This window comes from Ursus arctos, unplaced genomic scaffold (assembly GCF_023065955.2).
Source record: "Ursus arctos isolate Adak ecotype North America unplaced genomic scaffold, UrsArc2.0 scaffold_22, whole genome shotgun sequence".
Lineage (NCBI taxonomy): Eukaryota > Metazoa > Chordata > Mammalia > Carnivora > Ursidae > Ursus > Ursus arctos.
The window spans coordinates 10557232-10629320 of record NW_026622897.1 but is presented as its reverse complement, the minus strand read 5'-3'; the positions used below and the strand labels follow the sequence as shown (position 1 = coordinate 10629320).

At 37.9% G+C, this 72089-nt stretch overlaps 2 long non-coding RNA genes and 1 pseudogene across 6 annotated transcripts; 1 reads left to right on the top strand and 2 right to left on the bottom strand.

Annotated features, from left to right (window-relative positions):
* The window catches only part of LOC113260206 (NXPE family member 1-like), a 10265-nt pseudogene extending 3267 nt beyond the window's left edge, over positions 1-6998 (top strand).
* A 7238-nt stretch (positions 6999-14236) lies between these two features.
* On the bottom strand, positions 14237-20525 carry LOC113260031 (uncharacterized). Its single transcript, XR_003317787.4, has 4 exons — positions 19839-20525; positions 17943-18215; positions 16590-16660; positions 14237-14493 (listed from the first exon to the last, which is right to left on the bottom strand). It is a non-coding gene; the product is annotated as an uncharacterized LOC113260031 (long non-coding RNA).
* A 6496-nt stretch (positions 20526-27021) lies between these two features.
* Positions 27022-65882, bottom strand: LOC130544540 (uncharacterized). Of its 5 annotated transcripts, none has more exons than XR_008960907.1 (4): positions 57787-59732; positions 54210-54351; positions 38369-38535; positions 27022-27253 (listed from the first exon to the last, which is right to left on the bottom strand). It is a non-coding gene; the product is annotated as an uncharacterized LOC130544540 (long non-coding RNA). The 5 variants fall into 5 exon arrangements; XR_008960905.1 differs by lacking the exon at positions 27022-27253 and adding an exon at positions 59970-65882 and having other exon boundaries at positions 38172-38535; positions 57787-57857; XR_008960908.1 differs by lacking the exons at positions 27022-27253; positions 57787-59732 and adding an exon at positions 59970-65882 and having other exon boundaries at positions 38172-38535; positions 54210-54347.
* Positions 65883-72089: the final 6207 nt, after the last annotated feature.

Here is a 72089-nt window from a genome sequence, read left to right as displayed (position 1 = left end):
ATTTCCAGGAGCACAATTCCTGGCAGGTGTCTGTGATGTCAATCACCTAGGATTTTAAAGAGAGAAATCAGCTCAAGGAAATTATTTCAGGCTCTTTTTATAACAGATTTTTATAGTTGTTTATCCAAACGGGGAAAGTATTAGTATCCTACGTTCATATTTAAACATGGTAGTGCATCTCCTAGAGTCGGTGATCTGTCTGGAGCACTGTGCAAATGTCTTTGATGGTTACCCACAGCTTCAGAGTAGGAACATTTTGGTTTGGTTATCCTAATTCTCTGTTGGCATAACTTCCTAACCTTTAGTTTATGCACTTAGCAATTTTATATGGAGTTTCCATTTTATTAAATGTGTTTTAGTGGCAAATGCAAAGCCATGTTACTTATAAAAGAATAATGTTTATACTTGGGTTTAAAATAACTTTCTATAAAGGCTGAGTTTACCAATAACATTCATTTTGAGATTTATTTCAACTAATGATTTATTGCTTAATACTTACTCATGTATTCTGCAAATGTTTATTAAGGTTCTAATAGATATGAGGAATTACGGGCAAATGGAGAAAAATAAATGTTCTGCAAGGTTGCAATCCGAAAGACATTCGACCTACCAATTCTATGAAGAAAGTAAAAAGGCAAGGGCTTATGTTAAAATTGATATTTGACTTAGTGCTGAACGATATCCGTAGACAGAGAATGAGGTGAAAGAGAAAACTCATAAAGATCATGAGTAGGCTTGCCAGGTTTAGCAAATAATTCTCTAGAGTATAAGTTAAATTGGAGTAATTTCTAATTGTATGCATATTACATGAGATAAAGGGTAAAGACTGCATGGAAAATGCACTGAGTTATTTCTTATTAGAAATAAATCAAATTTAATTTGGTAGCCTGTGTTTTTTTTATCTAATAACTCTACTCAGAAGCCAAATCACCATGAACTTTGTCCAATAGGCCAATGCAGTGAGAGTAGTTAGTGGACCATAGGAAAGGAAGAGGCTAGAAAGGAAGGAACTAACTCATGGAGGTTCTCGAGTACCATGCTGACAATTTTAGGGTTCATTCAGTGAGCTTTCGAAAGCTACAAAAATCAACTAAGGAAGAGAGTGCTATGACCCACTTTGTGCTCTGAGAAGCTGGTTCACAAATTTAACAAAATGTGCATGATCTAGGGGCGCCTGGGTGACTCGGTCTGTTAAGTGTCTGCCTTCAGCTCAGGTCATGATCCCAGGGTCCTGGGATCAAGCCCTGCATTGGGCTCCCTGCTCAGCGGGGAACTTGCTTCTCCCTCTGCCCCTCCGCCCTCCTTTTGCTCTCTTTCTATCTCAAATAAATACATAAAATCTTTTTAAAATTTTTTTAAAAAGTTTTTTAAATGTGCATGATCTATAGAAAGAAATGTTTAATGTTACTAAGTGATATAAACTAAGGGGCTTTTTTTCTTCTATTTATATAAATGTTGGATGGGATACCTTGATGTTGAAATGATGTCAAAGTGGCTTAAAACAATAAAAATATATCCTCTTGCATTCTGCAGGTCAGTAGTCAAACACCTGTCTCACCGAGCTAAAATAGAGCGCTGACAGGGCAGCATTGTTTTCTGGAGGCTCTAGGGCAGGATCTGCTTCCCTGCATGCTCCAGCTTCTAGACGTGCCCTTGTTCCTCACAGCCCCTTCCTGCATTTCACAAAGCCACAATAGGTCAGATCCCCACATCACATGCTTATGACCCACTCTTCTGCCTCCCTCTCCCACTTTTGAGGACAAATAAGATTTAGATTGGTCCCACCTGGCTTACCCAGGATCATCTCCCATCCCAAAATCCATACCTATAATCATATCTGGAAAGTTCCTTTTGCCAGGGAAGGTAACACATTCACAGGTCCCAGGGATTAGAATGCAGATATCTTTGGGGGGACATTAGTCTCTCTACCATAATCTTTAAACTAACCAATAAATATAATGGAATCTTAATATTTTTATCAGCCTCCTGTCAAGTAAACGTTAATACTAATCATAAGAAAATGTGTTATATATCTGATATAGGCTTTCAGAGCACTTAGCTTGACACCTGGCATTGAAAACCCCGACACATAAATATTGTACCAGCTATGGTTCACAATAATAAGCTTAAAGGCTCTCTTCTCACCAAAGCATGCCAGTACATTATTAGGATGGGTGTATGGATCTTAAGTTTCCAGGGTTATGATATGCAGTCATCCAGGGTGCAATGCTACCAAACCTCACAGAAGCCCAACCATGTCACACTGAGATTTTAATATAATTATAGGATTATGGAAACTCTCTTTAGCAAACCATATCACCAGGACTTAGCTATTCCAGGATTACCTGAAAGAATTCTGATTTCAGAATTTTCCAATTCTTCCACCATCACTATTTTTCCACTTTGTCCACCAGGCTTATGACTATTCTATGGATCTAGACAACCAGGGACTGCAAGGCCTATGGGGGGCTAAGCATGGAGAGAGAGTAAAGCAGAGTCTGGACGTGGTCTCCTAGTATCCATTCTCCCTTCCCTCTTTGGTAATAAAACACCATTATTTTAGCTGGGCCCATGGTCACCCAACTAAAGGCCACAGTCTTCCTTGCAGCTAGTGGTGACCATAAAACTAGATTTTAGCCAGGATTGTGAGTGGAAGTGATATGGGAAACATCTAGGTCATGCCTTAACAGTAAAACAACATGCCCTCCCCTTCCTACTGGTTAAACTCTAGATATAATGAGAGATGAAAGAGCCATGTTAGACTATGAGATTGACGTCATAGTTAAGAGTAGCACCATGGGGCGCCTGGGTGGCTCAGTTGGTTAAGCGCCTGCCTTTGGCTCGGGTCATGGTCCCAGGGTCCTGGGATTGAGCCCTGTGCCGGGCTCCCTGCTCAGCAGAGAGCCTGCTTCTCCCTCTCCCTCTGCCTCTCCCCTTCCTGCTTCCTGCTCGTGTGCTCTATCTCAAATAAATAAAACCTTTAAAAAAAAAAAAGAAAAGAATAGCACCTTGATTGTGATGATGGTATCGTGGGTATAAGCATATGTTCAAATTCACCCAACTGCATACATTAAATACAGGCAGTGATTTGTAGGTCACTTATACCTCAGTAAAGCTATAAGAAAATAATAAAGTTAAGATTATCATACCTTCTCCAAAGAAAGAGTGGCAGAACAAGTCAGAAGGACCTGGAGCCCTTGAAACCATGGAACATCATATTGGCCCTGGCCTGCTCACTTTAGGACTGTTACGTGAGGGATAAATAAATTTATATATGTTTTTTAAGATTTTATTTATTTATGTGACAGAGAGACAGCCAGCGAGAGAGGGAACACAGCAGGGGAGTGGGAGAGGAAGAAGCAGGCTCCCAGCGGAGGAGCCCGATGTGGGGCTCGATCCCAGAACTCTGGGATCACGCCCTGAGCCGAAGGCAGACGCTTAACGACTGCGCTACCCAGGCGCCCCAATAAATTTATATTTTTAAGTCACTACTGTTTGTTTCCTGTTTAATATGGCATATCAGTACAGAAATGCTATGTAACAAACCTTAAAAATACAAGGCATTAACTCAGTGGGGATGGGGGGCGGGGCATGGTGAGTGAAAAGGAAACATGACAGCTGAGAAATCTGATGATTTTCATTATGCCATAGCAAAACTTTTGGTACGTTGCTACTTGCAATGCCTTGGAAGGCAGACATGTGCCAACAGAGCCTGTAATTCTAATGGAACTTGCTGGAAAATATCAGAATATTAGTGTTGTCTGTTGTATGTTACTTTTTGTGAAATACTATTTTTAAAATATCAATTCAAACTAGGTATTTTACTGTTTGGACTTTTAAAAATGTGGGCATATTATATTTTTAAGCTAGTTTTTAACAAAAATATTCCTGTGGGAGAAAAATTCATAGAAAAAAATAAGACTCCCGCTTCATTAATGGAACAAAGGTAAGTACTTTGGTGCAAGGACACCAACTTTTAGACCGCTAATATTCAGGTTAGAGACAAGGCCTAAGTCATCACAGAATCAGCAATGATGACAAAGAGATGACAAAACATCAAAACCAACAACCAGCTTTGGGAGAAAATGAACAAGGAGGAGTCAAGATGACTCAAAATCTCTCAAATGAGTAGAAGTGGCTAAAACAAAGCTGGTGATCAAAAAATAGTAAGAGGAAGGGAAGGAATTAGGAGACAGGAGTCTGAGGAAGACAGAAAGAGATCCACAAAGGGAAAGACAGAGGAAGGTTAGATATTTAACTTATACCAATAAAATCACTTCCCACAAGCGTCTCTGTTACTAGAGAGTGAAAAAACGAAAAAGAAGTGCCAAGTCAGAATGAAGGTTCCTGCCCCTGGCGGTGATACTTGGGAAGGAAGGTGGATTACAACATTTGTAACCAGATTCACTTAAATACAATTGAGTCAAACGGCTGTTTGAAAGGAAAATTCATGTACCTCCTGGGAGACGACGCTGCACCAGTGGATCGAATACTTACCCGAACTTGTAAAAAGTATGTAGTTATTTTACATTCTTTCAGAAATCCAGGCTGATGTTAAAGTACTTTCAATGAGATTTCTATTCTCTCGTTTTGGTTATTTTATTTTCAGCTTCATTCAAGTTTCTAGATTTGAGCCTTTTAAGTTAAAATATGTTTTATTCCCTCTTTCACAAGAAATATTGTTTCTCTTTATAAAATTCCAGTGAAAACTTCACATTTTGATTGATATTTCATACATATGAACAGATAACCTACCCTAAAGTGTAGGATGTTCCAGTCAAAAATAATCTAGATGGAAGAGTATTTTAAATGATAAAATATTCTTTTTAAAAATATTAATCATTGCCTTCGAGTTAAAAAAAAATTTATTAGCACTGAACTTTCTTGATCTTCATGGAACTAGAAGCTTTTGGAGATTTTATTTATTTACTTGAGAGAGAGAGCAGGAGTTGGGGGGGGGCAAAGGGAGGAGCAGACTCCCCGCTGAGCACAGAGCCTGACCCCAGGACCCCGAGATCATGACCTGAGCTGAAGACAGACACCTGACTGACTGAGACACCCAGATGCCCCATGCAACTGAAATTTTTAACAAACTTTTGCTTTTGGACGCAGACAGACACATTTAGATTGGGTGGAAAAAACACAGCTATTCTTTTGTCACTCTTTCAGGTCTACTCCGTGATAGATGAGGGTTATATCCCTCGGGAAACTGACTGGATATCAGGTGACAAAAATGCAGCCATTATCATCACACTTGGCCAGCACTACAGGCCCCTCCGCATTGACATTTTCATTCACAGGGCCATTGGTGCCTAAAAAACTTCTCAAGGACTGTTCCTAAGTAGCCCGGCCACGAAACAGAAAACATCAGGGAGACACAGAAAGGTTTGGAAACTTCCATGGTTACATTCAATATCTTACCATGAGGGCATTTTCAAAGACCTCAGTGTGTGTGTGTGTCACTGATGCCTGTGACATGACCATATGGCACGAAGAGTGTCCACCCACATGGTCATGTAATTGGAAATCAGATTAACATGTTTTTTTTTTTTTAAAGATTTTATTTTTATTTATTCAACAGAGATAGAGACAGCCAGTGAGAGAGGGAACACAAGCAGGGGGAGTGGGAGAGGAAGAAGCAGGCTCCCAGCAGAGGAGCCTGATGTGGGGCTCGATCCCACAACGCCGGGATCACGCCCTGAGTGGAAGGCAGACGCTTAACCGCTGTGCCACCCAGGTGCCCCCAGATTAACATGTTCTTAAACTACATTTGCTGAAGCATAAATATACAAAATCCCCAGAAAAAAAACAATCTCTGCAAATAATTCTACTTGTCAGAGAAATTTTATTTTAGGGACAAAGAAAATCAAAATCAAAAGAAGCTGGGCAGGGAGGACATTTAAGAACAAAGACAAACAACATTGGATGCAAAGCCAGGAGAATCAGACATGAAGAATGACTATACCATCCCTGGAGGCTGTCTACATGTGATAATAAATGTTCATATTCCTTAAACAAGTTTGGGTCATAATTTCTGGTCCTTGTGGCTGACAGCGTCCTACTTGATACTCTAGTAGGGTGAAAGAGAATAAGCATGTGATCATTATGATGTGTCATCCACCATTTTCTGTAAAGGGCTAGAGAGTAAATGTTTTACACTTTGGGGGCCATTCATCTCTGTTATAACTGCTCTGCCATTGTAGGGTGAAAGCAGCCACAGACAAATAGAAATGAATTAGTATGGCTATGTTCCGATAAAACTGCAGGACACTGAAATTCAGATTTCATATAATTTATTCTTCTTTTGATTTCCTCCCAGATTTTAAAAAATACAAAAACTATTCTTAAACTTCCAGGGAATATGGCAGGGGAGGAAGGTCCTAGGCTCACTTTGTCCTGTGGATACACCCAGATAATACCCACAGCAGTATAAATAACTCAGAAAATGGCCCAAAGACAGCAGAACAGACTCTCCACAGCCAACTGTAGAGAAGAGGCCACATCAACGAGGGTAGGAAGGGTGGAAACACAGTCAGGAGCCAGACTGACCCATGGGACTGTCCATGGGAGAATAGGACACCATGGGCATGGAGAGCGGAGAGGAACAGACCACACACCAGGTGCCTCAGACCTGGGGAACTACACTGGGAAGATCAATCTTCACAACATTTAGCTTTAAAAACCAGAAGGGCTAACTTTGTGTGTTCTTACAATCAGTGGGGTTAACACCGGGAACTTTAAAAAGCATCAGGCTCAGCTCTGGGAGAGTCAGAGGGTGATAGGAAACTAAGTCCCTGCCCTTAAAGAGACAGCACAACAAACAATCCTTTTAAGATATAGCATAGAAGCAGCAGTTTGAAAAATGCCTGGAGGATACAGGAGAGAGATTTACTAATCTCAGAGTGTGTGCTGAAGGGCTAGAGATCTTTGGGAAACTTCTCCAAGAACAAAAGAACTGGCAGATGAAATTTCCCTCTCCTGAGTCCCAGCCTAGATACAGAGACATCTGCCAGAACCAGCAGAATTCGAACACTCTCCACCTAGCTTGCTAACAGTACGCCCTGTCCCCCATGGTCTTCTGTGGATTCACCCCTCCAACCAAGCATCAGTGGGAGTTTTCCCAGGCAGCTGCAGATCCCCTCCTGCACCTTGTTGGCACCATGCACCCTGTCCCTGTGTTCTCCTGTGGACCGATCCCCTGCAATGTGCCCTTGGCAGTCCATCCAAAGCAATGCGACAAACACGGCAGGGTGCAAGCAGCCCCAAAAGGAGCCAGCACCACACCAAAGTGACGCCTGCCCCAGGGAGAGGGGAAGATAACTATACACACCTCTCCAGCCGTGGACCCAGCAGTGGGCTGGGGGCAGACATCTGGTCTGACTGCAGGCCCCACCCACCAACAAAATCTTCCTGGAGGATGACACAGGAACAGCACACTGCAGTTTGGTGCTACTGCAGCTCTGGCAGCTCAAGCCCAAGGCAGCCCCAGACTGGCCCACTAGCAACACAGGGACCAAACCCTGCTCAAAACACGCAGAGAGCCATTGCAGATACCTGGACTACAGGCAAATGCAGCTCAGCCACAACTGTAAGGTGCACACAACACACACAGGAGACAGGACGGACGTGCCAGGTTCCAGTGAACAGGGGCCGTTGCACTGAAGGGCACTACAAAACCTCTTCAGGCCGCTGCTTTCAAGAGCAGGAGATGTTGCTGACTTTCCTAACACTCAGAAACACAGAAAAAATGAGGAGATGGCAACTATGTCCCAAACGTAAGAACGGGACAAAATCACAGCAAGCAGCTAAATGAAACAGAGATAAGCAATATGCCCGGTAGAGAATTTAAAGTCATGGTCATAAAGATACCTCCACTGGACTTGAGAAAAGAGTGGAGGATCTCAGTGAGACCTTCAAGAAAGAGATAACAAATAGAAAAAAGAACCAACCAGAAATGAAGAACTCAATAGCTGAAATTTAGAATACACTAGAGGTAATAAATAGTAGACTAGAGGAAACAGATCAGATCAGTGAGCTGGAAGACAGAGTAATGGAAAGTAAGCTGAACAGGAAAAAGAAAAAAGAATAATAAAAAATGAGAATAGGTTAAGGGAACTCAGAAACACCATCATGTGTAATAACATTTGCATTATAGGGATCCCAGAAGAAGAAGGAGAAAGAGAAAAGGATACAAAAAATTTATTTAAAGTAATAATAGCCCAACACTTCCCTAAACTGGAAAGAGAAACAGACATCCAGATCCAGAAATCACAGAGAGACTCCGACAAAATCAACCCAAGGAGGTCCACACCACAACACATAGTAATTAAAATGGCAAAAAGTAGTGATAGAGAATTTTAAAAGCAGCCAGAGAGGGGTGCCTGGACTGCTCAGTCAGTTAAGCATCTGCCTTTGGCTCAGGTCATGATCCCAGGGTCCTGGGATTGAGCCAGGCATCAGAGCAGGGAGCCTGCTTCTCCCTCTCCTCCCTACTTGTGCTCTCTCACTATCTCTGTCTCTGTCTCTCTCTCTCTCAAATAAATAAAATCTTAAAAAAAAAAAAAAAAAGCAGCAGGAGAAAAGAAAAGTTACATGCAAGGGAAAACCCATAAGGCTATCGCTGATCTTTCAGCAGAACCTTGCAGGCCAGAAAGGAGTGGCGTGATACAAAGTACTAAAAGGAAAAAACCTACAAGCAAGAACACGCCATCCAATAAGGCTATCATTCAGACTAGAAGCAGAGATAAAAAGGTTCCCCCTTTAACAAAGTTAAAGGAATTCATCACTACTAAACCAGCCTTATAAGAAATATTAAAGGGGATTCTTTGAGTGGAAAGGAATACCATAAGCAGGAGTAAGGAAAGTAGGAAAGGAAAAAAACCCACAGGTATGCAACACAAAAGGTAGTAGATTAATCACTCGGAAAACCAGTATGGAGGTGAAAACACAAAAGCAGTACAACCAAGTGTATCTATAAAAATCAGTCATTGGATTCACAAAATAGAAGGATGTAAGTTATGACACCATATACCTAAAACATGGTGGGGGGAGAGTAAAAATTTAGTGCTTTTAGAACGGGTTCAAACATAAGTGACCATCATCCTAATATAGACTGCTATATGCACAAGATGTCATCTATAAACCTAATGGTAACCACAACTCAAAAACCAGTAACAGTTATGCAAAAAATAAAAAGGAAACCAAGCATCACTAAAGAAAGCCATCAAACCACAAGAAAGCGAGAGAAGAAAGGGGTAGAGAAAAAGAAAAAAGCCATAAAACAAGTAACAAAATGGCAATAAATATATACCTAACAACTATTTTGAATGTAAATGGATTAAATGCTCCAATCAAAAGACACAGGGTGACTCAATCAATAAAAAACACTAGACCCATCTACATATTGCCTACAAGGACCTCATTTCAGACCTAAAGACACATGCAGATTGAAAGTGAAGGGATGAAAAAACATATATCATGCAAGTGGAACTAAAAAGAAAGCTGGGGTAGGAAGACTTATATTGGACAAAATGGACTTAAAGACTGTACCAAGAGGCAAAGAAGGACACTACATAATCATAAGAGAACAAGCCAACAAGAAGATATAATAATTGTAAATATTTACGCACTCAACACAGGAACACCTAAATATATAAAGCAGCTGTTAACAAACATAAAGAAACTGGTAGTGATACAATAATAGCAGGGGAATTTAACACCCCACCTATATCAGTGGATACATCCTCCAAACAGAAGATCAACAAGGAAACACTGGCTTTGAATGACACATTGGTCCGGATGGGTCTAACAAATATATTCAGAACATTCCATCCAAAACAGCAGAATACATATTCTTTTTAAGTACACATGGAACATTCTCCAGAATAGATCACATGTTGGCAACAAAACAAGTCTCAACAAATTTAAAAAGACTGAAATCTTATCATGCATATTTTCCAACTGCAATAGTATGAACCTAGAAATCAACTGCAAGGAAAAATCCAGAAATAACACAGGGAGGAAATAATACACGGGGGTTAGATAACATGCTACTAAACAATCTATAGGTCAAAAATAAAAAATACCATTTCAAAGGAATATATGCACCCTGATGTTATAGCAACATTAAAACAATAGCCAAATTATGGAAAGAGCCCAAATGTACATCGACTGAACAAATAAAGATGTGGGGGATATATATATAGAGAGAGAGAGAGAGAGAAATATAGATATAGATATATAGATATAACAAGTGTATGTATGTGTGTGTGTGTGTGTATATATATATGTATATATATATATAATACTGGTTATATATATATTATATATATAATATATATAAAACTGGTTATTACTCAGCCATTAAAAAAAGTATGAAATCTTGCCCTTTGCAACAACATGGATGGAGCTAGAGAGTATTACACTAAGTGAAATTAGTCAAAGAAAGATAAATACCATATGATTTCACCCTTATGTGGAATTAAAGAAACAAAACAAATGAACATAGGAAGTAAAAAAGAGGAAAACCAAGAAACAGACTCTTAACTATAGAGAACTGGTAGTTACCAAAGGGGAGGTGGGTGGAGGGGATGGGTTAAATAGGTGATGGAGATTAAGGAGGGTACTTGTGATAAGCACCAAGTGTTGTATGTAGGTGTTGAATCACTACATTCTATACCTAAAACTAATATTGCACTGTACATTAACTGGAATTTAAATAAAAATGTGAAAGAAAAAACTAAAAATAAAAAGTAAAAAATAAAAAATGGGTGAACCAAGAAATCAAAGAAGAAATTAGAAAATACATGCAGGGGGTGCCTGGGTGGCTCAGTGGTTAAGCATCTGCCTTTGGCTCACAAGCCCCGCATTGGGCTACCTGCTCTGCTGGGAGCCTGCTTCTTCCTCTCCCACTCCCCCTGCTTGTGTTCCCTCTCTTGTCGGCTGTCTGTCAAATAAATAAATAAAATCTTTTAAAAAAAAAAAAAAAGAAAGAAAGAAAATACGTGCAGATAAATGAACATAAAAAGACAATGGTGCAAAATCTTTGAGATGAAGCAAGTTATTCTGAGTGAAGATTATAGCAATACAGGCCTACCTCAAGAAGAAAAATCTCAAATAAAGAATGTATCCTTATACCTAAAGGAGCTAGAAAGAGAAGAGAAACAAAACCAGGAGAAAGAAGGAAACAGTAAATATTAGAGCAGAAATAAATGAAATAGGAACTGTTCTTTGAAAAGATAAAATTAATAAACCTTTAGTCAGACATATCAAAAAAAGAGAGAGAGAGGGAGAAAAGAGAAGGGGAGAGAGGACTCAGACAAAATCACAAATCAAAGAGGAGTAATAACTGATATCATGAAATACAAAGGATTATCAGAGATTATGAAAAATTATATGCCAACAAACTGGATGACCTAGAAGACATGGATAAATTCCTAGAAACATATAACCTCCCAAAACTGAATCACAAAGAAATAGAAAACTTCAACACACCAATTACTAGCAATGAAACTGAATCAGTAATAAAAAAAACTCCTGACAAAACAAAAGTCCAGGAACAGATAGCTTCATAGTTGAATTCTACCAAACATGTAAAGAAGAGTTAACACTTATTCTTCTCAAACTATTCCAAAAAAGAGAAGAGGAAGGAAAGCTTCCAAATTCATTCTATGAGGCCAGCATCACCCCAATAGTAAAACCAGATAAAGATACTACAAAAAAAAAAAAATTACAGGCCAATATCTTTGATGAACATAGATAAAAAATCCTCAACAAAATATTAGCACACCAAAACCAACAATACATTTAAAAAAAAATCATTTGGCACAATCAAGTAGGATTTATTCCTGGGTTGCAAGGGTGGTTCGATATGCATAAATCAATGAAAATGATAAATCACAAGAACAACAAAAGGATAAGAATCATATGAGCAATCATCTTAATAGATATAGAAAAAGCATCTGACAAAATTCAACATCCTTTCATGATAAAAACTCTCAAAGAAGATCTAGAGGGAATGAAGCATGAGAGACTATGGACTCTGGGAAACAAACTAAGGGCTTCAGAGGAGAGGGGGGTGGGGGAATGGGATAGGCTGGTGATGGGTAGTAAGGAGGGCAGGTATTGCATGGTGCACTGGGTGTTATACGCAAGTAATGAATCATGGAACTTTACATCAAAAACTAAGGATGTACTGTATGGTGACTAACATAATATAATAAAAAATTATTTTAAAAAAGTAGATCTAGAGGGAATATATCTCAACATAATAAAAACCATATATGAAAAACCTGCAGCTAACATCCTCTATAGTGAAAAACTGCCTTTTCTCTAACATCAGGAATAAAATAAAGATGTCTGCTTGTACCACTTTTATTCAACATAGTACTGGAAGTCCTAGACACAGCAATCAGACAAGAAAAAGAAATAAAAGGCATCCAAATTGGTAAGGAAAAAATAAAACTTTATACTGTATATAGAAAACCCTAAAGACTCCACCAAAAAACACTTATTAGAACTGATAAATTCAGTAAAGTCACAGGACACAAAATCAGTATACAGAAATACACTGCATTTTTGTACACTAATAATGAAGTAGCAGAAAGAATTATTTTTTTAAAGATTTCATTTTTGTGAGGGTGGGGGGGAAGAGAGAGAGTTCGAATGAGCAGGGGGTAGGGGCAAAGGGAGAAGCAGACTTCCTGCTGAACAGGGAGCCCAATGAGGGACTCGATCCCAGGACCTTGGCATCATGACCTAAGCCAAAGGCAGACGCTTAACCGACTGAGCCACCCAGGCACCCCAGAAAGAGAAATTAACAAAAACAATCCCATTTACAATTGTGTCAAAAAAATAAAATATCTAGGAATAAACTTAACCAAGGAGGTGAAAGACCTACACTCTGAAAACTATAAAACAATGATGAAAGAAATTTAAGAGGACACAAACAAATGGAAAGACATAACATATTCATGGATTGCGAGAACAAATATTGTTAAAATGTCTCTACTACCCAAAGCACCTACAGATTTAATGCGATCCCTAAAAAATATCAACAGCATTTTTCACAGAACTAGAACAAATAATCCTAAAATTTGTATTGGAACCAAAAAAGACCCTAAAGAGCCAAAGCAATCTTGAAAAATAAGAACAAAACTGGAGATATCACAATTCCGGGCTTCAAACCATATTACAAAGCTGTAATAATCAAAACAGTATGTACTGGCACAAAAGTAGACACATAGATCAATGGAACAGAATAGAGAGCCCAGAAATAAACCCACAGTTATATGGTCAATTAATCTATGACAAAGGAGGCAAGAATATGCAATAGGAAAAAGACAGTCTCTTCAATAAACGGTGCTGGGAAAACCGGACAGCTACATGGAAATGAATAAAACTGGACCACTTTCTTATACCATACACAAAAATAAACCGAAAATGGATTAAAGACTTAAATGTGAGACTTGAAACCATAAAAATTCTAGCAGAGAGGATAGGCAAGCAATTTCTCTGCCCTTGGCCATAGCAACATTTTTCTAGATATGTCTTCTGAGGCAAGGGAAACAAAAGCAAAAATTAACTATTGGGATTATATCAAAATGAAAAGCTTTTGCACAGCAAAGGAAATCATCAACCAAATGAAAAGGTAGCCTACCGTATGAGAGAAGTTATTTGCAAATGGCCAATTTAAAAAACGGATAGAAGATATCAACAGATTTTTTCTTCAAAGAGGACATACAAATGGCCAAAAGATATGTAAAAAGATGCTTAATTAACATCACTAATCATCAGGGAAAGGCAAATTAAAACCAAAATGAGATGCTACCTCACACCAGTCAGAATTGGCTAAAATCAAAACCACAAGAAACAATATGTGCTGACAAGGATGTGGAGGCTAAAGGATGTGGAGGCTCTCTTAGTGGGAATGCAAACTGGTGCAGCCCCTATGGAGGTTCTTTAAAAAATTAAAATTATCTTATGATCCAGTAATTCCACTACTGGGTCTTTACCCAAAGAAAATGATAACACTAATCCAAAAAGATACATGTACCCCTATATTTATTGTAACATTATTTACAATAGCCAAGATATGGAAGCAGCCCAGGTGTCCGTCCATGGATGAATGGATAAAAAAATGTGGTATATATATATACACAATAGAACGTCACTCAGCCATGAAGAATGAGATCATGCCATTTGCAACAAAGTAGATGGATCTAGAGGGTGAGTGATGCTAAGTGAAATAAGTCAGGGAAAGACAAATACCATATAATTTCACTCATATGTGGAATTTAAGAAACAAAACAAATGAACAAAGAGAAAAAGAGACAAATGAAAGAAGTAGATTCTTCAATACAGAGAACAAACTGGTGGTCATCAGAGGGAAGGTGGGTGGAGGGGATGCGTGAAAGAGGTGAAGAGATTAAGAGCACACTTACCTTGAAGAGCACTGAGTCATGTATAGAATTGTTGAATCTTTATACTGTGTACCTGAAACCAATGTTAACACTGTATGTTAATTATATTTCAATAAAAAGGAAAGAAAAAACTTGGTAAAAAAAAAAAACACAAATTCCTTAGACATTAAGGGAAAAACTAGGGAAAGAGAAGAAAACTCTCATAACTTGAGAAAGTTTATCTGCTAGAAAACTACAATAAATATCACTTAATGAACGAAATAAACATTTCTTATTACTGTCAGGAAGAAAACATGAATGACTTCTATTCAACAATGCATTGGCGGTACATGTCAGAAAGGAACAGAAGTAAAAAATAATAAATAAAAATAATACAAATTTTTAAAAAGAAAGGAACAAAAGTAACTGTTTCTGGTTATTTGCTCACTCACACAAAAAACAAGAGGTTAAATATAAAAATTTAAAAGGTAACATGACACAAGCTCAACATATGAAAATTAATAGTTTTTATCACAGCAGCAGTAGATAGACAATATAATCAAAATTGCATGGTATCTCTGCATAGAGAATGTCAACATGTTTTATTACATTTAATCCCAGAAACTTGGTACTTTTTGACCTATTATAAATGTATCTTTAAAAATCTTTAGTATTATAAAACATACAATATGTTTAGAAATATGCAGTCAGTGAACTATCAAAAACATCGGGTAACCCAATGGTCAGGAATAAATACAGCGATGGGCAAAAACACACACGCACACAATCTAACCACATACTGAAAGACTAAACAGACCTATTTAGATTCAACACAATTCCACACAAAATCCGAGCAGGTTTTATGTGTGACAGGGGGAAAGATGTAATTTGACAATATAATTCTAAAATTTCTAAGGAAATTAAAAAGGCCAAAAATAATCGAAACACTTCTAAGATAGAAGGCTCAGAACTTACTTTTCCAGATCTCGAGACTTATTTTAAAGCTATATATAGAATTTATGACAGTGTGGCGCTGATGCAAAGGGAAACACAAGACCAATGAAATAGAGTACAGAGAACAAAACTCTTGGTTCATGACAAATAAATCACTGCAGAGCAGTGAAGGAAGGAAAGCCTTTTCAATAAATAATTCTGGGAAAACAGGATATCCATGGGGAGAAAAATGAAATTGGAACCCTATATTACACCACACACACACACACACACACACACACCAGTCCTGGGAAATCATAGACCTAAGTATGAAAAGCAAAGCAATAAAGCTTCTCCAAGGGTACATCTCACACCATCTGCAGCGAAGAGCCACTTTTTTAAAAAAAACATCTAAACTTTCAAGGATCCATGCTTGGCCCTACTGTGCATGACTAGTACACAAGTTATGAAACCTGACTCATCACGTGAGGTTGAAAACACTAGAACCCTCAAAAGATGAGTCTGCTAGTCACACACTTGCATGCCATGATAACATCCCATTCCCACAAGAGTTTCTGAATGCTTACTCTCAATTTCTATACTTATCGTGAACCACTGAAACATTTTAGAACTGGCACAGGTTCTCAGACTACAGTTTGATTGGCACGATAAATAGCTCTTGGACTGTTGAAGATAATACAAGAAAATATCTTAGCGACTTCAAGGTAGAATATGTTTTCTTAGACTGAATTCTGAAGGCGCTAATTGTAAGGAAAAATATGGGTAAGTTTTAGCACATTAAAATCAGGAACTGCTTATCCAAAGATATCATTAAGAGAGTGAAAAAACAAACTAAAAACTGTGAAAAAGACATTTGTAAGACACTGAATAAAGGATTCTTTTTTCTCTGTGTCCAGACTGATAACTTAAAATCCAGATTTATAAGTCAGACAATGTGAAAAATAAAACACATGTCCCTCCCAAAACCATAACAAAGTAAAAAGATAAATTACAGAGAAAAAACACTTGCAATTTGCATCCTAACCAATAAAGTAATATGCCTATTATATAGAGAGCTCTTAAAAATGGAAAAGAAAAAGGCCCAGAGAGAAAAATTAGCCCAAGTTGTGAGTAGGCAATTTAGTAGAAAATATGAAAATGGGCCTTAAACACAGAAAAAGAAATGCATATTTGAACAACACTGAGAGACCATTTCTTGTGTATCAAGTTAGCAAAAATCCCAGAGTGAAAACATACAATATTGATGAGGCTCTGGAGAAATGGACATTCTCAAACGTTCCCGTTAGGAATCCAAAATGGCACAGCGCCTGTGGAGAGAAATTTGACAATATTTAGAAAAATTATATACATATTTCCCCTTTGACCTGGCATTCTCAAAGACACCAGAGAAAATACAAAATGACTATGCACAAGAGTATTCATTGGCACAGTCATGTCATACAAACTCATTGCAACTTGTAATAGCAAGAGATTGGAAAACAAAGTAACACTGCACCAATAAAGGACAAATGAAACAATTACGGTACATCTTCTCAAGAAAACACAATACAGCCATAAAAAAGAATGGGAAGGAGCCCAGGAACTGGGATGCTGTAGTTTCCAGAACATGTTAAAGGAGAAAAGCAAGTTCCGATATACAGTATGCCAACTCCCAGGTTAAATAAAGGGGGGGGGGGTGTATTTCCTTATACTTGCAACAACGATTAAAAAAAAAAAAAAACCCACTGGAGTACAAATGAAAGATGAATAGAAAGCTATCTACAAAGGCATGTAAAATTCAGAGGAGAAGGGACATAGATAGAAATGAGACTTCTCATGTCTTTTTACACCATTTTGGAGCCACATACATGATTTACATGTTAAAATTTTAAATCAAAAAGAAAATAGTGGTTCCTAAAAATGAAAAAAAAATGAGCTAACTGTAAGTCAAATAGTGAGGGTCATTACCTTGCTCCCCAAACCAAAGAACCCCATCAAAAAGGAGAGTTACAGGGGCGCCTGGGTAGCGCAGTCGTTAAAGCGTCTGCCTTCGGCTCAGGGCGTGATCCCGGCGTGCCGGGATCGAGTCCCACATCGGGCTCCTCTGCTGGGAGCCTGCTTCTTCCTCTCTCACTCCCCTGCTGTGTTCCCTCTCTCGCTGGCTGTCTCTCTGTCACATAAATAAATAAAATCTTTAAAAAAAAAAAAAAAAAAAAAAAAAAAAAAAAAAAAAAGGAGAGTTACAGACCAGTATCCCTGCTGACCATGGTTGCCAAAATTCTCACTAAGGTACTAGCCAATAGGATCCCACAGTACATTAAAAGGATTATTCACCATGACCAAGTGGGATTTATTCCTGGGCTGCAAGAGTGGTTCAACATTCATAAATCAATCAATGTGATACACCACATTACTAAAAGAGAGGACAAGAACCATATGATCCTCTCAATAGATGCAGAAAAAGCATTTGACAAAATACAGCATCCATTTCATTCTATCTCAAACAATTAAGATTTTAACTTCAAAATATGCCACAAGATCTTAAAAAAAAAAAACACGCAAAAATCCCATTTACAAAAACAATTACCTTTATATGCAGTAAAAACATACCTTTTTTGTCAAGGTTTATTTTTTCAGTCCTCATCTAAGGCTGGTCACTGGCAGCATCTTCTTTAAAGAGAGGGGTTTTCTTCATTGTTTTACAGCCTAAATGTATAAAACTCAGAGCGAGGGCTCCATTGCAATAGGGCTGAACACACGGAGTTAGTCCTAAGGTTTTCTGTACCTCTCAGCAGACTTCAGAGAGGCAAGACTGATGCTGTGGAGCAGTTCTTCTTGCCGTTTGCTCCTGGTCTCGAAGCCTCAGTGATGTTGGTTGTGGCACTTGGTAGAGAAGGGGTACCAGTGTGAGGATGACCACCAAATAGCTGAGAGCCACATCCCCCTGCAGGCTTATCACCACATGTACGAATGCTGGAGCTCCATCACTGAACACCGGCAGAGCCCATGCGGCCTCTCAGAAGGTCCGAAGTTTTCGGGTACCTATAACACCTGTGAACTCCACCCCCAATATTCTTAAGGGTCACTCCTTAATCCACAATCTGTGCCTCCTCCTGGCCCTTGTGTGGCTGTGACAAAGAAGAGCACGAGCAGAGACAAAGTTGCAGGAGCAGAGCAATCAGGGGTGCACCTGAGACCTTTGTCAGGACGTGACATTCCACGTTTCCTAAGGGGCCCCGCATGCCACTTTGGTACAGACTCCTCTCCTGCCCAAGACTCCTTTTCCTCTACTTCCCACTCCCCAACCCCTGGTTTCTCTGCTCTCCTCCATCTCTCCAGAGCACAGAAGACACCCTCCACAGAGACGCAGCCCAGAGCTATCCTTGGAATGGTACTATTCATCTCTAGTTCTTTAAATAGGCCCACGCACACCACAGCATCCAATCGACGTTTGCCAAATAAATGAGGTTGCGTCTCTATACCTCCAGAACATATTGTAAAGCAGAACATAAGCAGTAGTGCCCACAGAGACACAGCACATTTAAAATCAAATTAATATCATCTTTTGTAAGATGAGAGGAAGAGAAACAAGATAAAACAGAGTAACCAGCACAATCATCCATGAAGAAGAAGGGTGATGGGCCAAAACTCTGTGTTTACAATTAGGGTCACTGTTGACACTTCTTTACACCTGCTGTTCACTGGGTGAGGGTGGAGTGATTTGGAGCAGACATTATAATGTAGGGAATGGAGAAATAATCTAAGCATGAGGAAGCCTGGGTCTCAAAAAAAATTCACATGCAGTGAATTTGTTGTTTTGTTTTGTTTTGTTTTTAAGATTTTATTTATTTATTTGACAGAGAGACAGCCAGCGAGAGAGGGAACCCAGCAGGGGGAGTGTGAGAGGAAGAAGCAGGCTCCCAGCGGAGGAGCCCAATGTGGGGCTCGATCCCAGAACGCTGGGAACCTGCCCTGAGCCAAAGGCAGACGCTTAACGACTGCGCCACCCAGGCACCCCAGCACCTTGTTTTTAATTTCCCTTCTTTTTGATTATGCTAATGATACATACAGAGAACCTAAAAGATCCCAACAGCGAAGACATTGTAGCAATTGTAGGACGAACAAGGCTCCATTCTGAGTATCATTCATTCAATGCACACTGTTTTTACTCAACAACTATTATGTGGCAGACCTTAGCTGGGGATAAAATGTTAAAACTGTAGTTCCAGTCCTCACGTAAGGGACTGTCTAGAGTGAATACCAGTAAGTATCAGGCTATTACAATACTGTGTGATACCTGTTACAAAAGGGTGCTGGGGCGGTGGGGGGGGGGGGTGTCACGTGCTCCAGGGTTGAGTGTTCAGAGAAAGCTTCCTGGAGGAAGAGATCTCTAAATCTAAAATAAGACTAGAAGAGTAGGATTCGGGGATGCAAAAGAAGAAGCGTAAGGAGAGCAATCTAGAGGGAAAGCATTCCAGAAGGAAGAGCATGAACAAAAGGGCTCACCTTTCATGTGATTTAGTATGCAGTCTCTCTTGTTTGCTTTCTTGTTTTCAAATAAGATGATTCATAAAACATCGCTGGTACTTATGTTAGGGCTAAATATATGGATCATTTTTACAATTGAAAGGATTCCACAAAGACTGAAAAAGAAAAAAAAAGTTTCATTTCTCCACTTATTCAACATAACCTCTCTCAGGAGTCAATCTATTCTGGGTCAGACCAAGAAAAGAGCATTAAATTGCCTGGTGATGTATTGTGGACTTTTTAAATTAGTAAAGACTTAATATTCCCTCAGTTTACCCATGATTTGGTAGCCTGGGAGACCAAAGTAAAGGAGATGAAAAAAAAACAGAGTTAAACAACTTTGCCTTAACTTGTGTCCACAACTAAATTTTAAATTACTCTTGAGTATGGAGCTTGCCTTGAATGCCCTATACTACATACCTAGCACAAGACGGAGTCTAATGCTTCTTAAACAAATAGATATATTGTTCCATACATTTTAAAGAGATATCATGGAAATGAGATATCATGGTTTCTGAAATGCATAAGAGTTTCTGTAAATGTCAGTCTCTTCCCCTTGTAACCCAGCTGTGAGAGGGTAACTATGGAATGGAAAAGTCTCTTTCTAAACTATACATACAAAAGAGAGCTCACGAGCTCCCTGAGCTGCCCCACAGGACAGCTCTGGTGGATATGACAAAATCTAGGAGTTTCATTCTGCTCAGTTTCTACACCAACCCCAAGGGTTGTATTCACATAAAGTAGGAACACCTATACCACCACCACCACCACCACCACCACCACCACCACCACCACACACACACACACACACACACACACACACACACACACGAAGGGCTATATAATGGTTAGATCACAGGCTTGAGAGCCAGATGGCCTATATTTGAACCATCACTCCAGTATTATTAATTTTATGGCCATAGGCACATTACTTAACATCTTCCTGCTTCATTTCTAATTCATAAAATGAATATAATATAGGACCTACCTCAGAGTTGACTGTTTTCCCATATTCGATGAATAATTAGCAGCTGGCTGTCTTTATTTTCTCCCAGAAATCCTTCCACTGCCCTGAAAGACCTGAGATCTCACATTCAAACCAATTCAATCCTTGAGACTTCTCGTGATTTGTCTCTCTAAATAACAGTGACCTTTACACCTCATATATTTTGATAACCCACTTTGTTGGCCATGTCTTGAACCTCCCAAGGTGTCATCTCCCAAATGACCCCTAGTTTTTGATGTAAAGTTCCATGATTCATTACTTGCGTATAACACCCAGTGCACCATGCAATACGTGCCCTCCTTAATACCCATCACCAGCCTATAAAACACTTCACAGTGTAGGGATAGAGGGTACATTCCTCAATTTCATAAAAACCATCTATGCAAAGCCTACAGCAAATATCATTCTCAATGGGGAAAAGCTGGAAGCCTTTCCCTTAAGATCAGGAACATGACAAGGATGCCCACTCTCGCCATTATTACACAACACAGTACTAGAGGTCCTTGCAACAGCAATCGGACAACAAAGACGGATAAAAGGTACCCAAATCGGCAAAGAAGAAGTCAAACTGTCTCTCTTCGCAGATGACATTATACTCTATATGGAAAACCCAAAAGAATCCACCCCCAAACTACTAGAAGTTATAGAACAATTCAGTTATGTGGCGGAATACAAAATCAATGCTCAGAAATCAGCTGCATTTCTATACACGAACAAGGAGACTGAAGAAAGAGAAATTAGGGAATCCATTCCATTTATAATAGCACCAAAAATCATACATTATCTTGGAATTAACTTAACCACAGACGTAAAGGATCTATATTCTAGAAACTACAGATCACTCTTGAAAGACGTTGAAAAAGACACAAAAAGATGGAAAAATATTCCATTTCCTTTCATCTTATAAGACCTCTATTAGCCCCAATTTATTTTTCTTACCAAGAAAGGTTCTGTGGTTAATTACTTGTGGTTTTCTCCCTTTAACCCTCAAATTCATGGAACACATTTTTTTTTGTTTGAAGTCTGTTTCCTCAAAGGAAAGTATATATTAATTGTTAATTCTTAAGTCTCAGTTTCATCTTCCCAAACCTTAAAGGAGTAAAATCAAAATTGTTTCACTAGATATCACATATTCCTGGAGGTTATAAGTTTATTTGTATTGTCACCTTATACCACATATCAAATAAATCTCAAATTATTTACAGATTCCGCTGTTTTTAAAAATCTATTAGAACGAACTCAGGGGATATAGTCTCTATGAGCCCTTCTTTTAAAACTGCAGAAGACGAACTTCAGATAAATAAGAGATAAATGGTAACAACTCTTACAAACAAAATTATGACAATTACCAAATCCACATAACTATACTAGTAGCCAAAAACAAAACAAAACTATGGAGATTATGGTTGGAAAACAGAATGTAAACATTTTAAACTTAAACAACATAGAAATATTATAAATGACATTATACACATATATATTAAAATACTCATATACACACATATATTAAACATTTTGTATATACTTATACATACATAAAATGTATGTTTTAATAAACAAGCTATATATGCAACATATACTATTTTATAAGCTACATTAGATATAGTATTTATATGTTATATATAATATAGTACATACTATATACTATAATATCTAGTATATACTATTATATAGTATGTTATACTATATAGTATGCTATACTATATAGTATGTTATACTATATATCATATATATGATATATAGATCATATAGTATATATACACAATATATTAGACTATATACTATAGTCTATACATGTGCTACATACTATATATATATACATATATATATACTATAGTCATATAATTAACTATAGTATATATTATTTTTTTTAAATATACATTTTTAAGTAAATAAGGGTAAACACAAAGGCAAATAATTTAATGAGCAAAAATATATTACTGGAGAGGAAGAAACTGCAGCAAGGAAGTATAAATAAATCATTTACCTACTTATGGTAAGAAATAGATCATTACCTAATTATAGTAAGAAGTCAACACATTGCTGATGAAAGATAGATGAAATATTTTATACGTTTATTGTACTTATAAATTCATGTTATATAAAGATGATGACTAGAAAACACAAACCTTTCCATTTTTGAGAACATACACACACAAGTGCTTTTAAATTTCAACCCATGGGCACCTGGGCGGCTCAGTCAGTTAAGCATCTGCCTTCAGCTCAGGTCATTATCCCGGGATTGGGTTCCCTGCTCAGTGGGGAGTCTGATTCTCTCTCTACCCCTTCCTCCTACTCTGCTTTCTCTTGCTATGTATCTCTCTAATAATAAATAAATAAATAAATAATAATAAATAAATAAAATCTTTTTAAAAAATAGATTTCAACCCAGTAATTCCATTTCCAGAATATAAGTATGAGATTATTCATTTCAACACTACATTAGAATATTGGAAAACTGTATGTACACTAATAGGAGACTGGTTAAAGAATGATACAGCCATACAATGGAATACTGTGTATCCACCTTAATGGATAACAGCTCAATATGTACTGACATGAAAAGATATTCAAAATTCATCCTTGCATAAAAAGCAAAGCAGAGAATAATGCATGTAATATGCAATAATTTATGTAAAAAACAAATGTATGTAATGTGTGTATGCATCCGTGTACACATACAGGATCTAGAAAGATATTTATAAAATAGACGAGTGATTAACTTGGAAAGGGAAACTCTGGTGGGAGACGGGAATGAAAGAGGATTCTTATGCAAGGATGGTTCGATATTCACAAATCAATCCATGTGAAAAACTACGTTAACAAAATGAAGGATAAAAACCATACAATCATCTCAATAGATACAGAAAAAGCATTTGACAAAATTCAACATCCAGTCATGAATAAAAACTCTCAACAAAGTGGGCATAGAAGGGACATAATAAAAGCCATATATGACAAACCCATAGCTAACATCACGCTCAATGGTGATAAACTAAGAGCTTTTCCCCTAACACCAGGAAAAATACAAAGATGTCCACTCTCACCACTTTTATTCAATATAGTACTAGAAGGCCTAACATCTGCAATAAGGCAAGAAAAAGAAATAAAAGTCATCCAAATTGGAAAAGAAGAAGTTTAAATGTCACTTTTTATAAAGGACATGATACTGTAGAGGACCCTAAAGACTTCATCAAAAAACTATTAGAACTAATAAGTGAATTGAGTAAAGTTGCAGGATACAAAACTTCTGTACACTAATAACAAAGTAGCAGAGAGAGAAATTTTTAAAAAACTCCATTTATAATTGTACCAAAAAAGAACAAAATAACTAGACATAAACTTCACCAAAGAGGTGAAGACTTATACTCCGAAAACTATAGAACACTGATGAAAAAAACTGAAGAGGACATAAACAAATGAAAAGACACACTATGCTCAGGAATTGGAAGAATATTGTTAAAATGTCCACACTACCCAAAGCAATCTATAAATTTTATTAATATGTATTTTATTAAATTAATATATACACATTGTCCAAAAAAATCAAACTAAGCTAACTACAGCACCCACTATACCAATTTCTACCACACTCTCCCTTCCCCCAGATGCAACTGCTTTGAAATATCTTAACTGCTGTACACACTATTTACCACCACACTTTCTAAATGTTGTGCTTACGTAGCTTCATCAGCTACACAAATCTTGATCCTCTGAACAAATGAGGCATTTATTTTTCTGGGGTACGACAAGCCTGGGGGCAATGCAGGGCTGACACAGCATCTACCATGCCCCCGAGGACCCATCTGAAACCCCCTGTTCTGTCTCCTCAGCATGTGGCTTGCTCAGGCTTGTCACCTCACTGGGTCAAGAACGATGCTCCACATTTATCAGCTCAACTGTGTTCCAGGCAAGGAGAGGAAGGGCAAAGGGCAAGGGGTACAGGCACATTCCAGTCGCATCTGCCACCCAATTTCTGGTCATATGTCACTGGCCAGGATGATGCAAAATGACCACCCTTACCGACAAGAAAGGCAGGGAAATAATAACATTTCGCTAAGCATCCTGCCACCCTGTGTTCAATAAATAAGGGAGAGAGGAGAAAGGACACTGCAGTGGTCACTAGCAGTATTAGAACAGTGCTATTTCTTGATTTTTCCATTTTGCATTCACTATCAATTTCTAGGGCTGGTAGTAAAAGCTTCAGTTCTCTTATATCACACTTGCACCCCGTTTGCCTTCACTACATTCTTCCAATATAGCTATAGTTGACCCTTGGACAACATAGGTCTGAACAGCACAGGTCCACTTATGTGTTGATTTTTTTTTCAATAAATATATGGAAATTATTTGGACATTTGTGACAATTTGAAAAAACTCACAGACAAACCACTTAGCCTAGAAATATAGGAAAAAATTAAGAAAAAGGCGTCATGAATTCATAAACCATATGTAGATACTAGCCTATTTTGTCATTTAGTACCATAAAATATATACAAATTATTAAAAGCCAAAGTTTATCAAAACTTATACACATAAACACAGACCCTACATACGTGGCATCCCTCGGTGAAAAAGAAATGTACACAAAGATGCGTTAGATCATAACTGTATAAAACTCACTGTAGTACATATTACATTACTCTCGTAATCTTGCAGCCAGCTCCTATTGCTATTGCCATAAGCTCAAGTGTTGTGAGTATCCATGGAAAATGCCCTAGGTTGGTAAGCGTCTCTGCGTGAACAGTTTGTCTCTCCAATAAGTTATGTATCATAATAAAAAGTGATCTCTGGAGGTTCTCCCACTTTTTATTGTGTCTTGTGCAATACCATAAACCTTGACTAACACCATGGGACTCACACAGAGTGCTGGAAGTGCTCCCCAAAAGTAGAGAACAGTCGTGACAGTATAAGGAAAAGTTGAATTGTTTCATATGTACTATAGACTGACGTCTGCAGCTGTGGTTGCCATCATTTCAAGATAAATGAAGCCAGCCAAAAGACGACTGTCAACAAATAAAAGGAAATTTGTGAAGCTGTCATTGCAGCTATGCCAGCAGGAGCAAAAACCTTACACATTTTTGCAAAATAGCTTTTTGTCATAATGAAAATACAGCTTTTATGGGGGTACAAGGATTGCTATAAGAAGGCATAGCTATAGACTCTTAATGATTCGAGAAAAAATGAAGTTTTTATATGACAAAGCAAAAGGCAGGTGAAGGATCTAAAGCTGGGGAATTTAATGCCAGCAAAGGCTAGTTTGATAATTTTAGAGAGAAGTTCGACTTTAAGAATGTCAAGCTAAGAGGAGAAGCATCTTCACCTGATGAAGAGGCAACAGATGGGTTTCCAGACACTATTAAGAAAATCACTGAGAAAGGATTTCTGCCTAAACAGGTTTTTAATGCAGATGAAAGTGTTCTATTTTGGGGGGGAAATGCCATAAAGGACATTTATGAGTAAGTGAGCGTAAGGGTTTAACATAGAAAGGGATAGGTTAACTCTACTATTTTGTACAAATGCAGTTGAGTTTGTGATCAGGACTGCCCTTATCTATAAAGCCGCTAGCCTGTAACTCTTGAAGGGAAAAGATAAACACTAGTTGCCAGTCTTTTGGTTGTACGTAAGAAGGCCTGGACAGTGAGAACTCTTCTGGATTGCTTCTATTGATGCTTTGTCTCTGAAGTCAGAAAGCAACTTGCCAGTGAGAGACTGCCTTTTAAAGTTCGTTTGATATTGGGCAATGTTCCTGGCCATGCAGAACCCTTCGAGTTCAATATCAAAAGTATCAAAGTGGTCTACCTTCCCCCAAATACAATGTCTCTAATTCAGTCTCTAGATCAGGGAGTGGAAAGGACCTTTAAAGCTTATTACACATGGTACTATATGGAAAAGATTATCAACACTATGGAAGAAACCCTGAAAATTATAACATCTTGCAAGTCTGGAAGGATTTCACCATTGAAAATGCCATTGTTTTTAGAGAAAAGGTCCTGAAAGCCAACAAACTCAAAACAATACATTTCTGATGGAGAAAACTGTGTCCAGATATTCTGCATGACTTCACAGGATTTAAAGACATAACCACTCAAGGAAATAATGAAAGAGATTGTGGATATAACCAAAAAAAAAAAAAAAAAAAAAGATGGGGGGTAAATGGTTTCAAGATAATGGATGTTGGAGAAATTCAAGACCTGATAGACACCTTACCAGAGGAATTAACAGAAGAGGAAATGATGGCGATGTGCACTTCTGAACCAGTGCCAGGCGATGAGGAACAAGGCGTAGAAGCAGCAGTGCCAGAAGACAAATTGGTATTAGACCATCATTCAGGATTGCTTTTGACCTCATTCATGATGTAGACCCATCTATGATCTGGGCACTGAAACTAAAGCAAATGGTGGGAGAATAATTGGTACTGAGAGAAACACTTCTGGAGAAATAAAAAAGCAAAAAAACCAGAAATTATTATGTTTTTCCATCAAGCGTTCCCATATTTCCTTCCACTTCCTCCACCTGTTCTGCCTCTGCTACCCAAGACAGCAAGACCAACCCTTCCTCTCCTCCTCAGCCTATTCAATTTGAAAATGATGATGAAAACCTTTGATAATCTACTCCCACTTAATGAATCATGTCATATAGTTAATAAACTTATCTGTTGCATATGAGTGTCTTTGTATGAAAATCTAATAACTGAACAGCAAAAACCGTACATGGTTTTGTGTCATCCAAGGTCATCACGGCCTACTTATTCATCATGAAGAACGTCATGTGTAAGACTTGCGTGGAAATGGATAGCTTATCCTTACACAGGCATTGGGTGACTGATATTTAATATAAAATTACTAATGTGTTAGTTTTCCATTTTATAACTTTGCTTCCAAAGAATTACATCATGGTAGAGTTTGCTTCTCTCTCATAATTATAGAAATTGTGCTTCAGCCTATCATCACAGGTAAGTGGGGTTTTTTAATGTAACAATGTTTCCAGTACAGTATTATGGCTATGACTATGCTGTAACATTTTTATAACTATTCGTTAGTGGATAGGCTAGGCTACAGCAAAGTAATTGTATCAAATTACACGAGGCTACCATAAAGCAATCATATTGCTTCCTCTTCATTATCAGTGCATGAATCATTACACAAAATCATTACAATAATTACAAGAAATTCATAGTTTCTTTTTCAGATCATCTTTTCTTTTTTGATGTCTAGTGTTAGTAATAATTTCACATCTGCAGTGTTTTGTATCATACAAGATGATTTTGATGTTGGTACCGAGTTCATCTTGCAAACAGACAACATAAACTTATAGTATCAATGCAGGACAGTATTGTAGATGTATTTTCTCATTATAATTTTCTTAAAAACATTTTTCTCTACCTCCCTTTACTGTAAAATATATATATATACATATATATATATAAGTATACTATATATAAAGTTTTATATATATATATAATGTAAGATATATATATACATACATACATATATATATACATATATATATATACATACATATATATATATATATATATATATATATGACATACAAAATGTGTTAATCGACCATTTATACCACCAGGAAGGCTTCTAGTCCACAGTACATTATTAGTAGTTAAGCTTTGGAGGAGTCAAAAGTTTTATGCAGATTTTTCACTGTGCAGATAGGTGGTACCCCAACCCCTGTGCTGTTTAAGGGTCAACTGTATGTACAAGAGCTTTTTAGATAAATTAGTAATGTATACATTGCAAATTCAATTTGCTATCTGTTGGGCCACATAGCATACCTCCCCTCACCATCACAAATTTTTGGTTTTATTAAAATGTTATTTGCTTCATTTTCTATGTATTTATCTTTAATTTGACCACATCCTCCATCATATCTGTGAAAATTCTTCCATTTTTATTTTCTGAAACATCCCTGACGTCAGTGTTTCAAGTCTATCTTTATCCACAATTCTTCCCCAGAGCATTTTATCCATCTATTCCCGTCAGAGATGGCTACTTTCTACCTGCTAGACAGGGTACCAACCTGGCAAACCCACCCCCTCCCACTTTCCTGTGTAGCACCTCCCGTCTCCTGAGTTTACTCCTCATTTTGATCAAGCATATCTTCCCAAAACTTTACAAGGGAAAGATTTTAATTTTTACTTCTTACCTACCCAGAAGTATTTTTATTCTACCATGACACTTGTTGGATAGTTTGGCTGAGCCTAGAATTCTGAGTTGATAATGGTTTTCCCTCAAAATTTTAAAGTCCATTATTCTTCAGTTTTCTGTAACTATAGAGAAGTTCAGTATTGTTATGATTTATAAAAGCTATGTTATCTGTTTTTCTCATCTTGCCATCTCTTCAAATCATCTCTTTAGACTGGTGTTAATTATCGTATGATTTGAGGTGAGTAGGAGTAAAGACTTTTTCACTTATTGGCTGGACACACCACAGATCCTTTCAAACTAGAGGCTAGTGTTCTTAATTTCAGGAATACTGTATTATTATTTCTTTGATAATTGTCCCCTGTCATTTTCTCTATTCTCTCCTTCTATAATAGCCCAATATTGCATCTCCTGGGTTTATCTTCCAAATTTCCTAATTTTTCTATTTTCTACCTTTTTACTATATTTCCTGCAAGAGTTTCTTGACATTATCTTTCGGCACTTATATTTTTTTTTTTAGTCACTGTTTTGGTTTCATTTTAGCGCATCTCCCTGTTCTCTGAATATACTTTTTTTAAAAAAAAAAGGTTTTGTTTATTTATCTGTCAGGGAGAGAGAGAGCACAAGCAGGGGGAGAAGCAGGCTCCCCACTGAGCAAGGAGCCCAACTTGGGACTCGATCCCAAGACCCTGGGATCATGACCTGAACCGAAGGAAGACACTTAACTGACTGAGCCACCCAGGCGTCCCTGAATATACTTTTTTAGCAGCACACACACACACACACACACACACACCAGTATCTGGAAAGGTTTCTCTTGAGTTGTTCAATTTCTCAAGAGAAAAATATCCTCTAATTTCTGAGGAGTACCATTTCCTTTTTATTTTTTTCCGATTTTTATTTAAATCCTAGTTAGCTAACATACAGCACAATATTGGTTTCAGGAGAATTCAATGATTGATCACTTACATACAACACCCAGTGCTCATCACAACAAGTGCCCTGAGGAGTCCCATTTCTGGCAAAAACCCTATGTATGATTTTTCAGGCCCAACCATAGGTAATTACAAAGGCTTTATCTGACATGTCTAACGGGGAAGGCTGCCCTCCCCACACCAGACTTAATATATAGCCAGTGTATTACAGTTTCTGAAGGAAGTTATAGTCAAGGACTAAGGCCTCCCTGGCCAGCCATGCTCTTATGAATATCTGCACTTAGAAGGGTACCTGACACGGGCACCTGGGTGGCACAGCGGTTAAGCGTCTGCCTTTGGCTCAGGGCGTGATCCCGGTGTTATGGGATCGAGCCCCACATCAGGCTCCTCTGCTAGGAGCCTGCTTCTTCCTCTCCCACTCCCCTGCTGTGTTCCCTCTCCCGCTGGCTGTCTCTATCTCTGTTGAATAAATAAAATCTTAAAAAAAAAAAAAAAAAAAGAAGGGTACCTGACAGATAGTGGCACCCAATACTGTTAGTTGAATAAATGACATATCTACAAAGTGCCAGGCACTGTGCTAGGCACTGAGGATACAATGGTGTGCCAGCACCTGGTCTCATGTTGCCTGTATTCTAGAGGAGGAATATGAGGTTAACAGAGGGATCCTAAACTCATTTGGGTACGCAGTGGAAGAAGGGCAGTCATGGAAGTCTTCCTTGAGAAAGCAGTATTTGAGTTGAGATATAAAAGCTGGCCAGATGGTAGTGATGGGGCTGTGGCAGAGAGAAATAAATCCATGTAAAAGTCCATGAGCAAGGAAAAAGCCTGGTGTGCTGTATCACAGTGCCAAATTATGGGAGAGAGGATGTGAAAAGGAGCTGGAGAGGCAGGCAGCGGGGAGATCAAGGCCATATCAAAGATTTTGGACTACTGGAAGGACATAGTAGATCACTGAAGGGCTTGGGTAGGAAAATGGGGGAAGAAAATAGCTTTCCCTAAAAAGAGCAAACTAGAATTTTGGGAAGATGGCTGAGTAGGAGGATTCTGATCTCACATCATCCCACAGACACACCTAAATAAGAGCTACATTTAAGCGAGTAACTGAAAATGCCCTGAAGACTGGCAGAACAGACTTCCACATGTCATTGTAGACAGAAAGCCACATAAAAAGGGTAAGAGGGGTAGAGAGGCAGCTGGGAGCCAAACCCTGGCACAACTAACCACAAACAGGAGGGGTGTCACAAGCACGGAGAAAAGGATCGTACTCCAAACTGGGAAACCAAGTCTCCCTAACATCTGACTTTGAAAACAAGTGAAGCTTAACTCCAGAACATTTAAAAGTCAGGGAGCTTACCCTTGGGAGACCTAGCGAGTGATAGGAAACGGATTACCCACCCATAAAAAGACAGCATACCAGAGAACTCATCCCAAGACATGGCACAGAAGCAGCAGTTTGAAATGGACCTAGGGTGTATGTGAAGACTTACTGATGCACCTTAGAACGGGTACAAGAGGGACAGGGATCTGCAGGAGATTATTCCAGAAACAAAAGTGCTGGCAACCACAATTTCTCTTCCCCTCCCCCAGCCTCCATAGCCAGAGGATCCTGGGAGCCATTTCTACCACTCTCCATCTACCTTGCTAGCATCGTAAGGCCCCACCACAGTGTTTCCATGTGCAACCACTGCATCCAACCCACCTGCCTTGGCACACATCCCTCCAAAGAGGCTCCTGCTCCCCCACTCGCAGCAGGCAACCCTGGACTGGACTAGTGCCACCCCAAACTGACTCCTTCCCTGGGTGAAAGGAGAGGAGATAACCCCACACACTGGTGTGCCTGCAGTTCCTTCAGCTGTGCCTGTTAGTTGGCTGCAAGAACAGCAGCTGTGAAAGGGCTAAATGGAGATAGCCAGGGTGAGTGCTGGCCCCACCCACCAGTGAACTCCCTGCAGCTGCAACTGGGCCTCTCCACAGCACAGGGAGCAAACCCTGCCTCAAAATGGGACAAAATGGGACCCCGTAGCTAGACTGAAGGAAACTGCAGCTTGGCGACAACAGGAGGGTGCATGCAGCCCACACAGGGAACACCCCTAGAGAACCCAGTTCTGGTGACCAGGGGGGACTGCACTAGAGGGCACCACAGGACCTCCTCCATAGAAAACCGTTACTTTCAAGACCAGGAGATATAACTGACTTACCTAATACATAGAAACAAAGAGGGCTAGATGTGGGAGCCAGAGGAATATGTCCCAAACGGAAGCACAAGAAAAAAAAAAATCACAGTAAAAGAGTTGAGTGAAATGGAGATAGGCAATATGCCTGATAAAGAATTCAAAAAAAACGGTCAAAAAAATACTCAATGAACTTGATAAATTCAGTGAGAACTTCAAAAAAGAGATAAGAAACATTCAAAAGAACTGGTCAGAGCTAAAGAATGCAATAACTGCAATGAAAAATACACTGGAGGGAATCAATAGCAGATTAGAGAATGCAAAAGAATGGATAGGCAATCTGGAAGACATGGAAACCAGCTAAGCTGAATAGCAAAAAGAAAAAAAGAATGATGGGAAATGAGAGTGAGTTAGGGCGCCTGTGTGGCTCAGTTGGTTAAGCATCCAACTCTTGATTTTGGCTCGGGTCATGATCTCAGGGTCATGAGATCAAGCCCCACATCGGGCCCCACACTCAGTGTGGAGCCAGCTTAAGATTCTCTCTCTCTCTCTTCCTCTGCCCCTCCCCCGACTCATGCACACTCTCTCTCTAAAAATAAAATAAAAAGAAAAAAGAAATGAGAGTAAGTTAAGGGAAATGTGTGACATCAAGTATAATAACATTTGCATTACAGGGATCCCAAAGAGAAAATAAAGAGGCAGACAATTTTTTTGAAGAAATAAAGGCTGAAAACTTCCCAAATCTGGGGAAGAAAACAGATATCCAGGCCCAGGAAGCACAGAGAGCCCCTAACATGATGAACCCAAGGATGTCCATACCAAGACACATAATAAATGAAATGGAAAAAAGTAATCATAAAGAGAGAGAATTTTAAAAGCAGCAAAACAAAATGGTTACGTGGAAGGAAAAGCCCATAAGGCTATCAGATGATTTTTTTAGCAGAAACTTTGTAGGCTAGAAGAGAATAACATGATATATTCAAAGTAGCATGATGTATTCAAAGGAAGTGCTGAAAGAAAAAAAATACGACCAAGACTACTCTACCCGGCAAAATCATCATTCAGGATTGAAGGAGAGATAAAGAGTTTCCCAGACAAAGGAGTTCATCACCACTAAAGCAGCCTTCCAAAGAAATGTTAAAAGGAATTTTTCAAGTGGAGAAAAGGCTGTAACTAGGAGAAAATTATGAAAGAATAAATTTCATAGATAAAGGCAAACACATAGTAAAGATAGCATCTTAACCACTTATAAAGCCAGTATGGAGGTTAAAAAACAAAATTAGTAATATCAATTATATCTACAAAAATTAGTCAAAGGATACACAAATTTTTTAAAAACATAACATCATATACATAAAACATAGAAGGGGAAATAAAAATTTAGTGTTTTAAGAATGTATTTGAACTAACCATCAATTTAATACACACTGCAATACACATAGGGTGTTATATATGAACCCAATGGTAAATATAGATTTTTAAAAACCTAAAATAAATACACAAAAAAATAAAGACAAAGGAACCCAAGCATAACGCTAAAGAAAGCAATCAAGGCACAAAGAAAGAGCAAGAAAAGAAAAAAGGAATAGAAAACTACAAAAACAATTGGAAAACAATTAACAAATAGCAATAAGTACATACCTATCAATAATTTCTTTATATGCAAATGGATTAAATGCTCCAATCTAAAGAAATAAGCCGAATGAATGGATTAAAAAAAAAAAGACCAATCCATATGCTGCCTAGAAGAGACTCACTTCAGATCTAATGAGGCAGACACAATGCAGGTGAAGGGATGGAAAATATATTCAATGCAAAGGGAAGCAAAAAAGGGGAGAGAGGAACAATATTTATATCACAGAAACAGATTATTTATTTATTTATAGGGAGTGAGCACAAGGGTAAGACAGAGGGAGAAGGAGAGAGAAAAACTTAAGTGGGCTCAGTGTGGAGACCAACATGGGGCTTGATCTCACGATCCTGAGATTATGACCTGAGCTGAAATCAGGAGTCAGACGCTTAACTGACTGAGCCACGCAGGTGCCCCAGATAAAATGGACTTTAAATCAAAGACTGTAATTAGAGAAAAAGCATACTACATAATGATAAACAGATCGATTATAAAAAGAGGATATAACTATTATAAATAACTATGCACCCAACATAACAGCATATAAATATGTAACTATTAACAGACATAAAGAGAAAAACTGACAATAATACAACAGTAGTAGGGAACCTTAATACCCCATATATATCAATGGATAGATCATCCAGACAGAAAATCAACAAGGAAACAGTGGCTTTGAACAACACATTAGACCAGATGAAGTTAACAGATATATACAGAACATTCCATCAAAAACAGTAAAATACATATTCTTTTCCAGTGCACATGGAACCTTATCCAGGATAGATCATATGTTAGTTCACAAAAAGTCTCAATAAATGTAAGATTCAAATCACATCAATAATATGTTTTAATCACAACAGTATGAAACTAGAAATCAGTTACAAGGAAAATACTGGAAAAAAACACAAACCTGTGACAGCTACACAACATGCTATTAAACAATAAATGGGTCCACCAAAAAATCAAAGATGAAATTAAAAAATACAAGGAGGCAAGTGAAAATTAAATACAATGATCCAAAATCTTAGGCACACAGCAAAAACAGTTCTGAGAGGGAAGTTGATAGCAATACAGACCTATATCAAGAAACAAGAAAAATCTCAAATAAGCAATCTAACTTTGCACCTAATGGAACTAGAAAAAGAAGAACAAACAAAAGCCAAAGTTAGTAGAAGGAAGAAAATAATAAAGATTAGAGCAGAAATAAATTTTAAAAATATATTAAACCAAGAGCTGATTACTTGAAAAGAGATATAAAATTGATGGTTCTTTAGCTGGATTCATCAACAAAAGAAGAGATGACTCAAATAAAATCAGAAAGGAGGAGAAATAATAATTGACACCATAGAAATACAAATAATTATATGAGACTTCAATGAAAAATTATATGGCAGCAAATTGGATCACCTAGAAGAAATGGATAAATTCCTAGAAACGTACAATCCTCCAAACCTGAATCAGGAAAAGAGAAAAAATCTAAACAGACCAATTACTAGTAACAAAATGGAATCAGTAGTCAAAAAATTTCCAACAAAGAGAAGGGCAGGACAAGATGGACTTATAGGTGAATTCTACCAAACATTTAAAAAAGAGTTAATACCTATTCTCAAACTATTTCAAAAATATGGAAGAGGAAGGAAAACTTCCAACTTCATTTGATGAGGCCAGTATTACTCTGATATCAAAACCAGACAAAGACAGTACGAAACAAAACAACAACAAAACTAAAGGCCAATGTTCCTGATGAACATCGATGCAAAAATTCTCAACAAAATATTGGCAAATCAAATTCAACAATACATTTAAAAAATTATCCACCATGGGGGTGGCTCGGTGGCCCAAATGGTTAAGCATTCGACTTTTGGTTTTGGCTCAGGTTATGATCTCACAGTCCTGACTCCATACTCAGTGGGGAGTCTGCTTCAGATTCTCTCTCCCTCTCCCTTTATCCCTCTCCCCACTCACTTGCTCTCTCTCTCTCAAATAAATAAATAAGTAAAATCTTTTTTTTAAAGACTTATTTAATTGATACAGACAAAATGTACATATGGGTGCATGTAGTGGGGAGGAGCAGGGGGGGGAAAGAGAGAATCTTTCAAGCAGACTCCACACTGAGTGTGGAGCATGACATGAGGCTCAATCCCAAGACTCTGAGATCATGACCTGAGCTGAAACCAAGAGTCTGCCACCCAGGTGCCCCAATAAATAAAATCTTTCAAAAAATTATCCACCATGATCAAGTTGGATTTATTCCAGGCATGCAAGAGTGGTTAAATATTTGCAAATCAATCAATGTGATATATCATCTTAATAAGAGGAAAGATAAAACCACAGGAACATCCCAACAGATGCAGAAAAAGCATTTGACAAAATACAACATCCATTCATAATAAAAAATCTCAACAATGTAGGTTTAGAGGAAGCGTAACATCATAAAGGACATGTATGACAAACCCACGGCTAACATCATGATCAATGGTGAAAATCTGAAGAGTTTCCTCTAAGATCAGGAACAACACAAGAATGCCCACTATCACCACTTTCATTCAACATAGTACTGAAAGTCCTAGCCACAGCATGAGACAAGAAAAAGAAAAGGCATTCAAAATGGAAAGAAGCAAAACTGTCACTATTTCTAGATGACATAGTAATATATACAAAAAACCCTAAAAACTCAACCAAAAAAACTATTTAAATAAATTCAGTACAGTTACAGGATACAAAATCAATATACAGAAATCCACTGCTTTTCTATACACTAATAACTAAGTAGCAAAAAGAGAAATTAAGAAAATAATCTATTTACAATTACACACGCACAAAAATTAAAATCCGAGGAATAAATTTAACCAGGGAGCTTTAAAAGACCTATACTCTGAAAATACAAGACATTGATGAAAGAAATAGAAGATGACACAAATGGAAAAATATACCATGGTCACAGATTAGAACAATTAATATCACCAAAATATCCATACTAACCCAAAGCAATCTACAAATTCAAAGGAATTCCTTTTAAAATACCAATAACAGTTTTCACAGAAAATAAATAATCCTAAAATTTGTATTGGAACCATAAAAGGCCTTGAATAGCCAAAGAAGTCTTGAGAAAGAAGAACAAAGGAAATATTACAATCCCAAATTTCAAGATATACTACAGATCTGTTGAAATAAAAACAGTATAGTTGGCACAAAAATAGACGCACAGATCAATAGAACAGAATAGAGAGTACAGAAGTAAGCGCACAATTATATGGTCAATTAATTTATGACAAAGGAGGCAAGAATATACAGTGGAGAAAAGATAATCTTTTTAATACATGGTGTGGGTAAACTGGACAGCTACATGGAAAAGAATAAAAGTGAGCCACCTTCTTACACCATACACAAAAATACACTCAAAATGAATTAAGGACCTAAATGTAAGGCCTGAAAGCTTAAAAGCATAAGACAAAACATACACAGTAATGTCTTTGATATCAGTCTTAGCAACATATTTATGGATATGTCTCCTCATGTAAGGGAAGCAAAGCAAAAATAAACTACTGGGACCACACAAAAATAAAAAGCTTTCTCACAGGAAAGGAAATCATCAACAAAACAAAAAGGCAAACTACCAGGGAGAAGATATTTACAAATAATATATCCAATAATGGGTTAACATCCAAAATATATAAAGAACTTACACAACTCAACACCAAAATAAAATCCAATTAAAACATGAAGAGAGCACCTGAATAGACATTTTTCCAAAGAAGACACACAGATGGTCAGTAGACACATGAAAACATGCTTAACATCACTAATTATCAGGGAAATGCAAATCAAAACCACAATGAGATAGCACTTCCCACAACTGAGAATGGCTAGCATCAAATAGACAAGAAATAAAAATGTTGGAGAAGATGTAGAAAAAAAGAGAACTCTCAAGCACTGTCGGTGGGAATGTAAACTGGTGCAACTACTGTAGAAGACAATATAGAGATTCCGCGAAAAATTAAAAATACAAATCCACATGATCCAGCAATTCCACTATGGGGTATTTAGCCAAAGGAAATGAAAACACTAATTTGCAAAGATATATTTTCACACTTATGTTTCTTGCAGCATTATTTGCAACAGGTAAGATATGGAAGCAACCCAAGTGTCCATCAACAGATAAATGGATAAAGAAGATGTGGTGTATGTATACAGTGGAATGTTACTCAGCCATAAAAAACAATGAAATCTTGCCATTTGTGAAAACATGGATGGACCTACAGGGTATTATGTTAAGTGAAATAAGTCAGACAGATAAAGACAAATACCATACAATTTCACTTACATGTGGAATCTAAAAGACAAATGAATGAACAAATGAAATAATTTTTTTTTAGTTTCACATTTTTATTTAAATTCCAATTAGTTAAACATACAGTGTAATATTAGTTGCAGGTGTAGAATTTAGTGATTCATCGCTTATATACAACACCCAATGCTCATCCCAAGTGTCCTCCTTAATAAAACAAATTTTTAAACACAGAGAACAAACTACTGGTTGCCAGAGAGAGGTGATGGGGAGGGGTTGGGTGGAATATATAAAGCAGATTAAGAGATACAAACTTTTGGGGCGCCTGGGTGGCACAGCGGTTGGGCGTCTGCCTTCGGCTCAGGGCGTGATCCCGGCGTTATGGGATCGAGCCCCACATCAGGCTCCTCCGCTATAAGCCTGCTTCTTCCTCTCCCGCTCCCCCTGCTTGTGTTCCCTCTCTCGCTGGCTGTCTCTGTCTCTGTCAAATAAATAAATTAAATCTTTAAAAAAAAAAAAAAAGAGATACAAACTTTTGCTTATATAATAAATAAGTCACAAGGATGAAAAGTACAGCATAGGAAATATAGTCAATAATATCATAATAACATGTGCTGACAGATGGTAATTAAACTTGTGGTGAACATTTCATAATTGTAAAATCACTATGTTGTACACCTGAAACTAATAATATTATGTGTCATCTATACTTTAATAGAAAAACATATTTATCAGGAAAAATATAATGAACTTGGTTAATGGAGAGTCAATAAGTTAGATCAATTAAGAATATACTCCTAACTCTCACATGTATGATCAAATGATCTTTCACAAGTGTTCCAAGACTATTTAATGGAGAAAGAAAAGTCTTTTCAACAAATGGTGTTGAAAAAAACGGATATCCACATGCAAAAACAATGAAGTTTGATCCTTACACCTTACTTACACCACAGAAAAAAAAACCAACTCGAAATGCATCAAAGTCCTAAACACAAGACCTAAAGTTATTAAACTCTTAGAAGAAAACAGAGCAAGCCTTATAATATTGAATTTGGTGATGATTTCTTGGATATGACACCAAAAAACATAGACAACAAAAGCATAAATAGATAAATTTTGACTACATCAAATTTTAAAACTTCTGTGCACTGAACACAATCAACAGGGTGAAAAGGCAACTTATGGAATGGTAGAAAATAATTACAAATCATACATGTGATAAGGAGCCAATATCCAGAATACCTGAGGAGCTCCTTTAAGTCAACAATAAAAAAAATCCAAATTATCTGATTTTAACATGGGCAAGGGACTTGAAAAGACATTTCTCCAAAGAAGATATAAGGATCTCAATAAGTATAAAAAAGATGCTCAATATCATTAATCATTAGAGAAATGTAAATCAAAACCACAATGAGATATCATCTCACACGCATTAGGATGGTTTTTTATTATTATTATGCTATGTCAGTCACCGTATAGCACATCATTAGTTTTTGATGTAGTGTTCCATGATTCATTGTTTGCATATAACACCCAGTGCTCCATGCAATACGTGCCCTCCTTAAGACCCATCACCGGGCTAACCCATCCCCCCAGCCCCCTCCCCTCTGAAACCCTCGGTTTGTTTCCTGTAGTCCATAGCCTCTCATGCTTCATCTCCCTCTCTGATTTCCTCCTTTTCATTTTTCCCTTCCTTCTCCTAATGTCCTCCATGCTATTCCTTATGTTCCACATATAAGTGAAACCATATGATAATTTTCTTTCTCTCCTTGACTTATTTCATTAGCATAATTCTCTCCAGTTCCATCCATGTAAAAAAACAGAGGGGCGCCTGGGTAGTTCAGTCGGTTAAGCATCTAACTCTTGGTTTCGGCTCAGGTCATTATCTCATAGGTTGTGAGATCGAGCCCCACGTCTGGCTCCACGCTCAGTGCACAGTCTGCTTAAAGTTCTCTTAAGATTCTTTCTCTCTCTCTCTCTGACCCCCCCCCATCAATGGTGTGCATTCTCTCTCTAAAATAAAGAAATAATCTTAAAAAAAACACAACAGAAAATAACAAGTGCTCACAAGGATGTGGAGAAATTAGAACCCTTGTGTACTATTGGTGAAAATGTATAATGGTGTATCCATTACAGAAGAAAGTATGGCAGTTCCTCAAAAAAATAAAAACAGAATTACCATATGACCTAGTAATACCTCTTCTAGGTATAAATCCAAAAGCATTAATAGCAAGGTCTCAAAGAGATATTTGCATACCCACAGTCATAAAACCATTATTCACAATAGCCAAGAGATGAAAGCAATTCAAATGTCAATTGACAAATGGATAAACAAACGTGATATATACATGGAATGTTAGTCTTAAAAAGGGAAGAAATTCTGACACATGCTATAACATGGTTGAAACTTCAGGACATTATGCTAAGTAAAATAAGCTCATCATAAAAAGGCAAATGCCTTATGATTTCATTTATATGAGGTATCTAGAGTAGTCAAACTCATCTAAGCAGAAAGTGGAATGGTGGTTGCCAGAGGAAAGGGGAATGAAGAGTTGTTATTTAATGCATATAGAGTTTCAGTTTTGCAAGATGAAAAAGTTCTGGAAATTGGTTGCACAGCAATGTGAATATACTTAACAACACTGAACTGTATACTTAAAAATGGTTAAAATGGTAAATTTTGTTATATGTATTTACCACAATTTTTAAGAACATACCTGTATTTCTAATATAGACAAATATAATCTAAAATTCATCTGTTATAAAATACTTAGAAATTCTTGATAATTTATAACAAATGCTTTTTTTAAATGTATGGTTAAGTCCCATGGAATTTCGTACCATATATAACCTGACAATTCCCAAATTTACACATATAATGTGGGCAATTTCTTCTGAACTCTTCCAGACTGACATATCCAGCTGCCAATCAATATCTCAATTTGAATGGCATAACATACATCTCAAGCTTAAGACCTAAAGTGTCCAAAACCAAATTCTTGATTTTCCTCTGTAAACCTGTTCTATCCTGTTTTCCTCATCTCAATAAATAGCAATGCATTTCTTGCCAGTTATCCAGGCCTGAAAACTATGAAATCTCTCATATATGCTCGATATTAATTCCATCATCAAATCCTATTTTCTTCACCTTCAAACAATATCCAGAATTGTCTGACTTTTCACCACCTTCATTGTAACTGCACGTACACCATTATTATCCCTCACCTACACTATTGAATTGGCATTCAGTTTTGTCTCCCTATTTCCAATCTTGGGCCCTACAGTCCATTTTTCAACTACATCCAGGAAAAATCCATTTAAAATATAAATTGGGTCACATTCTTACATGTCATACCTTTGCTCAAAACCCTCCAATGATTTTTCATCTTACTCAGTAAAAGCAAAAGATCTCATCCTGGGGCGCCTGGGTGGCACAGCAGTTAAGCGTCTGCCTTTGGCTCAGGGCGTGATCCCGGCGTTATGGGATCGAGCCCCACATCAGGCTCCTCCGCTATGAGCCTGCTTCTTCCTCTCCCACTCCCCCTGCTTGTGTTCCCTCTCTCGCTGGCTGTCTCTATCTCTGTCAAATAAATAAATAAAAATCTTTAAAAAAAAAAAAAAAAAAAGATCTCCTCCTGACTCAGAAGGCCCTACACGTTCTTGCTTCTCATTACCTTTCCAGGTTCATATCCTACCATCTTTGCCCCTTATTATTACCGTCCAGCTTCACTACTTTCTTGGATTTAACTCAACATGATACAAGGTTTGGGGCCTGAAATCCCTGCATAAGCCTAAATCTCCAAAGTGCTACTATCAGAGAAAGGGGTAGACTGAAAAAATATACCCACTAATAATGAAAGGTAACAAAGAAACTTCTCAGTTTTGTCCTACTCGCTCGTAAAGAAGGCAAAATCTCCATCTGAGTCCTGCCTTGATAAGAAAATTCTGATCTATACTATATGTTCAGTTCAGGAGACCCCAATCCAATAACTAAGAAAGTAAACAAGCAAGCTGGGGTAATTCCTTAGGGTAACTTAACAGAAACAAATTCAAACTCTTTTTGAATTCATACACTCAAAACAAACCACACAGGATTCCCATAGATAAATCCCAAAAACCATAAAATCACAGTCCAGAATTACTCAACACAAGACAACCATCTTATTACATAAGAATAGGAAGATATCTTGCAACTAGACTTCCAATAACTTCAGGTGAGAGTTATCATTAAAGAATAAAATTATTTAAAGTTATTAAAGGCAGAGGAGTGGCTTAGGAAGTCCTGGTGTAGGAGGACCCTGAGCTCACCCTGTCCCATGTTCTCAACTATCATCTACATCCAAGTCAATAAACCAGAGGGTGATCTGAACACTGGCAGAACAAACTCCACAACTAAATACAGAGAAGAAACTGAATCTGAAAGGTTAGGAAGGTCACAAAGGTGGAGGGAGGCTGCCCAGGAGGGAGGGAGCTATGCACTCAGGGCAGAAACACAGCCCTTGCACCAGGAGTTCACATGGGGAGGGCTAATCTCCATAATGTTTGGCTTTAAAAATCAGATGGGCTGAATTCTATGGGTTTGTAAAACCAGTGGCACTTGGAGCCTAGAGCTTTTAAAAGTCAGCTGACTCGGGGCTCCTGGGTAGCGCAGTCGTTAGGCGTCTGCCTTCGGCTCAGGGCGTGATCCCGGCGTTCCGGGATCGAGTCCCACATCGGGCTCCTCCTCTGGGAGCCTGCTTCTCCCTCTCCCACTCTCCCTGCTTGTGTTCCCTCTCTCGCTGGCTGTCTATCTCTGTCAAATAAATAAATAAATAATCTTAAAAAAAAAAAAAGTCAGCTGACTCAGTACTAGGGGAGCCAGGAGGGTGAGTGATAACTGGGTCCCTGCCCTTAAAGGGACAGGAGCCTGCATGGAGAGGTAACATAAAAACAGCAGTTCACACAATTCCAGGAGAAAATGGAAGACAAATCTGTTCATATTGATTCTGGAGTGTGTTGAGGGACCTGTCTGAAAATAAGGGAGCTGGCAGGTGACATTTTCCAAACCACCCCACCCAGCATAAACAAAGAGATACTATGGGAGGAAGGACTGTACAGACACTTGCTCCCTAACCCTCTAGCAATGCACCATGCCCACGAGTTCTCCTAAGGACCACCCACTCCAAGCCTGATTGCCTCAACCCTGGGCTAAGGGCAAATCTTGTAAAAGCCACCTGTGTGCCCTGCCCAACACCTGGGTGTACAACTGCCACACGCACCACACATATCTGCTGCACCTCACCCAGCCATGCGCCCCCAAGCATGCTTGATGGAATGAACAGCCGGGTGAAAGAAGCAGAGGAACAAACTAGTGACCTAAAAGACAGAGTACCAGAAAGTAATCAAGCTGAACAAAAGAGAGAGAAAAGAATTATGCAACATGAAAATAGACCTAGGGAACTCTCTATCAAACTCTCTGTAACATTCATATTATGGGAGTCCCAGAAGAAAAGAGAAAGGGGGCAGAAAATTTATTTGAAGAAATAATAGCTGAAAAGTTCCCTAATTTGGGGAAGGAAACAGATATCCACTACCTAATGTGCTTACCACACCATGTCTCACCCCCACCAGCTGGGCCTGCCTCAGTCCCTCTGCTGTGGGTCCCCTCCCCTAAAAGACCACTGCAAACCTTGCCAACACGGAGTCTCTCAACCTCTGTGGAGGACACATGCACCTTGTTACAACTGCACCCCCACCTATGGTCACTTTGCAGAGTAGCCCTGGCTGGCCCTGGTTTCTGCAGTGGCTACACATCCCCTCTGGAAGAGGACCAGCTAGCAGAGCTTAGAGCACTGTGCTTGTGTGTGCACGCACACACACACACACACACACACACACACACACACACACACACGTGCTTTGTGGAGCATCCCCAGCCAGCCTGGTCTCAGCAGCTGTGTCCCCTGTGGAAGAAGACCAGTGCAACCTTGTTAAAAGAGCGCACATCACCCACTACTTTCAAGAGCAAGAGACATGGCAGACTTGGTTAACACAAAGACACAGAGAGTTAGGTAAAATAAAGACACAGAGAAATATGTCCCAAATGATAGAACAGGACAAAAAATTACAGTAAGAGATCTAAGTGAAATAATATGCCTGATAGGGAAATTAAAGTAATGATCATAAAAATACTCACTAGACTTGAGAAGAGTGGAAAACATCAAGACCCTTAACACAAAGGTTAAAAAAAAAAAAACAATCAGGAATGAAGAACACAATAATTGAAATTAAAAACACAGTTGATGGAATAAATAGCAGACTAGAGGAAGCAGAGGAACAAATTAATGACCTAAGAGGCAGAGTAGTGGAAAGGAACCAATCTGAGCAAGCAAGAAAAAAAATATACAAAATGAGAATAGACTTACAAAACTCAGTGACTCTATCAAGCATAACATTGGCATTATAGGGATCCCAAAAGAAGGAGAGAGAGGAAAGGGGGCAGAAAATTTATTTAAAGAAATAATAGCTGAAAACTTCCCAGGTCTAAAGAGGGAAACAGCCAGATCCAGAAGGCATAGAGAACCCCCCAAAAAAATCAACCCAACAAAGTCCACACTAAGACACATAGTAATTAAAATGAAAAAGAAAGTAGTCATAAAAAAAAACTTTAAAGCAGCAAGAAAGGGGGGGAAAGTGACATATAAGGGAAACTTCATTATGCTATCAGCAGATTTTTCAAAAGAAACTTTGCAGGCCAGAAGAGAGTGGCATAATATATTCAAAGTGCTGAAAGGCAAAAATCTGCAATCAAGAATACTCTATCCAGAAAGGCTATCATTTAAAATAGAAAAAGACATAAAGAGTTCCACAGACAAATAAAACTAAAGAAGTTCATGACCAATAAACCAGCCCTACAAGAAATATTAAAGGGGACACTTTGAATGGAAAGGAAAAACTATGAGAATCTGCAAAGTAAAAAACACAAAAATAATACAAATAAGTGTATCTGTAAAACTCAGTCAAGAGATTCATAAAAGGATGTAAAATATGACACCATAAACCTGAAACATGGGGGGGGAGGAGTAAAGAATAGGTTCAAATTTAAGGACCATCAACTTCATTTAGATGGTTATATGCATTAGATGTTATATACAAACCCACTGGTGACCACAAACTGAAAACCAGTAATAGATATGCAAAAATAAAGAGAAAGAAATCCAAGTTTATCACTAAAGGAAGCAAACCATGAAAGAAAGCAAGAGAAGGCAGAATCAGAGAAAAACTACAAAAATAACCACAAAACAAGTAACAAAATGGCAATCAATACATATCTGTCATAGTTACTCTGAATGTAAATGGACTAAATGCTCCAACCAAAAGAAATAGGGGGACAGAATGGATAAGAAAACAAGACCCATCTATTGGCTTCCTACAAGAAACTCTTTTCAAACCTAAAGACACTTGCAGATTGAAAGTGAGGGGATGGAGAAACATTTGTCATGCAAATGATAGCAAAAGAAAGCCGCGATAGCAATACTCAGAGGAGACAAAATAGACTTTGAAACAAAGACTGTAATAAGAGACAAAGAAAGACACTATATAATAATAAAGGGGACAATCCAATGAGAAGATATAAAAATTATAAATATTTATGCATCCAACAAGGGAGCACCTAAATACATAGAACAGTTAATAACAAGCATAAAGGAAATAACCAAAAGTAATACAACAACAGGAGGGGACAATAACCCATTTACATCAATGCACAGATAAACCAAACAGAAACAGAAATCAGAACAAGGGAACAGTAGCTTTGAATGACACACTGGAACAGATGGATTTAACAGATATATTCAGAACATTCAATCCTAAAACAGTAGAATACACTTTCTCTTCAAGTGCACATGGAACATTCTCCAGAACAGATCACATATTAGCTCACAAAACAAGTCTCAACAAATTCAAAAAGAATGAAATCATTCCATGCATCTTTTCTGACCACAATGCTATGAAGCTAGAAATCTATTACAAGAAAACATCTTCAAAGACCATAAATACATGTAGGTTAAATAACAGGCTACTAAGCAATGAATGGGTCAACCAAGAAATCAAAGAAGTAATAAAATATTACGTGGAAACAAATAAAAATGAAAACACAGTGGTACAACCTTTGCAATGCAGCAAAAGCGGTTGAGGGTGGGATGTTTATAGCAATAATAACCAACCAGAAGAAACAACAAAAATTTCAAAAAAACCTACCTGTACACCTAAAGGAACTAGAAAGACAAACAAAACCCAAAACTAGTATAAGGAAGGAAATAATAAAGATTAAAGGAAAGAGTCAACAAAACTAAAAGGCAACCTATGGAATGGGAGAAGACATTTGCAAACGATATATCAGATGAAAAGCCAGTATCCAAGATCTATAAAGAACTTACCAAACTCAACACCCAAAAAACAAATAATCCAGTCAAGAAATGGGCAGATGACATGAACAGACAATTTGCCAAAGAAGACATATAGATGGCCAACAGACACACACAAAAATGCTCCACATCTCGGCATCAGGGAAATGCAAATCAAAACCACAATGAAATATCACCTCACGGGTGCCTCGGTGGTGCAGTCGTTAAGCATCTGCCTTCGGCTCAGGGCGTGATCCCGGCGTTATGGGATCAAGCCCCACATCAGGCTCCTCCACTAGGAGCCTGCTTCTTCCTCTCCCACTCCCCCTGCTTGTGTTCCCTCTCTCGCTGGCTGTCTCTATCTCTGTCAAATAAATAAAATCTTAAAAAAAAAAAAAAAGAAAAAAAGAAATATCACCTCACAGTGGTCAGAATGGCTAAAATTAACAAGTCAGGAAACAACAAACGTTGGCGAGGATGTGGAGAAAGGGGGACCCTCTTACACTGCTAGTGGGAATGCAAACTGGAACAGCCACTCTGGAAAACAGTATGAAGATTCTTCAAGAAGTTAAAAATAGAGCTACCCTACAACCCAGCAATTGCACTACTAGATATTTACCCCAAAGATACAAAAGTAGTGACCTGTAGGGGCACTTGTACCCCAATGTTTATAGCAGCAATGTCTACAATAGCCAAACTGTGGAGGGAGTCCAGATGTCTATCAACAAATGAGTGGATAAAGAAGATGTGGTATATATACACAATGGAATATTACTCAGCAATCAAAAAGGATGAAATCTTACCATTTACATCAACATGGAAGGAACTGGAGGGTATTATGCTGAGGGAAATAAGTCAATCAGAGCAGGACAATTATCATACTGTTTCACTCATATGTAGAATTATAAGAAACAGCACAGAGGATCATAGGGGAAGGGAGGGAAAACTGAATGGGAAGAAATCAAATAGGGAGACAAACCATGAGAGACTCTTAAGTACAGTAAACAAACTGAGGGTTGCTGATGGGGAGGTTGGGGGGGGATGGGGTAACTGGGTGATGGGTATTAAGGAGGGCACGTGATGTGATGAACACTGGGTGTTATATGCAACTGATTAATTATTGAACTCTACATATGAAACAATGATGTACTAAATGTTGGCTAATTTAATTTAAATTTTTAAAAAAGATTAAAGCAGAAATAAGTTATATAGAAATTTAAAAAATAGAACAGATCAATGAAACCAGAAACACATTTTTAAAAACATCAATAAAATTGATAAACCTCTAGCCAGACTCATTGAGAGAGAAAAAGAGACAGAAGACTCAAATAAACAAAATCACAAATGAAAGAGGAAAAACACCACCACCACAGAAATACAATTTTAAGAAAATATTATGAAAAATTATATGTCAACAAACTGGACAGCATAGAATGGATAAATTTCTAGAAACACATAAACTACCAAAAATGAAGCAGGAAGAAATAGAAAATGTGAACAGACTGATGACCAGCAATGAAATTGAATCAGTCATCAAAAAACTCCCAACAAACATGAGTCCAGGACCAGATGGTTTCACAGGCAAATTCTACCAAACATTTAAAGAAGAGTTAATACCATTCTTCTCAAAAACTATTCCAAAACTTAGAAAAGGAAGGAAAGCTTCCAAATTCATTCTATGAGGCCAGCATTATCCTGACACCAAAACCAGATAAAGACACCACTACAAAAGAAAACTATAGACCAATATCTCTGATGTGCATGGATACAAAAATCCTCAACAAAATATTAGCAAACCGAATTCAACAATACATTTAAAAAATCATCCACCATGATCAAGTGGGATTAACTCCTGGGATGCAAGTGTGGTTCAATATTCACAAATAAACCAACATGATACATCATATCAATAAAAGAAAGGATAAGAACCATAAGGTCAGTGCAATAGACACAGAAAAAAGCATTTGACGAAGTTCAACACTCATTCATGATAAAATCCCTCAACAAAGGGCAACATACCTCAACATAATAAAGGCCTTATTTGAAAAACCCACAATGAACATCATACTCAATGGGAAAAAAAATTAAAGCTTTTCCCCTACGGTCAAGAACAAGACAGGGTTGTCTCTTCCCACCATGTTTATTCAATATAGTACTGAAAGTCCTAGCCACAGCAACCAGACAACAAAAAGAAATTAAAGGCATCCAAATTGGTAAGGAAGAAGTAACACTTTCACTATTTGCAGATGACATGATATCCTATATAGAAAACCCGAAAGACTCCACCGAAAAACTACTAGAACTGACAATGAATTCAGTAAAGTCCCAGGATACAAAATTGATGTACAGAACTATGCTGCATTTCTGTACACCAATAATGAAGCAGCAGAAAGAGAAATTAAGAAAACAATCTCATTTAGGGGCGCCTGGGTGGCTCAGTCGTTAAGCGTCTGCCTTCAGCTCAGGGCGTGACCCCATCCTCCTGGGATCGAGCCCGGCATTGGGCTCCCTACTCTGCTCGGAGCCTGCTTCTTCCTCTCCCACTCCCCCTGCTTGTGTTCCCTCTCTCGCTGGCTGTCTCTCTCTCTGGCAAATAATAAATACAATCTTTAAAAAAGAAAAAAAGAAAATCTCATTTATAAATGCACCAATAATAATAAAATACCTAGAAACACACTTAACCAGAGAGGTATATGAACTGTACTGAAAACTCTAAACACTGAGGAAAGAAATTGAAGACAATCAAAGAAATGGAAAGACATTCCATGCTCATGGATTGAAAGAACAAATATTGTTAAAAGGTCTATAGTACCCAAAGCAACCTACACATTAATGCATTCTCTATCAAAATACCAACAGTATTTTTCACAGAACTGGAAAAAACAACCCTAAAGTTTGTATGAAGCCACAAAAGACCTCCTATAGCTAAAGCAATCTTGAGAAAGGAAGACAAACCAGAAATATCACAATTCTAGGCTTCACAGTTACATTACCAAGATGTAGTAACAGAGTATGATACCGGCACAAAAAAAAGACACATAGATCAATTGAACAGAAAACCCAAAAATAAGGGTGCCTGGGTGGCTCAGTTGTTAAGCATCTGCCTTCGGCTCAGGGCGTGATCCTGAAGTCCTGGGATTGAGCCCTGCATCAGGCTCCCTGCTCAGTGGGAAGCCTGTTTCTCCCTCTCCCATTGCTTGTGTTCCCTCTCTCACTGGCTCTCTCTCTCAAATAAATAAAATCAAGAAATCAAGAAATCAAGAAATCAAGAAATCAAGGAAGGAAGGAAGGAAGGAAGGAAGGAAGGAAGGAAGGAAGGAAGAAAAAAAGAAAAGAAAGAGAAAGAAAATAAATAAATCCAAAAATAAACCTGCAATTACAAGGTCAATTAATCTTCAACAAAGAAGGAAAGAATATGCAATGGAAAAAAGAATGGACAGCTACATGCAAAAGAACGAAACTGGTCCACTTTCTTTACACCATACACAAAAATAAACTCAGAATGGATTAAAAGTTAGACAAAAAAAGAACACATACTGTGTGATTTCATTTGTCTGAAGTTCAAGAATCAACAAAATTACTCTGTTGATAGAAAATGTAATTGTGGTTGCTGTGGTGGGGTTGGGGAGGGAGGACTGAATGGAAGGGAGCATGAGGAAACTCCTACAGGCTGGAAAAGTTCTATACCTGACTTGGTATGTTGCTTACAGAGTTTTTTTTTTTTTTTAAGGATTTATTTATTTATTTATTTGAGAGGGAGAGAGCGAGTGAGCACGGAGGGAAGGGCAGAAGAGGGAGAGAAAATCTTAAGCAGACTCCACACTGAGTGTGGAGCTCAGTGCAGAGCTAGGTCTCACAACCCTGAGATCACGACCTGAGCAGGAAACCAAGAGTCAGATGCCCAACCAACTGCATCACCCAGACATCCCCGGTTACAAAGACTGTCAAAACTCATTAAATCATACAACTAAGATACGTGCATTTTATGGTTTGTAAATTATACTCAATGTTACAAAAGCTAAAAACAACGCAATTACATTAAATCTATAAAAACAAAATCTATAAATCAAAATTGATATGATGAGTGCAACTATATTCAGAAGCCTCACAGCCTTCCATATATATATTTTTTTTAATGAAAATAAATTTGAAAAAAAATGTCAAAAAGAAAAGAAGACTATGGGTTGAGGAAAAATTAATATAAAAGTAGGCATTATACAAAAATAAACAAATATAGATTAAAAATAAATCCTAGAGCTAATTTCTTTGAAAATATCAAAAAAAATGGTGAAGCATCTAGCGGATTTAAATAGAAAACACATTCAGATCATTAAAAGTGAACATTAGACTTTACTCACAGATACAGAAGTACTTTATAATGGTATAAGAAATTTTAATGCACCACTCTAAGCTACAAATTCTGAAAATACAGATGAAATGCACAATATTCTAAGAACACATAAACTTCCAGAAACGACTTGAGAAAGCAGTCCATCTGGATACCAATAACCATGGAAGAAATAAAAATTTTTGCCTAGGGAATAACTCCAAATGCTGTACCATGTCTACATGATTTAACTAGTGAATTCTAGCAGAGCTTCAAGGAAAGATAACTCACATGTAATTTAAACTGTTCTGTAGCATAGAAAAAGATGGCGTGCTTCCCAGTTCATTTTCCCAAACCAGCAATACTCTAATTCCAACGTCCAACAAATAGAGCACAAAAAAAGAAAATCACAGACTAATCTCCCTATTAATATAAATAACATACTAATCCAGTAGCATGTTAAATATGCCAATTAATCACTTCAATACCTCAGAATATTGAAAAGTAATTATTTTAATAAATGCAAAGATTAAAAATAACTAAAATAAATGCAATATTAAAATAAATACAAAAGCTTCCTGATAATAGAAGCAAACCTCCTTAATCTATTAGAGAATATTTCTTATATATAGATATTAATAATAAAATACTAAGGCCCATTCACATTAAATTCAAGAACAAGAGCAGTGTGCTTACTGTCTAGCACTTTTCTGGAAGATCTAGCCAATTCAATAAAGGATAGAAGAATCTGTTTAAGTGATAACTTTTAGAAGCCTGGGGACAAATTTCAGAGGCTGCTTCTCTAAATAGAAAACCCAAGTAAATTAAATGAAAACCACTGGTAAAGTAACTACTTTAGAAATATACAAAATCAACCATTTTTTTTCTATATACCACAAGTAATCAGTTAAGAAATCTAATAGGGTAAAAAGCACCCCATTTTAAACAACAACCAGAAACATAAAATGCCTAGGAGACAACTTAATAAAGAAATGTGGAACAGCTTATGTGAAAACTATCAAACTTTACTGAGGACGAGAAAAGAAAACCTCTTTATCGTAATGTTTAATATCATACATGTGTTAACGAAAATACCAACAAAATGCCTAAGAAGTTAACACAATAATTCCAATGTTCATTTGAAAGAATAAACAAGTTATAAATGGCAGAAATTATTTTAAAAGATGGGTTATAAGTTAACAATAAAAGATGTGGAATATTTATTTTGTCAAATGTTAAAATGTACTATAAGGATACAGAAATAAAAATAAGACTGTTGCAACAAGAATAGACAGAAAAAGAACCAATTACATATAATCATTTTCTCTATGATAAAAATGCCATCTGGAATCAAAAGAACCCTCTGCAGGAGAGAGAGGAGTTATTCCCACTTAATAGAGGAGGAAACTGAGATCAGATTAGAGTAATTTGCTCGAAATTACCCAGTTAGCGCCCAGCCGGAAAACATTATTAACGGTGATTATTTTGTGGAGATGGGATTGCAGATGATTATTTTTCTACTTTCTGATGATCCCCCATTTTTTTAAGATTTTTAAATTTTATTTATGAGAGACAGAGCATGGGGGGAGGGCAGGGGAGAGGGAGAGGGAAAAGCAGAATCCCTGCTAAAGGGAGCCAGATGCGGGGTTCAATCCCAGAACCCCAGGACCATGACCTGAGCAGAAGGCAGACATTTAACCAACTGAGCCACCCAGGAGCCCCCTTTCTATAACAAATAGAAATAATAAGGATAGTATTTTGAAATAGTAAACTGATATAAATTTCATTTCCCATATGCTGTGCTGTTTTTGCCTAATCGACAGTATTCATCATTTTGGGGAGAAAAAGAACAGTTTTGATCTTCAAACCAGTACTCCATCACATAGAAACAGAAAACTTGAAAGCTAGGTTTGGTTGGTTGGTTGTTGGCTTGGTTTTTGAGGGGACGATACCCTAAAAAGGATATTTAATACCCTTCCTATATCAAGAGTCAAGTCTGGGCAACTTAATCAGAGTTTTACAAAATCTATACAGTAGGCAAGAAAGAAGATAGGGGACTCCCACCACCTAGAAAGGAAAAGAATATAGCCCTTGACCCAATGGGAAAAGCAGCTGAGAGAGGGGAGGGAGATAAGCCATCAAGGCAAGTCCTTAATTCTGCCCCCAACTCCTGCAAACTTTGGGGAAGGTACAATAAAAATGCCCCAGATAGCTTGAGGTCATACCCATGGGGGGACTTGGATTTCACTTTCCATTTGTAACTTTGATAAAAGAATGGCTTGTAGGTATATTGTGCCAACATACAATAGAGTAAAAACAATGACATAGGTAAACACCACCAAGGGACAAGGGGAGGGGAGAGAGGACCAATGATGCTGGGTCATGTAAGGTCATCAGTGGGACACAACAGAGAACTTCCCCCAAGAGCAACCATCCTGCATTTCCCTTGACTGGAAAACAGGCAAGAACAGCGGAGACGCTCAGAAATGAGGTGGTAGAATCACACATCAATCAGAACAGTGGGGACCAGCAGAGAAAGCTGTTTCTTAGGACAGAAATTCTCCTGCCACCAAGAGATCATGTAACCATCTCTCTGTGCCCAGACAGCATCTAGGCAAAGAGAAGAAAGGGAGGGTGATCAAGGGAGGTAGGGCAGGAAGAGGAATCCTCCAACACTGTCCATTTAACAAAAAAAGAAATGGGAAGTAATCTGAATGATACCATTTTAAACTGGAAGAGATGTTGGCTGGTGATGGGAAAGTTGAGGTTTGTTCCCTCAACAGCAGGAACAATATTAATTCAGTCATAGAAAAATTAGAAAGCTAAAGTGTTTTACATACCTGAGTTTTAGTTTATTGATTTTGCCCCTGCTATGTTTTTCCTAACAATGTCTATCATGTGTTTACCACTTGTGGTCTGCCAGGCATTGTGCTGAATGTTTTACACTCTTATCATATTCCGTACAACAATCACAAGAGGCATGTGCTATCATAATCTTTGAACCACAGAAGAGCAAATAGCAATTTGAAAGATTAGGTAAATTTTACCAATATTAGAGAGCAATAAGTGACAGAGCAAAGACCTGAATCCAGTGCCAGAACCTCTCACTTGAACCAGTATGGAATTCTACCTACGTGTCACTATTATGCTCACTCCAGATGTTTAAAGAAAGAGATTAAATAACTTAACCCAACCAGCAAGCGGCAGAGCTGGGGTTTGCGCCAAGTAGTCTGGCTCAAGATATGCTAGCTTCTATTTCTTGAACAATGTTTAAGTACCCTAACAAATCCATTTATTAAAATTTTAAATCTTACTGTTGTTCCCATAACTATGGAAAACATAGGGAATACGTAAACTAGATTAGGATAGCGAGAAATGAAAAATAAAAAGGTAACAGACTATAAAGTTCAGTAAAGTTTTATAAATAGAAACTTTGCGGGGCACCTCGGTAGCTCAGTTGGTTAAGCATCTGCCTTCGACTCAGGTCATGATCTTGTGATCCTGGAATCAGCCTGCTTGGGCTCCCGGCTCAGCGGTGAGTTTGTTTCTCCCTCTTCCTCTGCCCCTCCTGCTGCTTGTGCTCTGTCTCAAATAAATAAATAAAATCATAAAAAAAAATAGAAACTCTATGAAAGACAGACAAGTTGTAAAAAGGAGTAAAATTATTAGTGGCTGGGTAGTGGGAACAGTGAGAGAACCCAATCACTGTAACCTAGCAATGTGGGATTACAACTAATCCCCCTGAATGAATGGGTAGGACTGAATGAATTGGCATGGAGTCCAAGAAATAATGCTGAGAAAACCTCTGTGGATTTTACCTTCTCAGATCTTGTAAGAAAATCATACCTCTTACTGCAAAAAAATCTTAATAAATGACATACATGGAGAGTTGTGTGGGACAACGAAAGTCTTAGTGTACTCATATTCAAGAAACAATGGTAGCAGGCATGAGAATGACAGCTTAGACAATGTGACAATATTTGGTGTGCATTATAAGGGGAAGGTATTCATGCCAGACCTCAGTAGTTGTAGATATATTAGCTAAGGTACCTTACACCTGCTTTAAGACAGGGATGCATAACTGAAGGAGCATATTTTGTTATGTAGGTAGGTAGGAAGGAGAAAGAAAATATGTAAATATTCAAAATACAGCTAAAACTAAAGGAGAATTCTCCAAAATTCAAGTCATCAAAAGGTGTAGATTCCTTTGCTTCTAAAGAAATTTCTTCGGAGTTATTTTCTGAAACACTTTCATGAGTACTTCAGTAACGCCTGGACTTCACAGACAGCTCTAGTTGCTCAACTCAGTTGTTAAATCACAATTTTGACAAGGCCAGTGTCTTGAGTGTCCCAGGTCAGTTAACTGCCTTATTTCAGAGCTAACAGTTGCACTCGTAACCTCAGTCAATGGTGAAGAGCCTTTATACTATTGTGTTTCATATTTGAATTTGCACTAGGCTGTGGGCTACTTAAGAACAGGAAATATTTCATCTCTGTATCCCCTGAACCCTGTAGGGCTACAAAGGAGGCACTTGATAAATGGGGGAGGAAAAAGAAGGCATACAACCACCACTTGGTAAGGAGCACAGATTGAGAGATTAATGCATTTTTCAGCTGAAATCTGTGCATGAATATATTTAATTCAGTACCTGTGCTAAATTCCTCCATGTGCCAAGGTTGGAGCAAAATATGGCTGATTCATCTGATACCTGCAAGTCTACAGGAAGGCCTACAACGAGAACAATGGTGCTGAATATTGCTTATGAGGGGTGTTTGATTTATCAGAGAATTAAAAAGTGAAACACAATTTTTGTTAAGCCCTCTGTTCCCACTGGTCAGTTATCCTTTGGAAGAGGGATAAATTTCAGAAATTTGCAAACAGACTGAATTTAAAGCCATCAATGACCATTTGAAAGGAAAATTTATTTACCTCATGGAAGATTCTACACCTGTGTATTTACTACTTCCTCGACCTATGATGGGGTTACGTCCCAATAAACCCACTGTAACTTGAAAATATCAGTCAAAAATGCATTTAACACACGTAACCTACCGAATGTCATAGCTTAGCCTGCCTAGCTCAACCCAAACACGCTCAGACATTACATTAGCCTACACTTGGGCAAAATCATCTAACACAAAGCCTATATTACAATAGTGTTGTTGAACGTCTGGTGTAATTGATGGGATACTGTACTGAAAGTGAAAAACAGAATGGGTATATGGATGTAGAATGGTTCTGTCAATTGTTTGCCCTCATGACTGCGTGGATGACTGGGAGCTGTGGCTCATTGTTACTCCCCAGCATCGTAAGAGGGGCATACCACATACCGCTAGTCTGGAACAAGATCAAAATTAAAAATACTCAGTATGGTTTCTACCAATATGCATTGCTTTCATACCACTGTAAAGCCAAAAAAAAAACCCAAAAGTTGAACCATCATTTTGAAATTCAACCTTAGGGGTTGATCTCTTGACCTCAGGATTGTGGGTTCGAGCCGCACATTGCGTGTGGAAATTAATAAAAAATAAAATCTTTTTAAAAAAATCCAACCTTAGGTTTTTTAAATTTCTTTAAACATAATCTTTCTATGCTCTTGATCTTATTTGGATTTACCTACCTTTTTTACTTGTGATTTTTTTCTTCTAATTTCATTTCTGCTTTCACAAGAAATATTAAAAATATTCATCCTCTCAGCTACATGCAAAATAATGAGACTGGGCCACATTCTTACACCACACACAAAAATAAACTCAAAACGAATTAAAGACCTAAATGTGAGACCTGAAACCATAAAACTCCTAGAGGAAAACATAGGCAGTAATCTCCTTGACATTAGCCTTAACAACATTTTTCTAGATAGGTCTCCTCAGGAGAGGGAAACAAAAGTAAAAATGAACTATTGGGACTACGCCAAAATGAAAAGCCTTGGCACAGCAAAGGAAACCATCAATAAAACAAAAAGACAAACTACTGAAAGGGAGAAGATATTTGCAAATGATATATTCAAGAAGCGGTTAATATCCAAATATATAAAGGGTGTATACAACTCAATACCAAAAAATTAAACAATTTGATTTAAAAATGGGCAGAGGACCTGAATAGACATTTTTCCAAAGAAGAGATACAGATGGCCAAAAGACACATGAAAAGATGTCAACATCATAATCATCAGGGAAATGCAAATCAAAACCACAATGAGCTGTCACCTCACACTTGTCAGAATGCCTAGTATCAAAAAGACAAAAAACTGCAAGTATTGTCAAAAATGTGGGAAAAAATGGATCTTGCCATTTGTGACAATATAGATGGACCTAGAGGATATTATTCTAAGAAAAATAAGTCATTGAGAAAAACCAGTTCCATGATTTCACTTACATGTGGAATCTAAAAAGCAGAACAAACAAAGAACAGGCTCTGAAATAGACAACAAACTGGTGGTTGCTAGAGGGGAGGTGGGTGAAAGGATGAACAAAATAGATAAAGGGGATTAAGAGGTACAAATTTCCAATTATAAAGTAAGCCAGGGAGATAAAAGGTACAACATAGGGAATATAGTCAATAATATTTTAATAACATTGTTGGGTGACTACACCCATTATGGTGAGCGCTGAGTAACGTATAGAATCGTTCAATCACCACGTTGTAAACCTGAAACTAATAACATTGTATGCCCATTTATTTCAATAATAAAAAAAATTAAAAATAAAAAATATTTGTCCTCTTAACATGTTCTAATAAAAAGTTCTGTCATTGCAGTTCTAATTCATGCAGAGCTAGGGTTCTGTCCTTTTTAGACAACAATGATCTAGTCTATCTTAGCATGTGTTTAACTTGGAATGAGTTCCTTTTCTGTGAAATTTGGGGCAATAAGATGGAAATTTCAGGACACCAATCAAAGATCTCTGTCTACTCTTTTCGAAGGCAACACTAAGCAATATTCAAATATTACATCACAGCTTTCAACAACTCCTGCCACTGATACCTTCACCCCACCCCCACACCAAGCTAAACACTCACTTTGTACCAAGGATTAGACGCCCAAATTCTGTGGACCCAACAGAGCAAGGGTTCTGACTCCTTTTGCTCATCTGTCAGGAGAGAAATAAATAGTCTTTGGTGGGTCCAATCATAACGCCAGAATATCATTTGAGGCAACTTCAATGGGCAGAGTCTCTGCATGCTAATTAAACATTAAAACAGCAAGTAAGCATAACTTCTAGAGATAGATTTCTCAAAGGAATCTAGCAAATGTCATATATTCTCTTCCCCTGTCATAATAAATATCATTTATTTCCCTGAAAAAGAGCATACTGTTAAGTGACCTTAAATTAAAACGTCACGATTTGATGATCCTTTTTCTATTTCATCATGGTAAATATAGAGGAATAGAGTAGTTGGACTTCAGGCCTATTAAGGATGTTTAATAAATGCCTCCTAGAACATTAGAGCGAATACTTGGACCACGGGGTAACTGGATTAATTAGGGCTTTTTCAGTTGCTATTGACAAAACTCCAACTCCAGTCAAGCTTAGTGAGAAGGGGTATTATTACCCAACTGGTAAATACAGGGATTCAAAATGACAGCTGGACCCACCATCACGTAGTGTCACCGGAGCTCATATCTCAACTTCTGGTCATGAGCCTGCTTTCTTCCTCAAAGCAGCTCTCATCATGCAGCATGAAAGGCGGCTGCCCACAGACCCACGTTCACATCCTTCCAGCTGAGCAACCACAGCAGGAGAAAGAAATTTTCCTCCCCTGACATCCACGTCTCTCTCCCAGGAAGGGATCTCTGGGCCGTGTGCCCATCCCTAAACCAATCACTTAGCCTGAGGTACAGGGTCATGTGTCCACAACGCATAAAGCAGAAAGGCAAGGCATATGGCTGGAAAGGTTTACAGCCCGACAGCTTGCCGGCTGGAATAAGGGGGGACTGATTCCCTGGGAGGGGTACCTTGGCAGATAGATCGCTACTACAGTCAAATGTTTCCAAGTGACAAATGTCATTTTTTTCCAAACAAACAAAAAAACCTCTATAAAAACACTGTACAATCTTAACTTATATGTGGAATCTTAAAAAAAAAATGCTCATAAATACAGAGCACAAACTACCTGGCGGCTGCCAGACGTGGGTGGTGGAAAGCAGGCAAATGGGTGAAGGGGGTCAAAAGGTACCAACTTCCAGTTATAAAATAAGTCTTGGGGATGTAATGTACAACATGCTGACTATAGTTAATGATACTGTGTTGCATATTTGAAAGTTGCTAAGAGAGCAGATCTTAAAAGTTCTCAGCATAAGAAAGCAATTTATAACTATGTATGTGGATGAGTGTTCACTAAACTTATTGCAGAGATCAATTCACAATATACACAAATATCAAATCATTACATTGTCCACTGACACTAATGCAATGTTGTATGTCAAATATAACCTCAAGTTTAAAAATGAATTCAAGAAAAGAAAAAAATGCCACTGCTCTGGTCCTACTCCAGACATTGTGGGTGGGGCCCAGCAATCCATAGGGAAACCCTATAGGGGATTCTAACCCACGCCAAAGTTTGAAAACCACTGGCCCAGCTGACATTCCCACTCCAGTAAACAATTTCTTTTTAGTTAAAGAATAATACGCTGGGATTGCAAAGTGTTTCCATAGAAAGATAAATAGTAACCATTTTAGGCTTTGTGGGCCAAGAGGCAAAATCAAGGTTATATAAATATGTAATCCCTTACAATGCAACCATTCAAAAATGTAAAAACCATTCCTGGCTGGTGGGCTGTACAAAAGCAGGTGGCAGGCCACATTTGCTGACCCCTGGACAATAGTTTAGGGATAGGCAGACTTATTTTAGAAAGAAAGAAAGAGAAAAGAACAGGGCGGGGGGGGAGAGAAGATGTACTTCTAGATGCAGAAGAAACATTCATTTTCAGTGGAAAATATGTGGACTCCCATTTAACACTCTGAAGCATTTCTCAGTGAAAGATAAATATATCCCCCGAGAAACCGACCCTGGAGCAGCAAGTGACACAATCCCTGCCGTCGCCCTTGGCCAGCGCTTCACACCTTTTCCTGTCAATGCTTGCACTCACAGGGTCAAAGAGCCATTGAATGCCAGACACCAAAATGGGATGGACACATTAACAATGTGCATGTGAAAGGAGAGAGGTTGGGTGATTTTTGTGACTCTATTATCTCACTTACCCTCAAGGGGATGTTTTAAGATCTCAGTGTGTGATTGATGCCTCGGATAAAACCACTGCATGTGCACTAAGAAAATTCACCCTCCAGATCCTGTGATTGGAAATAACATTGAAATGTTAACCTGTTTTGCTCAATTACAGATACAGAAAACCACCAGGGGGCACTCTCCATAGATACCCACGGGGATAGCCCATCTCCTGCCTTCCCATCCATCTCTCTAGCCATTCCCTTTGGATATCTACTGCTGGCTCCTCATCCTCTTCCCACCAAAATATATCCTGACATTGCTCATGTTTTGTTCGAGGCCATCTTCCCCTCTCATCTATAGCCTCTCTTTGGGTGGTCTGTTCCCATTCAATTACCACCTCTCAAGTCCACAACTCTAGCATAGACCAGTCCAGAGCTACTAAGATTTAAAGTGCTGTATCTCACTGCCTACTAAACAGTTACATGTGGTTGTCTCTGTGTCCAAAAAATAACTCTTTATTCCTACCACTCAACCCCAATGTGCTCTTCTTCCAATGTGTCTTGAGGAAATGATACCACCATCCAGCCTGTTATTCAAACGTGAAACCTAGGAGTCATCCTTGATACCTCCCTGTCCTTCAACCTCTCCTTTCACATTTAAACAATCACAAACTCCTGTTTTACCTCCTATCTCAAAACTGTCTACTTCTCTACCTGCCTCCTAGTCCAACCTACCTTCATTCAGTCCTTAAATACTACCATAGCCACCTCCTAACTACCGTACGACCATTCGTGTCCCCCCCCCAACCAATCCATTTAAATCCAAATATAATCAATCTCTGCCTTTACAATTTCTTCAAATGCTTTAAAAAGCCCAGAGTGTCTCAGGGGGTGTTGGGACTAATTGCACCAGAGTCCTGGAGTGGATCTTGTTAAAATGTTGCCTCTTGAGTTACATCAAACCCTAAGAATCAAAATCTCCAGGGGCGGGCCCAAGGCACTAATTTTTAATCCCAAATCCTTACTTTGGTTTACAGGATCTTCACAATCTGACCTCCTGCAGTTCCAGGCAAGGTTAGGGCGTCTTACTCACGATTCTGTCCCAAAGCGCCCCATACCTTTCCAGAAGCCCCCCAGCACCGGCTATTACGTTTTCAATGTCGGATTCCCTGGCAGAGGGTAAATTCCAAGAGGGAAGACGCCATGCCTACCATGTTTACTATTTATCCCTCGTGCCCAGGACAGTGGGGCACAACATGTTTAATATTCATCACCATTCAGAACCAAAGAGAATTTAATATAGATTTTCTTCACAGCATGGTTGGTTAAACATGACTGAAAATGTCTTCATTTGTTGATAAAGTGTACAGACCAAGAAAAGAAAGAGCTCAGATAACAATGATTGGAGTAATTAATTAGTGGCCTGAAGGAAGAAGTTTAATCTTCAAAATCAAAGTAATTATTTAGAGGTTGATAACAAGCTCTCCTCCAGTCTCCAGTGAGATCAAATAAACAGAAATAAGCTTTGGACTGCATTCAAAGAGTTTCTGATCCTACGTACTGTATAGGTAAATACAAATCTAAAAAAAAAAAAAAAGTTGAATTTTCTCTGGTATAAGAAAGAGACCTCTCCCCTCATCCCACATCCCACTTTTCCTTCAGTGTTTCCTTTAGAAAATTTGTAATCACATTCTTTCTCTGCCCTTTTGAAGTGTATGTAGATCTTTTCAAAAGCTAAATAAGCCCCCCCACCCAGTTTTATGACCCAAGAATGTCCTTCTCAAGGACCTAGCAGCCATCTCTTTAAGATGTAAACGTAAAGGAAGATAGCATCTCTATCTCAGTCTCCAGGAGAGTTTAACTTGGACAGCTGGCCCCAAATTGTAACTACCTACCTGTCACAGAGATTTGAGGAGTTTTATTATTATTCTGAATAAAGAGAATTAGCAAACACAGATGGTAACCCAATTACCCAATGAAGATAGGATGAGCTGTGTGTGACAAACAGTGCTGTCATGTCCTCTGACCTAAGCACATGGAGGTGAGAGGTTCTATCTGCCTGGCTATATGCAAGGGTGAGATTCTTTAGCTGATTGTCTGGGATGCACATGACATTTTGGTTAAATGCTTATATAATAATAAACTTTGTTCTTCTGCCTTTGTGGAGAGGTTTTCTGGGTTGGCAGATTTTGTTTTCAATTTTACTTCCCCAACAGTACCAATCACAAGCCAGACTGACCAAGTGAAGGTCGTGAATTCTATCTGAAAAGTTGTTTACCAGCAGTAAAGGCAAGCTGAAGCTGATGTGCATTTCATCAGGGCCCATACTATTGGAGGGCCCTACACAGCTGAGCTGGGGATGGGAATACCCTGCCCTGAAAATAGTCTTTCCCCTTGTAGATTCTTCTGCCCACTGCACCCCTGTCTCCCCTGACTCCTCTATGTAAAACAAAAACAAAAACCTCTGGCATATTTGGCATATCAGCAATGGAAAGCTCAAGCAGGACACACTCATACCCAGACGGACAGAGGGGCATGCATGCAGCCCGAGGAACTTAGTGAAGGCAAATTTATAAACATAAATGAGGAAGTGGTTGGGATAAAAAGAATGAGATGTCCCAGAGGGAGTGACACTGGCAAAAATTTCCCATTAGAGGAACTCTCTGATACATTGCACACTGAAAGAGGAAAGAATACAATGTTGGAAACTGACCTAAACACACAAAGAATGACAAACAGAAAAGATGCTTATCCTAAGTTCATGATGAGAAGGTGAGCACTTTCAACAGTGTTTAGATCAGTATCCAACATTGTATCGTTTCCTCTTTCAGTGTGCAATGTATCAGAGAGTTCATCTAATGGGAAGTCTTTGTAAGTTTTTTACAGTGAAATAAAACTTTAATTTCCAATGTTTCTAATGTTTTAAGTTACAGTGTACTATAAGTAAATACTAGTTTTACCATTTTTTCACTTCCCAATACATTAATAAGCAACAGTAAGAGCTGGTTAAAATGTTTTCACAAACAATTTTAAAGTTCACAGAACATTTGTAATCTTTCCCACTGATGTTTAAGATTGCTTTGCATGGTTTTAGGTTGTGTGGTCCTGCACTATCATGCAAAGCAAGGACAGCCTATATTCCTTATTCCTCATTAAACAAGTTAATACAAGTGCCTAAAACAGTGTCTGACACACAGTAAATGCTCAATAAATGTCACCTATTATTTCAAAGATATTACTTACTGTTTTTCAGCTTTAATGCAAAAGTTGTTTTGTCGTTTTGGTGGTTTTTTGTTTTGTTTTTTTTTTTAATGTCTATACTTGCTTCTGTTTCTCTCCTTCCACTCTCTCTTGAAACTATTCCCATCAGGCTTTTGTCCACACACCTCCACCATAACTACTCTTCTCCAACTCATCAATCACTTCTGAAGAGCTAAATCCAATGGTAGCTGTAAATCTTACTTAATATACTTGACAGCAGCATTTAATTCAATTAATCATAAAAGACCTTGGTTTCTAAACACCACACTCTCCTTGCTGGTTTCCTCCTGCCCTATAAACAGATCCTTTTCAATCTCCTTTACTAGTAACCACCCCCCCACCTTTATCCAAATGTTAGGGTGCCACAGGGCAAAACCTTTGGATCTCATCTCCCTATCTCCCCCAGTCTCTCTCTCTCTCCTCTCCCACCACAGTGTTCTCACACACACATATACCCCGTATCAAAACCATCAGCATATTCTGTCAACCTCGTACCTTCTAGTCATTAGAATTATCCCCATTTTAGAGATGAGATAACTGAGCCACAGAAAGTTATGTGACTTTTCAAAGGTCACACAAATGATTTGGGACAGAACTTTGGAGGTTTAAAGTGGCAAATTTCCTCAATTCCAGTCAAGGCTTCCAAAAAACAGGTGTAATTTCAAGAATATTTTTGATAAAGACAAAAAATAAACCATTTCTAAGTTTCTTCCAAATGGACAATTCAATAAGTAAAGGTATACCTAATATAAAACATAACATTATAAACCAAAACATAGCTTTTTTTAGATTTTTTTTTAGAGAAAGAGTGCATATGTGTGCACACGCATGGGGGGTGGGGGGAGCAGAGAGAGAGGGAAGAGGAGCAGACTCCCTACTGAGGGTAGAACCCCACAAGGGAGGGCTCCATCTCAAGACCCTGAGATCACCACCTGAGCTGAAATCAAGTTGCATGCTTAACTGAGCCAACCAGGTGTCCCCCCAAACGTAACTTTAACAGTTTATAAGAAAATTTCCCATTCAGTTTTATAATCTTTGTGTTTCTATGTATAATTTTTTTAATTGAGATACTTTTTTCTGTTTGTCCTTTTTTTTTGGGGGGGACCTAACATGTATCCTAACATTTTATCCATTATAATAGAGTACCCTTACTAAAATTACACTTCATTTTTTTTGAAAACTTGAGGACTAGAAGGAAATTTGCCATTTTAAAACTGCAAGCAATTTTCCTATTTCTCTAGAAACAGAGGGTTGAATTCACTATGGGGAAAGAAAAGTAATTTTCCAGGTGCCTGGGTGGCTCAGTCGCTTAAGCATCTTCAGGTCATGATCCTAGGGTCCTCAGATAAGTCCCACATGCAGCTCCCTGCTCAGCGGGGAATCTGCTTCTACCTCCACTCCTCCCTCCCACCCCACTCGTGCTTGCTCTCTCTCTTGCAAAAATAAATAAATAAAATCTTTTTAAAAAGTAAAATAACTTCCTCTACCCTTCTATGTTCTTGGCTGAGATCCCGACTCCCCACACAATAAAAAGACAGAATAACAAGAGAAAAAAATCTATTTTAATTATGTATGTATAAGAGCCCCACAAAGATAAGAGGCACAGAAGGCAACCAAAGAAATTCTGGCTTATATACCATCCTGAGCTAAGAAAAGGGATATGGGTCTGAGACTTCAAAGGCAAGAGAAGGTAACTTATAAGAAGGTGAAAAGCGGAAATGCACAGTAAACAAAATTAGGCCTGCCAGACAGGGAAACCTCTCAGATTAAAAAGTGATCTCTTGCAATAGCCCCCCTTCCTGGCACAGACCCACTTTCCCTTACAAAAGAGGAACTTTCCCTTACAAAATTACCCTTACAAAAGAGTAACTTCTCTCTGTTATCAGAGTTTCTTGGGTGTCTACAGTTTCTCAAAATAATCAGCTCAAAATAGTCCTTCTGCCAAAGACACATGTTTTGGGGTATCACATTCTGCTACCCTTCATCACCTTTAACACACCGATTGGGCAAAAATACTCTTTGGTTCTGCAAAGAGGCAAAGATCCTATTCTGAGAAAAGAAATACTCAGGAAGGAGGCAAGACAACTAGATACACTTCTTCCAATCTAACTCAACAACCGTCCCCAGACTGACGTGAGGAAAGCAGTATTTTGGGAGACCTTGAGAAAAATCATGACGCCCTTCATCATTTAATAGTATTTCTTTTCTAAGAGAAAGAGATCAAATTAACGGATTATGATTATTGCCCGTTGTTCTTCCTCTATGGCAATGCCTGTGTGCCTCTTTCCCAAATGATATTCTACCCTTAAATATGAGGAAAAGGAGCACCTCAAAATCACTTACTCAAAAATTTCTTTGAAGATGGTACTGGAGTTTTTTAGAATATTTGTTTTGCTTTCAAATTTCTCCTCATTTCTCAAGAAAGGAAAACCAATTATGATAAGATGATACTTTGGACCCATTACGTCTGCCTTAAGAGTACAAAGAAGTTTTTATTTGCTTCATTTGAGTGGGCTGCCCTTAGAAACTTGCTGCTAGCCAATTCCTGTGTATCAAGTGCCATCACTCTTAGAAGGCCCAGAACAATTAGGAAGTTCCAAAGAGTTCCAAAAGTGAGGGAATAGAAAAAGATATTCCATGCAAATGGAAAGGAAAAGAAAAAAAAGAAAAAAGAAAAAAAAAAAAAAAAAAAGGCCAGGATGGCAATATTTATATCAGATAAAATAGACTTTAAAACAAAGACTGTAACAAGAGACAAAAAAAGGACACTACATAATGATGAAATCAATCCAACAAGAGAATACAATGATTGTAAATAACTATGCACACTAAATTGTAGCACTTAAATACAGAAAGCAAATATTAATACAGAGGGAGAAACTGACAGTAATACAATACCACCAGATGGCTTTAACACACTCCTTAAATCAATGGTTAGATTGTCCAGCCAGATAATCAATAAATAGTGTCTTTGAAGGACAAATTAGACCAGATGGACTTAACCAGATATATACAGACAATTTCATCCAAAACAGCAAAATCCATATTCTTTTCAGGTGCACATGGAACACTCTCCAGGACAGATCATGTAGACCACAAAAGGAGTTTCAATAAATTTAAGAATACTGAAGTCATATCAAGCATTTTCCAACCAAAACAATATGAAACCAGAAATCAATTATAAGAATAAAACTGGAAAAAACACAAACATAGGGAAGCTAAGCAACATGCTACTAAATAACCAATAGGTCAATGAAGAAATCAATGAGGAAGTCAAAAAATACCAAGAGACAGATGAAAATGAAGACACAATGTCTAAAATATTTGCGAATCAGCAAAAGCAGTTCTAAGAGGTTATACAGCAATACCTACCTACTTCAAGAAACAAGAAAAGTTTAAAATAAACAATCTAACTTTACACCTAAAGGAACAAGAAAAGAACAAACTGGACCCAAAGTTAGTAAAAGGAAGGAAATAACAAAAATCAGAATGAAAAAAAAATGAAATAGAGACAAAAGCAATAGAAAAGATCAATAAAATCAAGAGCTGGTTCTTTCAAAAGAGAAACAAAATTGAGAAACCTTTAGCCAAATGTCTCAAGAAAAAAATGAGAGAAGGGGCACGTGGGTGGCTCTGTAGGTTGACTGTCTCACTCTTCATTTCAGCTCAGGTCACGATCTCATGGGCTGTTGGAACAAGCCCCGAGTGGGGCTCTATACTCGGCAGGGAGTCTGCTTAAGATTCTCTCACTCCCCCTTTGCCCCTTCCCCCAATCATGCACGTGTACACTCTCTAAAATAAACAAATCTTTAAAAAAAAGAAAAGAAAAAAAAGAGAGAAGACCTACATAAATAAAATCAGAGAAGAAAGAGAAGGAACAACCAACACCACAGAAGTACAAATAAAAGGATTATAAGACACTACCTCCAAAAATTATATACCAAAAACTTAACATAGAAGAAGTGGACTAATTTCTATAAACATAAAACCTTCCAAAATTGAATCAGGAATAAACAGAAAATCTGAACAAATTACTAGTAACGAAATTGAATGAGTAATCACAAACTCTCAACAAACAGAAGTCCAGGACAAGATTAATTCCCAGGTACATACTACCAAACATTTAAAGTAGAGTTAATACCTACTCTCCACATATTATCCAAAAAATTGAACAGGAAGAAGAGCTTCCAAATACATTGTACAAGGCCAACATTACCCTAACACCAAAACCAAAAACACTACAAAAACAAAACAACAACAAAAAACCCAAAAGTCAATATCCCCAATGAGCACAGAGGCAAAAATCCTCATCAAAGTATCCGCAAACCATATTCAACAATACATGAAAAGGATCATTTGCCGTGATAAAGTGGGATGCGGGAAGGCTCAGATCCTACAAACCATCAATGTGATACACCACATTAACAAAATGAAGGATGGGGGCATCTGGTGGCTCAGTTAGTTGAGTGTCTGATTCTTAATTTCAGTTCAGGTCACGACCTCAGGATCGTGAGACTGAGCCCCATGTTGGGCTCTGTGCTCAGCAGGGAGCCTGCTTGAGATTCGCTCTCTCCTTCTCCCCCTTCACCCCAACTCCCATGCTCTCTTCTTTTTATTCCCTAAACAAACGAAATAAAATGAGAATACATACTGAATACATACTTTTCCAAAGAACACATCCAGATGAACAGACCCATGAAAACATGCTCAACATCACTATCATCAGGAAAATGCAAATCAAACCACAATGGTCAATCACCTTATACCTGTTAGAATGGCCAGTATCAAAAAGAAACAAGGGTTGGCTATGATGCAGAGAAAAGAGAATCTTCGTGCAGTGTTGGTGGGAATGCAAATTGATACAGCCACTCTGGAAAACAGAATGGAGGTTCCTCAAAAATTAAAAATAGAAATACCGTGCAACCCAATAATTCCACTATTGGTTATTTACCCAAAGGAAATGAGAATCGAAAAGATATATGCACCTCTGTTTACTGAAGCATTATTTGTAATAGTGAAGATACATATGGAACCCAAATGTCATCGATAGATGAAAGGATAAAGATGTAATGTGTGTATGTGTGTGTATATATATATTCCAGTTATATATATAAAAACTGGAATATAATTGAGTCTTAAAAAAGAATGAGATCTTGCCATTGGTGACAACACGGATGGAGGGTATAATGCTAAATGAAGTCAGAGAAAGACAAATGCCATAGGGTTTCATTCATACGTGGAATTTTAAAAAACAAAAGCAGAAACTGACACATAATACAGTGAACTGGTTGTTGCCAGAGGAGAAGGGTTGGAAGAATGGACAAATTCCAGATATGGAATAAGTCATGAAGGATAAAAGACACAGCACGGGGAATATAGTCAGTGGTACTATATACATTGTTGGCAACAGATGGTAGTTACGGTTGTGCTGAGCACATTTAATATAGGGAGTTGTCCAACCACTATGCTGTACACCTGAAACTAATGGAGCATTGTGTGTCAACTATATTTCAGTGTAAACAAAAGAAAAAGAGTCCCTTCTTTGGGAGTGGACTAGATCTGGCCACCACACACAGCTCTGCAATTTGTGAAATGCCAATAGCTGACTCTTACAAGTGCTCACTTTGTGTCTCACAGCCTGCCCTCAGCTCTAAGCTCACCTCTCAAAATTAAGGGCTATTAGCAGGGCTTTCCCATAACTTTCTTTGTGCTTAGTTTTTGTGTGTCATTCTGATGGTTTTTTAAAGAGCAATACTGCAGGCCGGTTCTAATGTCTTCTTTCAACATCACTCCTCCTGTACCTCCTGTGTTAACAGTGAGTAGCTGATCTCTAGTGTGGGGCACGTGGATGGCTTTCTTCCCTATTTCCAGGGCCCATTTAAGATTTGATCTATCATGGAGTCATTTTAAGTCAGTTCAGGGCACATGGGGAAGTCCGTACTGAGGCTTACATATTTCCTAGACTTTTCTTCTACATAGACAATCCTTAAAAATAGACTTTTTTCAACAAATAAAAGATTTACCTTTTTTTGAGTCAAAAATATGAAGCAGATTGGATTTTAGTACAAAAACAATGTGCTGAGAAACTCTTGGTAGGAACTAAAACATGTTCTTTAAAAAAGAAAAAAACCTTCTATGTTTTTTTTTTTACTACCACAGTATAAAAACACTAGCAGTTCACAGATTTATTAATGTTAAATTTCTGAAGCCCTGACCTTTGACAAATGTCAATGTTCTTCTCTCACTATAGACAGAAGAGATGTTTTACCTTGGATTGCTTGACAAAGTGTGTGCAGTATATTTATGAAGTCACTTAAAAGATGAAATTTTGTCAAGGAGTCAGAAGGTTATATTATCTTGACATGCTTAAATGTGGGGTCACTATATTACAAAGTTATCTATTATCTGGAAGCTGTCTGAATAGATGTGATATTCACTGACTTATGGAACTGGCAAAAATTGCAGCTCACGTACTTCGACCTCCAACTCGACTCTGCAGTCCAGGCTATATTCATTACCTGCCAAATGATCATCTTCTCTCTGCAATAAAAGACTAAGCTGCTCTGGATGAAAGAAGGAAAAGGTGGGGATATTTGCTCCTTAAAAAGATGAAGAAGAGTAAGTTGAAATTAAAATATCAAATTGAGGGGGACATTTTCAACAAGGGATGATATCATCCTTAATATATAAACAGGTCTTAAAAATTAAAAAAAAAAAACATTGCACAGTACAAAATTAGTAGACAACATGAAAAACTCACACAATGACAACTGGATAAAATAAGATAAAAAAGTTAAACTTTACTTATATAACTAGACACACACACACACACACACACACACACTCGAAGGGACAAGAAAATGGGCTGAGGGTGTTCTAAATTAACACTACACGATACATATAAACAGAGAAAATCATAGCCTATACTATAATATCATTGTGGCTACAGGACTAAGAAACCTCTGATTATCAAAAGTGGAATGGGATAGACTGGTGATGGGTAGTAAGGAGGGCACGTATTGCATAGTGCACTGGGTGTTATACGCAACTAATGAATCATCGAACTTTATATCGGAAACCAGGGATGTACTGTATGGTGACTAACATAATAAAAAATCATTTAAAAAAAAGTAGAAATATTAAAGTCAAGGCCATTATGGGGAAAGAGGGAATGGTATAGAAGTTTCAGAATTGCAATACCAAGATTATTCTCACTGCAGGAATTTATTCAATAAAGGTATTTTTATTCATCTAAGTACATTTTGTTATTTCAAGCTACAAATAACAAACTTATTCAATGTCTCAAAAATAAATAAATAAAAAACCACGACCTCCATAGAGACTATGTTTTCTGAGTATAATTATGCAGCACTATTTTAAAACAGAGGAAGGGTGATTGAGCAATCTTACGTGCCTGAAAACTATAATACAGTCTACTAAATAATATTTGTTTTAAGGAGAAAAGTATGAGGGAATTTTAAAAAGACTTCAACCTAAATAAAAGCACATGAAAAATTTGTGAGATACAGCTACAGCTATATTTAGAAGGAAACATTTTAATAATAATAAAGCAAAAAATATATGCCATACATTTGTTAAAGTTTTCATACGTTATCACGTTTAAACTTTTTATTGTATTTTTATTGTAAAATGTTGCTGAACAACAAAAATTCATCTGAGTAAATTTGAAGGTCTAACTGCCATTATGCATCCCTTCTAGCAAGTAGACGGGAGCTCACAGTTGGATAAAACAGAAGGTTTTCATAGGAAGGCGGGTGGGACAAGAAAGTTGTAGCAAAACAAAGGATTGTTTCAGGCAAGGTCACTTTCCCTTAGAGGGAAGAGCGGGGGGTCTTATTAGGTGGACTACCTCATCTTCCTTGGGGGGGACAGAGAGGACCCCTGTGACAGATTACCTCATTGGTGCTGACCAGAAAATGCCTGACAGGTTAAGGCTACATTTCTGGGGGAGGTTGAAACTGCAATCAGGTTAAGTATTAAGCCCTGGCTTGGTGACTTGGCCTAAGTGACACCATTCTGGGCCTGTGGTTTTCTTTCTTTTTTAAAGATTTTATTTGTCAGAGAGAGTGAGCACAAGCAAGGGCAGCTTCAAGCAGAGGGAGAAGCAGACTCCCCTCTGAGCAAGGAGCCCGAGGTGGGACTGGATCCCAGGACCCTGGGACCATGCCCTGAGCGGAAGGCAGCCGCTCAACGGACTGAGCCACCCAGGTGCCCTGTGGTTTTCTTTTTACAATATATACTCGTGAAGGTAAAATATAAATTTTCCAAAGAATCATCATTTTTAAAAAAGCAAACACCTAGGTAAACACCACACTTTTTTATAAAGAAAATATTGTAAAAACCCTAGAAGCTTCCCGGCTGCTCCTTTCCAAAGGGTCACATCCTCTCCCTCCCCTGCGAGAGCAACCCGCTGCCCTGATTCCCTGACTTTGTAACTCTTCCAACTATGTATACATTTAAAAAAACACACTGCCTAATTTGGGCCTCTCCTTTCTTAAGTGGAATCATATTACATGTATCCTTTTGTAGCCTGATAATTTTAACATTTTTAGTTCATTGGTGTTGCCTGCAACTGTAGATCTTGTTTTTTGTAGTCTCATCTAGACATACCACAATGATACATTCTACCAATGATAAATACTTGGGTCATTTTCATTTTAGGGCTGCTATGAATACACTTATACTTACCTTTTGTGGCATATGTGCAAGATTTTCTCTGGTTAAAATCCGAAGTAGAACCACTGTATCTTAGGATATGCACATATTTAAATTTAGTAAGTAATGCCAAATTAGTCTCGAAAGTAGTTGAGCCAATTTACATTCTCATCGGTAGTGCTCAAGAGTTCCAACTGCACCAAATTCTTAATACCA